Source organism: Ammospiza caudacuta, chromosome 6 (genome assembly GCF_027887145.1).
Source record: "Ammospiza caudacuta isolate bAmmCau1 chromosome 6, bAmmCau1.pri, whole genome shotgun sequence".
In the NCBI taxonomy this organism is placed as follows: domain Eukaryota; kingdom Metazoa; phylum Chordata; class Aves; order Passeriformes; family Passerellidae; genus Ammospiza; species Ammospiza caudacuta.
Window position 1 is genome coordinate 43,057,137 of NC_080598.1, and position 51,699 is coordinate 43,108,835.

Here is a 51,699-nt window from a genome sequence, read left to right on the forward strand (position 1 = left end):
GGGAAAAGGGAGGCCCCTGCATCTTTGTCCATCCCTTGCTAACCTATGTGCATGTCCCACTACAGCAGGAAATGATCCTAGGATGGGGGTTTTCATTCTGGGAAGCTGGCCCTGTGCTGTGCCATCACAGCCACACCAGCCTGGTCAGGCACTGTGTCCAGCCCCTGCTGGACCTGGTACTTGTTGTGGGGCTGGCAGAGGGGGCCCCCCTTTGTGCCAGGCCTGTGGTTACCCTGCACACACTTGTAGGGGATGTCCCTGGGCTCAGGTGCCCTGGGCAGCTCCTGTGCACAGCCCAGCCTGTTAACAACAGCACGGGGCAGTAAAGCCTGTGCCCACAGCTCAGCATCCAGCACCAAACACTGCCTCTCTTACAAAGACCATTTCTTTGGGAGTATGAAAGTACTAGTTGTGCCTCAGAGGGCAGGTCTAGGAGGATGCAAAGTCATCTGCTTTGTAAGACAACTTGCTGCCCAAACACAATTGATGTGCTTGGTTCCTTGGTTTCTTCTCAAAACACTTCCAGGTTCCTTTTCCAGCCTCTGCCTAACAGAGACCAATTTCTTCTGCCCAGCCTATTTACACCCCACAGTCTTGGTGGTCTTTTAATTCCCACCAGAGACTGGAGGCTCCTCCTTGAAGTGAAAAGTCTGAGTAGGCAAGAAGTGAAGGAGAGTCAAGGATGAGAGCAGGGGTGCTGCTGGCACAACTCACCTGCCTGGCTTCAGCAGATCTGTGTGGGCCTGGAGAGGACAGAGCACAGGAAAACCACAAAATCCAGCAAAATCTATCTGTAGAGTGGTTTGGATATTGAGGTGATGGTGGCAGGGAGATGTGGGAAGAGGAGTCACCAAGAGGGTACAAAACTCAGTTAAGTTCTTCATTAAACATTTCTGGAGTGGCCAGAAGAGAGTGAGTCAAAGGCATCAGCAGGAAGTGCCTCAAGGACGCTCGTGTGAGGAAAAGCCTTGCAGGGGAAGAAGATTAGTACCAGCCCTGAGACACAACTGCCTTTACCTGTGGGCTTTCAGGTTTGCATGTCAGTGCTGGACAGAGTCCCTTAAATTTAGGGGATTACTTTTAGATTAACCTGTTGAAGAGCTTGTGCTCCTTGTTGGGAAGTGGGAACTGCCAAAGCAGAACCAGCACAGACCAAGAGCAGGGAGAGGAGTGAGAGCTGCCTCTTTTCTCACAAGCTAAAACTGACACATGAGAGCTGGCAAAAGCTTAAAATATGCTGAGACTGCAAACATCATTGGCTTCAACAGGCAGGATTATGACAAATTTTGTGAGGGTGCAAAAGACTTATAAGTCACAATCGTGAAGTTAGGACCTCGGTGTTTCTTTATTTGCATGGAGACACGCTGGAGACCTGCCTGGGCATGGCTGGGAGACACTGCTGGGTGGCAGAGCTCTGATGGCAGCCTGTGCTCAGGGACACCAGAGGTGACAGGGAAGCTTCAACATCACGGCTTCACCAGCTACAATGCTACATCTCTGGGCCAATGCCCACATCACCTTTACAGTTACTTCCCAAAAAATGTAAGATATTTTTCCTGGTGCATGAGGCTGCCTTATGTTTTGTCTCCCTATAACTATCCTCCTAAACCATCTTGCTGCAGCTCCTAAAGCCTTATTAAACAAACCTTTGCCCTGTAAAGCTGGAAGGCACAGGGAGCCCAGGGACGCTGATAACCCAGTGGTGTGTTGTTCCTGGGCTCTGTGGGACAGCTGCAAGGGGTACTCAGGCAAAGAAAGGGTGAGGGATTTGGGAGCACTGGGGCTGGAACAGGTTTTCTGCCTGTCCATGGTGGATGCTGCTGTCTTTGGGGCTGAGGTATGTCAGGGTCCCTTCACAAGGGCACCTACAGCCCTGCACTGTAGTACCTGGAAACATGGGGTTCTGTAGATGTAGCTGATCTTGTCAGAGTGCTCACACATCTGCTGTGGCCAAGGAGAGCTCCCAGGAGCTTGTGGTATAAAAAGACCTACAACAGGGACCACACAGAGGGACAGGCAGACAGTGGTGGGTCCCCTTGAGAGGAAACATGGGCATTGGACACAAGCCCTGAAGCCAGGAAGCCTCTGCCCCTCAGAGCAGCAGTCCCTCACCCTGATCCTCATCCTTCCATTGGGTGGGAGGTCCTGCTGGCAGTCCCTGCCACCCTGGAGTGAGGAGGGTCTGAGGACTCTCCCCTCTGGCAGGGACAGGGAAAGGAGCTAGCACTGCCCTGGGCATGTGATGCCTGCAGCAAGCACAGGAACTTCATGGGCTAGGCTCATTCGGTTCCTGTTACCTCCATGGAGCTGGAGGGAGCCCTGACAGCTGGAGCCGCAGCTCCCAAACCTCTTGCGTAAGTGATGTTTCCCCTTGCTCCAGACCTGCCCCAGCTATTCTGCTCACCATGGCTGCAGTGGGACAGCCACATCCCTCCCAGCACTCACATTCTTGCTCTCCAACACCCCATGCCACGGGAGCAGCAGGGGACAAGGCCACACACTGCACCCAGGTGATGGAGGGAGAGAAGCAAGGCAGGGGTCTGTGCAAGGCAGGGGTCTGGCCCTGCCACGTCTGATGGGCAGGGCTGCCTGGAACACCTCAGTGCCAGGCAGTGGCCAAAGAGACACCAGGAACTGTGTACAGGAAAAGCCACTGTGTGTTAGTGTGCTTGAATTTGTTTTAATCCTAATCATGAGTCTTGATAAACTTATTTTTATTAATTAACATACTTGATTTATGTAGCTTCCTTTTTTAAACACATAATACTACCAGGGTATTAAAGACAATACAGAAACCATCACATACATCCTCAAGTGCTGCACTTGGTTCTCCTTGGCCTCAGAGCAGAGCCAGCCAGGCAGAAATGACACACAGTGACAGGGAAAGCCTGTGTGGACCAGGCCAGCACATGGTCCACACAGACTTTGAGTGATGTGGGAAGGGGAGCAGTGAGTTCCCCTCATCTGTGAGGTAGTGAAGGAGGAACTTCATGGGCTATTTTTGAGGCAAAGGCCATGTAGGCTGTGCTCCAGGACACTGTGGATGCCTGGAAATGGGATCCAAAAGGGATCCAGCAAGCTCCTGAACGAAATGCCCAGCTGCACAATTACAACTCACACAGTCAATTCCCTGCTATATGATGGCAGTATGCAGGTTTACATAACCTCAACACCCCCCTTCAGCTTCCCCTGGCAGGGATCTGCCCTGTCCCCATGTCCCCAGCCTCAGGCAACACCAGCATTACGGCTTGGAGAGTCATAACGTAACCCCTACCACAGGCAGCTCTGTCAGGTGTGGCAAGGAGCCACCTTGGACCCCAGTTCTTGCTGGGTTAGGCTCCACTCTTGTTCCTCAGAGCAGGATAAACCACAGGTCCCATCATTTAAGGGTAACCTTGAAACCTTTGCAGATCTTGCCCTCCGGTCTTTTGTTTGAAGCTTTCAAACAAAAAAAGAGAATGGGTGAGCACAGGATGGGCAGGGTGAACAGGGAGAAGTACCAGTCCCACACTGTGCTGTGGAGGGGAAGGGCAGCTCACCCAAGGGTCTCCTGGCACCCAGTTGAACTCCAGCACAAGGATAGCCCCCAGCCCAGGGAGCAACCTGCTGGTTGCCCATCTCCAGCATCACAGCAAGGGCAGTCCCTTGGTGCTGCAGGATTGGTGATGGGCACAAACCCTGGGTCACAGCCCTATTGCAGCCTGAGTGGGTGCCCATGGGGAAGTTCTCTGCCTTGGTGGAAAGCAGACAGGAGCTGCCAGCTCCCATATCTGACCAGCTTTTATTGAGCAGGGCAAAGCTGAGATGCAGTTGTGAAAACATGAGGAGCCCAGTTCCCTTCTGTTCCCAAGCAGAACAGCTTCCCAGGCAAGATCCCTGGCACCTGCCCCGTGCCAAAACTGGGACGGATGCAGCCCTACAGCCTTGCCTGCCCCAGGTTTCCTTCCTCCCCAGCTGCAGGACAGAGAAGTTTTGCAGGTGCAGCCCTGTGAGCCATCTCCACTCACTGCCACATCATGCTGTCCTCCCCAGCCAGTTCCAGCAGCACATGCACCAGCTTGGCTCCTCATTGTCCCCAGAATGTCCTCAAACAGCAGCACACTGCTTGAGCTCCTCCTCTTCAGCCCCAGGCTTGGTCTCAAGTCCTTTTCTCTTGCTGCCAGTGGGGCAGATGGGCAAGGGAGTCCTTGGTGCCAGGCGGTGCTCCCAGCAGGGCCAAGCAGGAGTAACAGTCAGCTCTTCCGTGCTGGAGTCTGGAGGGACACGGCTACACAGTGCCCCGTGCTGGGGACAAGGGCAGCTGGCTCGGCCCATGGTGGGAGCAGGGCTGGGGCAGGGCAGGGGCTACCTGCGGGGTGTGCCACACCTGCAAAGAGAGCAGGGCACGGGGTGAGCACTGCCAGCACGGGACCTGCTCTGCCCTGGGGCCCCCTTTGTGCCTGGGACACAGAAGCGCAGGGGCAGGGCCTGCAGGCAGCCTCCTCAGGGGGAGCAGTGAGGGTGGTGGGGCTGCCACTGCTGAGCCCCAACAGCAGCCTCCACACAAAAGGGGGGAATGCCAGAGCAAACTGCTGGCCACAGGTGTCACACCTCAAAAGTGTGTCCAGCCTGTGCTGTGACAGCAAGGAGTTTGAGAAAGTGAGATAAAGGATGGAAAGAGTAGAGTAACCCAAACAACAATCAGTCAAGGACAGCAGTAAGGACACAACTGGCAGCAAGATGAGGCTGAAGCTGGAAATTCATGGATCCATGAAATCCGCCATGGTCTGTGATGGCAATAGAGCAAAACACCATCAAGTCACCAAGCCTATCCATCCCCATTCTGCCCAGCTTTGAGCTGCTGAGCCTGGGGACTACCAGGTACCTCCTGAGTCTTCGGCAGGAGGCCTGTTTCCCCACAGCCACTGTCCCCTCCTGCTTACTTCTGTGTCTGCTCTGCACAAACCCTTCACTGCTCACAGTGTCAGTAAAGATCTAAATGCTTAATGAAGACACATCCCAAGAAAATTAACCCAGAAGACACCACCCATACCTGCCCCTGCTCACTTACAGTTCACAGTCTTTCCGTCCCTTCTTGTCTTGTCTTCTCTTACCTCGGCCCTTGGACCTCCTCCTTCAGAAGGAAAGTATCACAAGAAGGGCTGATGAGTGGGAGATGAGACCCACAATCCCAGCCAGTAACAAAGCCCCTGGTGTCACTCACCTTCCCAACCTCATCAGGTCCTGCCGGGGCCTGCAGATTGGAAAATGACAGAGAGAAGTGGTTATTGGGCAGTGCTGCATGTTGAGCTGCAGGAGCTGGCCCCGGGACATGCCCAATACACTGCACAATCTACCTGTCATCATTCATGTTTAAAACAGACAAAATAGCTCTTCTCTTGACCTCATCAAGCCCTCAATCAGGAGCTGATTGCAGCAGGCAGAGACAGCACAGGGGCTGGTTGGCTTGGGTGACTACCCTGGGGCTGTGACATTTTGCCAGTGAGGCTGGAGAGGGCAAGCTCAGCCTCAGCTGCTCCCAGTGGCAGCTTGCACATCCCATAGTGAAACAAGGTGCAGCATCCTGAGTGACAAACATGGGGGATTTGCTGCAAAGTCCTGGTGGTGGGTTCTCAGCCATGACCTATCTCCCCTGTGGGCGTCACAGCCAGGACATCTGCCATTCCTACACTAACTACAGAAGGCAGTGATATATAGGTGTGGAGAGCACATTAGGAAGAAGCCAAAAACTGCTACAGAGGGCAGCCTGCACAAGTGCTCATAGGAGATCCCCTGAAAGTTACCCTAGGGAGGAAAAGCACAAAAGGCTTAGGAAATTCCCTGCATGGGAAATAGCTGGAAGCAGAGAAGGAGGCAAGTAATATATCTGCTTCTTCCCACTCTGCCTTCTGCATCTACTGACAGACAGAGACCATGTGGAGCTGGGTCTGCTCCAGTACAGCTGCTCGTAAAACTGCAGGGGAATACCAGTCTGGGAATCCTCAGGATATTCTTCCAGGAAAGGATCATGTCTAATGGCTGCCCAGCAGGACACTCATCCCCCAGTTTTCACAATACTAAATCACCTTGGGATCATGATGAAGAGTGATGACCAGGGCCCCCCATGCAGGCAGTGCTGGAGTCTCTATGGCAAGGACCAGCTGCAGGCAGCACCAGAGCTGCTCCCACAGCACTGCAGAGGCCCCATCCTGCCCAGGCTTTCACCACTTTTGGGACACAGTGAGCACCCCAAGGGGTTGACAGGTGCCAGCAGTCTGCGGCAGGCAGGTGCTGTGCATCCATTCCAGGCCAGCGCTGCATATCCAGGCCAGGGTGGCACTGTGTGTTTTAGGCTTTCATTTGTTGGCTTGGATGTAAACCTCTGCTGTACCCCCAGGTCTGTATGGGGTAGCCTCCCTTAAATGGTGGCCCAAGACTCAGCTGTTGAGCTTTCTCTTTGGGCCACAGTCACATCTAGGCACGCCAAGCCACGGAGCTCCCTGCAGAGCCACCACCTTGTACGTGCTATCACACACCAAACTGCTGCCACAGAGCCACCAGCCTTGCTCCATTACCCACAGGCAGATCCCCTGGCTAAAGAGCATAGACCAGACATGCCAAGGCAGCTACAGGGGTGGGGAGCACAGCCTGCAGACAGTGCATGGTGCCTGACCTGTGTTCACAATGGCACACACCCCATTGTCTGCGGGGAGCAGGTGCAGAGCTGTGCTGCAGCCTGCAGCTGGACAAGGGCCACAAGCACCTGCAAGCCCCAGTGCAAAGACAGCAAGAGGGGTGCCAGCCCAGCCAGGGTGCCCAGAGGGTGCCCCCGCTCCGCACACAGGGAGAGCTGGCAGGCTTGCTCGTGCTGGACCCCAGGAGTCCCTACCTGCACTCGCACTGCTTGTGCTCGGTGAACGCCATCTCCACATAGGGTGCCTCCCCATTTGGCTTTATCTTCAGGAGCTGAAAGAAGAGCAAAGGTTACTTCTCAGGCAGTAGCAGGAGGGGGCTGGAAAGACTCCCGAGCCACTGCCTTGCCACCCCAGGCTCTTGGGAAGATGCATGTCTAACCTGTTCCTCGGGACCTCCAACAACAGAGTCCACCTCCACACGTAGGCAGCACTGGCCAGGCCCAGCTGCCCCGGCAGCTTGGGAGGCTCTGCCAGTGCCACCCCTTGTCTTCAGGGCTTTAATTTAAGTCCCATGGCCTTGGGAGTTCCCAGCCTTAGAAAAGATTTTTCAGTCTCTACCTTTCTGCACAATTTTCACGTTTCTGACCCCTTTGCACACCTCCCTTCTCTGACAGAAATATCCTTCCAGTGGTGTTTTTCAGGCCAATCCCACTGCTGCTGCCTCCTCCTGGACACTTCCTACAGCACTGAGTTGGAATTGACTGGAGTCAGTACCACAGTGTCTCCCTAGCCCAGGGGTACAGGATTTGCAGTGTCACATGTCACAGCCCAGCTTCAAGTTCAGGTTGGACATCCAAGGGCCTTACAGGATACATTCATCATTCTGTGATCCCCACTAGCCCCTGCGGATGCGTCTGGCATTTCCACCCTGCACACAGCAGCAGGATCCCTCCCATAGAGGGAGACCTGTGCTTGGGGAGCTGCCTTCTGCTCACACCAGGCTTTTGATCCATCCCAGCCAAGAGCTTTTTGCCATCCTGCCTTCCAACACACTTTCAACCTCAGAGACCAAAATCACTGGTGGTTTACTGCAGGCATTCCCTAGTCCATCATCCATGGCAAAGCAGAGCATTTCCCTGGTCCCTGCAGGATCAGCAGGTTGATCTCTGGCAGCTCAGTGCAGGGGCTGCAGTGTGAGGACAGCTGCTGCCTGGTACATGGGGTGACACCTGACCTCAGGGCCAAGCCCAAAGAGCAGGCAGAGGGACCCGACTGGCTTGGCTCGTCGCATTTCAGCAGTTGTAAGTCCTCTCCCTCGCTAGCAGCACTGCTACAATGCCTAGAGGATGCAAAGCTGCTAGCTCACTTCCCGGCGCTGGTGAGCCCCCCTCCAGCCGTGCGGCAGCCCCAGCCCCGGCCCCGCAGCAGCAGCTCGTACCTGCATGGTGACCGTGCTCGTCTCCACGGGCACGCAGCGGAGACCCTCGTCCCCACAACAGCCTCCGCAGCGCTGCAGAGAGACGCAGGAGGGTCTGAAAATGTACTCCACCTCGTTGGGGAATTCGGTAATGACGTCCACCAGCTGCTCCAGAGGCCGGCAGAAACTACGATTCCAGATCTCCCGAAAGGTAAGGACTGCAAGAGACAGGGACTGTCAGGGGCGCCCAGGGCGGCAGAGCCCAGCCGGGCAGGTGCAGCAGCCGCGGGGGGGTCCTGCAGCCACCGCGGAGCACAGGGAAGCAAAGGACCACTCTGTGCTCCCAGTAAGTTCGTCACTGTACTGTGCACATCACTGTGCGGGGGCTCACACAGCCGCCCCGACGGTTCTTTCTCCTCTATCCGCCAGTGGGTCTCCTGCCCCGGCTCTCTGCTCACCCCCGAGCTCCGCCGCCAAGGGGCTCCCCCGCACCTCGCCCGGCCGGACAGCCGTCCCCTGGGCAGGGAGAGCCGAGCGGAGCTCTCTCACCCGGCACCCCGCATGCCGGCACCGGAGGGGCGGCACTCTCGGGACCGGGCTGCGCTCCGCTCCGGCCCGCGGCGGTACCCGGTGCCCGAGGACGGCTGGGGGCGTCAGCTTGCTCCGAGCCTCGGGACAGCTCCCGGCCACCTCCCCGGCTGTCACCACGGGGCTCCAGAGGTAACACAGCCCCGGGTAGCACCCAACGCACCCCGGCCTTGCGCGAAGCCTTCCCTGGGTTGCTGCCCCCTCCCAGCCGTGGTACCGGCGGCCGCCCATTTCCAACTCACCGGGAGACTCCGTGCTGGCGGTCCCCCGTTCCTCCGGGGCCTACAGGAGAGAAAGGCGAGCTCTGGGGGGGCATAACGGGGTGACCCGCTGCCGCCCTCCGCCCAGCGCCGGGAGGAGCCGTCCCGGCCCCCGCGGCCGCCCCGAGCAGCCGCACCGCGCTCCGAGCCCCCTCCCGCCCCTCGGCTCTCACCGGGGCGGGCGGTGCCCCCAGCGTCCCGGCCACCAGCAGCCGCAGGAAGGCGCCGAGCAGCCGCATCGCCGCCCCGGTACAGACTCGGCGCCGCCACTACCGCCCCTCCGCCCCCGGCATGCCGCCCCGCCACCGGCCCCGCCGTGCCGCCTCCGCCGCCGCCGGGCCATAGGAGCGCGCCCCGCTCCGCGGCCGTATTTCACCGCCACCGCCCCACCGCTGCCCCGCCCCGGCCCCGCCGCGGGGCGGGAGCAGGTGCTGGCCCCGGGGGCCGCGGGCACGGCCGGTGCTCCCGGACGCGGCGGAGCCCTCTCCTCCAGCGCCCCCGCACCGCCTCCGGGCACCGCACCATCGGGCTGTCCCGGCGCTTCCATTCACCGCCCCGTGCCCGGTGAATCCCCGGCCGGCGGGAACCACCGGGGCTCTGCTGGGTTTCTCGGCTTGCTGTTTTCGCTGCCCCATGCCCATCCACCCGTTCTGCGCCCACCTGCCTCCTGCCCCCATACAACAGCCCCTTTCCCACCATCCTCTTAATTCCTCTACTGATGCCCTGTTCCCACCCAAACTTCCCGTGCCTGTCCACCCATCCCCTTCCCCCTCAAGCTGCCCCGTGCCTGTTCCATCAGCCCCTGCCGCTGGACCCCTGCCAAAGGGTTTCCAGCCCCCTCAGCCTCAGGTACAGCATCCTGGTTCTGGTCTACAGCTCGGAAGGGAAGGGGGCACAGCAGGTCTTGGGTCAAACCCTGCTGCCAACCCAAAGGAGCTCTGTTGGCCTTTTCTGTTCTATTTTTAAGCCCCAGAGGCCAGGGAAGCTGGAACTATGGGAGGTGTGATGAGATGCCGACAGGCAACACGATCCCCCGTGGGCTGCAGGTCCCAGGGAAATAACGAGCTCTGTGTCCGTGCCAGGATTCACGTCCTCCTGGGAGAGTGGGGAGGCTGCTTCAGGGCTTCCCTACCCAACACCATGTGAGGTCTGTCCCTGCAGCATGAGGATGCCAGTGATCCGCTCCCAGCCTGTGGGATCTGTCCCCAAGGGATGCAGGGCATGCCAGATGCCTGTCCTCAGCCCTGCTGGGCCATGCAAGTGGCAGTGACTCAGGCACAAGCAGGAGCTGGGCTCAGTCGGGAGTTTCTAGGCATTGGTACCACTGAGTGTGTCACAAAGCTGCTGGAGCAAGGCCTGGCAAATTAGCATGGAGATGCTGCAGAGATAAGCACAGAGAACTCCCAGCCCCACCGCGGGGAGGGTGTGCTGCAGTTCATCACTCAGCACCAACTCAGCAGCTGCTGGGGCTGCTGTGGCAGTGTCAGTGCCTGTTCATGCTCCTTCTCCTGGCTGGGCAGCAAAAAGCAGGTAACATCCTTAAAGTGGTGACTGGAGCATGCCTGTGGTCTCCCTCTGCCACCCTACAGACCCTCCTGGGCCAAGGGGACCCCTTTCCCACTTCCCCAGGGCTGGTTGTGAGATGGGGTGAAGAGAGCATTTCCTCCCACCCGAGAGCAGAGGCTGCCCTGAGCAGCAGCTGCTGCCAACTCACTGGACAGACAGAATCCTGTTATTGCAAAGACCGTGACCACACGGGGCCTCATGCCTGTCCTTGTAGGAAGGTCCCTTGGGGCCACCTCTCAGACACAAGGCCAGCCTCTGGCGCTGGAGCAAAGGGCTCTCCCCCAGGAGCTGTGTGGCTGGGGAGACCAGCCCTTAATTGCTGAGTGCAGTCCTGTTCCTGGTCTGAAGCTATTTCCTCAGAGGCCTTGGGCAGAGTTTACATTCCTGGGATGAGCATCCACTTTCTAGGCAGTGTGGAGCAGAGACAGGAGAAGAGGAATAATATTTGGACACCAGTCACCTGTGATCAGCAACATCCTCCTGCATATGGGAGAAACATCAAGCCGGCTGGGGTCACAGCTGCTGGAGCATTGTGCCATGCTCCTCCCTGGGGGGCCAAATGTGCCCTTCCCCAGCTGCAGGACAGGGCTGGAGGTCGATGCTATAAATGCACCAGCATGTCCCTCGCGCCGCCCCCACTCGGCTCTGGGGAGCGGAGTTACACATTAGGGAGAAGGGACAGAGGAAGCTCAAGGAACCAGCCAGGGACATGAGGCAAACAGAGACATTTCCTTAAAGAGCAAATGCCTCCCTGCAGTGAGCCCCACGCAGTGGCTGCTGACTGGGAGCATCCCCTCGAATATGGCACTGCTGCCTGTGCCACCTCCCTGCCCTGCTCACCGAGGTGAGTGGGGAATGACGGAGTGTCCTTGCTGTGGGTGAGCCCTGGCTGTCAGGTGAGGAAGGCCAGCCCTGGCACTCCGCTGCAAGCATGCCATGGCACAGCCCTGCCAGGGAACAGGGTCACCTCCATGTCTCCTTCAGGGTGAGGGGGAAGAGCAGGGGCCCTGGCTGCCCGGGCACTGAAGGAGCCCAGAGCAAGCAGCGGCTCTTCCCTGCAAACCCCACCCTGCTCACTGCAGGCAAGGTCCCTCCTAAGTAATCTTTTCCATAAAACAGCCCCATGTCAGCATCAGAGTTCTCTCACGGGCATCTTATACTCTGCAAAATCCCACCTTTGGCATCTCACATGGAAGAACCCAATAAAAACTTGTCCCTGCATCATTCTTAAACTGACTGCAGCCAGGGCCTCCTGTGTCACCCCTGAAGCCCTCGGAGAACACCTCTGAAATCCTCAGGGCATTATTTTTGTTCTGCTGCTATGTAGGACAGATAACTCAGTCTCATCAAAGCTATAGGCTTCTACCAGGGGAAGGGCCAGTCCATCCATGATCCAGTGCCCAGCACAGTCACCCTCTTGTGTTTGACCCCAGTAGGCAAGAACCCCACCAGCAGCTCCCTATATCCTGCATTGTGACGGGACTCCTGAGGTCAGAGCAGCATGAAGATGTAGGGCACTGGGCTCCTCACACCTGCCATCATCCCAGAGCCCCCAGGTCTCACCCTCACTGTTTCATTTGATTGCTTTCCCTGCTTCTGTGATCTCTTCTCTGAGAGTCTCCTAAGCTCCACTACCAGAGAGTCAGTCCATGCTAGCACTGGGATAAACCAGGTCAATCATCTGCAGTTTGTATCTCGGCAGTGAGAATGAGGACGGGAATGGGCTGGCTGGGGCATCCCCAGCTCCAGCCTCTTGGCACAGGTAACCCAGGCCTCTCTCTCAGGCCACTGCTGCTGACTTCTGAGAAATGCAGGGATCTCCAATGCCCTTGCAGGCAAGCAGAGCTGCACCAATGACCCCCGAACAGTCAGGGCTGCTCCTCAAGGAAACAGCTTGCAAACAAGCTGCCTGGGCACCTGGGCCCGGAAAGACTCCTCAGAACTGTGCTGCAGCAGCTCCAACTCCGAGATGCCCTCGGCAGCACATCCCCTGTCCCTGGCGGCTGCTGTGGTGGCGTCAGCGCCTGTCCCAGCCCAGGTGTGCAGGGGATGTGTTTGCCGAGGGGAGGCTGACAATAGGGGGAAATGGGCCGGGCTGTGCGCCCCGATGGCGGCGGCCTGCAGCCCCGGCCCACGGCAGGCGGAAGCGTCCGGCCTTAGTCAGCACCGGCCGCACGTGGCAGGAACTCTGCTGTTTGTTTGGGCTCCTGGGGAGGGGAGCTCAGCCTCCCTGGGGACCCACAGCCAAACCTGCAGGCACCTGACACTCCAGCTCCATGCCTGGGGACATCAGGGGCTGTTCCCCGCGGGTCACGGGCACTGCAGGCTGGCCTAGGTCAGACGTGAGTTTTGAAGGGACATGGAATGAGCACCAGGACTGCCTGAGAGCACTCCAGGTGAAGAACCCAGGCAAGGGGAATCCTTGGCAAGCCTGGGTGCTGCTTTCAGACACTAATCCCTCGTGGGGGCAGGGACGATGCTACCAAGAAGGGTGTCCCTGAGAGTGCCAGACCCAAGCCCTGGTTTGGGTGCGTGCGGCCCTCGTCCAGCCAGCGTTCCAGGAACACATCAGCGTTGGCAGACACAGTGCCACTTGCTCAGTGCTCAGTGGCAGTGCCTGTGCAGACCCATGCTGTGGGGACTGGCCAGGCCACGGGTGTTTGCAGAAAAGCACAGGCCTGGGGCAGGGTGACGCACTGGAGAGCCACACCACAGCCCCAAGCATACGTGGGCACCTACAGGTAAGCGTTCAGTCAGCAGCCCCGACAGCGAGCACAGCTACTGCGTCAAAACAGCAGCCCCATGCACACCAAGTGCCTGAGAGACCAGAGCAGGAGGCAGAGACAGAAATCACAGCACAGCTCACCCTGCTCTGCCCAAGCTCCTCTCCTGAAGCCCTGGGTGGGAGCTGCAGCTTTAAGTCCCAGAAAGCTTGCAGGAATTTCTCTCCAGTAGCTGTAGAGTGCTGTGCTTGGGAAAAACAAGGCTGAGAGCAGGACGGACTGGTGCAGCAGTGTGCATGGCCTTCTGCCACGGGTAGAGACAGAACAGCCTGGGCCCGCAGCAGATGGAGGCACAGGGAATGGCAACCGTGGGAGGGGTGAGATTCTCCCAGCAGGAGCTGAGCAGCCCTCTCCTCAGGAAAGACACAGAGGTTACTTTTCCACCAGAGAATCAAGCATATTCTGCACATTAATCACATTTCACCTACCCTGGGGAAAGGGCAGTGAGCACTGAACAAGAGGAGCGGCACACAGGCACAAACTGGCTGCTGCTCTGCTGCTGCTGCCCCTGCTCTCCAACTTTCCCAGCCCAGCCTGTCGGTGGGCAGGGGCTGCCAGGCGCTTCTCTCCCCTGCCAAACTGGAACCCAATCCACACCCAGCCCAGAGCCTCTGGCCGCTTATCATGTGGATGCAGTTCTCCTGCTTTTAGTTGTCATAATATTGACACAAAGCAAAATAATAGTGATGGCGAGACTCTGCCTGGCTCTGGAAGGCAAACAGGCAAGGAGACGGGGAGTAGCAGACTCCGCTATTGTGTGGGACAGGGCAGCAGCCAGGGCTGCTTCCCAGCTCTGCTCCTCAGCATCACTCCTGCTGATAAGAGGGGGATGTGGGATGCGGGCGGAGGGGGAATATAAGCTCCACAGCACACCCTCCCTGATGGGGAGAGTGGACGTGTGTATCGGCAGGGCTTCATCCCAGAGGCTTTCCTAGAATGTGGGTGGAGGAGTGGCTCATCTCTCCCTTTCCCTGAAACCTGGCAGCCGCTGAATAGCTGCCATCACCCTCAGCAGACAATGAGCAGAGCGAGCCCGGGGCCAGCTGCAGCGCAGGAGCAGAGGAACTGCGGGGAGCTGGCTGGTGACCAGGAAGCAGCCCAGACTGCTGGTGTCACGGACCCCTTGGTGACCACACGGCGTCCAGGCTGCACTTTGTCTCGCTCCAAGGGCCTGGCTTCCTGCAGCCACACCAGGTTTGCTCCGGGACTCCTCTGAAGCCAGCCCGGAGGGATGAGTCCCCAGCAGCACCTTCTCTGCAGCCCAGGCAGAGTGCCATGTGCCATGCACCCTCAAAGTGGTGGCAAGGCCACAGCCAACACCTGCATGGTGCCACTGGGTTTTCTGAGCACTTGTGCCTTTGGTGGCAGGGAAAAAAGCCAATGCCTTTTCAGGGTGTGAAGGTCCAGGACACTAATAGCAATGCTGAGGACAACAGATCCCACCCAGCTCTGTAGCGTGCTCTCTCATCCCTTGCTAGAGCTTGTTTTCCTACATGACATGCAGTGACTTCCCACACTTCCCTCACCTCTTCCTGACCAGCCTGGCCTTTGAACCAGCTGCCTCCAGCTGCCTTTATCACGAGGGGAGACCTGGGCTACTGCCATAGATGAATGAGCCGACGAGTGAGGCTCCACATCCAGGGGAGGCATTTGGACGCCAGCTTCCCATGCCTCTCCCAGGGGCTGGGAAGAGCAAGAGGCAGCCCAGCCTGCTCTGCTTCCACAACAAGCCCTGGAAAAACCTTCATGCTTCCCAGCCTTGGTCTCTATTTTTAAGGCTCCTAAAAGGAGGGGGGCGCAAATTACAAACTTGCTGGCAGGAGAGACGGTCCCTGGGCCGGATTCAGAACCGCCTACTCATTTTCCATAGGGATTGTGGACTCCATTGGTACCACAAGGGTCTGGCTATGGGCTTGGCCTGCCTGTGTGTGCTGTGCTGACGTGAGGATGAGACAGCAGCCATTTTCCAGGCAGCGACAAGCACACGTACACGCAGGCGGCCAAGCCAGGAGCTGCACCAAATCCTTTGCTAACCTGAGGTACTGAATCCATCCTGTCATTCCCCTCAGCAATCCCTGCCTGTCTCCCCTTGGCCACCCAGGCAGCCACAGCAGCCAGGCTTTCCTGAGCACGACCAGTTAGAGACAGCTGTTACAGAGTGATCAGCAGAACACGTGTCCTGGTACCTGCAGTGTCAAGCTGAATTTCAAGCATGCCAAAGCTGCGGATGACTCAGACAACGTGCGTGCGCCTGAACAGCCACAGAGCTCAGTCTTCCAGCTGCTCACGTACCTGCACTGGATCAGCAGCTGTTTGTTTGGGCTTTTTGTCTTCTTTCCCTGGAAGCTTGAGTTTTAAACATGCATTCCACACTCAGTTCAGCTCACCATTTCCGTCCCCTTCACTTACTAAGTGGCCTGGTTTCTCCCCTCTAGCACACAGAAAACACTGGTTTGGGCTCCCTTCAGCAGATTCATTCCTGCCTCTCCATCTGTGACTACAAAAGCTTTGGTCTTGCCTTGTTTTTGTCCCAGGCCTTTGAGCACAGGTTTTCTAAAGAGCAGTCAAATCACACCAAAGATACCTTAGTGCATCCTTCCCTTTAGACTGTGCTTTGTGTTCTCCCCACACCCACGCACTGTGATGTCCTTAATTCAGTCACTTGTGCTCAGCAAGTGGCTTAGGCACCCAGCAGTATACTGCTTCTTCCCATGTCACCCACCCAGCCTTCACAGTCCATGCTGAGCTGAGAGCCTGCCCTGCTGCTCCTGCTGGGCCATGGCTCAGCTGGCTCTGCTCTGCTGGCTCCTTCTCTTTGCCTGTGTTGAGCGTGAGCAGCTCACTTTGCTTACCCAACTCTTGCAGATGAGTCCAATTACTGGAGTTCAGCAAACCGATTCTCCTCCCTGGCATTTTATCCAGCCCACTTATCCACTGAGAGTTTCTAATCCAAACAGCCTCCCAGCACACGATGCTCCAGTGCTCCCAGGCTCTACCCAGCCTCTGTCCTGCCTTGTCCTCCCTCACATGAGCACTTGGGGGATGACATTCAGCCCCCAGGGATGCAGAATTCCCTGGCTGGAGGGAAGCAGTGTCTCCAGCAGTCAGCCCCGATGGTACAGAGCAGGATGCCATCCTGGCTAGGCTGGCTGCTCTCCAAGGAGGTGAGACAGTTTTCAGCTCCCCTGCAGGCCCATAAAACGTGCTGCCATGCTCAGCTGGCCAGCTCATTCCCTGCTCAGCTCTTTTGTGCACATGACCAGCACTGTCTGCACTGTGCCAGCCTCCTCGCTTGCTCGTGCACCAGCTGGGGAGCTGCAGGCACCAGCTCTGCCCAGGGTACACCCGGGAAGGGAAGGGAAAGGAAGGGAAGGCGGGTGGGCTGTGCAGGAGACAGCTCCCTGTGGCTGTGGCAGCAGAGGGGGGTCCTGCTCCATTACACCCAGCAGCTGTGGAGCAGCAGGTGAGTCTCCTTCCAGCTGTACAGGGCTGCACCTCCCCACCCCCATCCCTTCTGCACCCTGCCACAGCCTCAAGGCAGTGGGATTTTAGCAGACTACACCAGGGCATCAACATGCATCTTTCCTTCCCCACTTGCCCTACAGTCCCTGTGCTGACTTTGCTGCCCATCCTCCTCCTCAATGCCTCCTTTTCAGTCCTGCTGGGCAGTTCCTGTCTGACTCCTTGGGTCCTGCCAGCAGCAGCTGGCTGCTGACAGTTGGATGTCTCGCAGCCACGGTCCCTGTGAGCAGCCTGGGGTTTGCCTGCAGCTCTCCAGAGAGCCCCAGGCCTTGGCTCAGCTCAGCTCTGCAGAGCTAACGGCTCCGAAATCCCCATTCAGAGGCTTTCATTCATGAAACACAGGGCAGCAGACCAAGCACAGGACTCTGTCCCTCAAGGGACACCAGACTGCCAGCTGCCTAAACTGGCCGTGGCAGCAGTGCCCAGCAGAAAGTGCCACAGGGGAAAGAACAGAAACAGCACAAACGGGAAAAGCTCTGCAGCCTGGCAAAGCACTGGGAAAAAACTGTCCTGCAGTAGTTGTTGGGACCAAAGCAGGGAATGTAAACAGCCCAGCATCCACAAGGAGGTCATAACCTCAGAGCCCTGTTTCCCTTCCTCTTCTCCACCCTGCCTAATCTCCAAGAGCTGCTCTGTTTACTAGCAAGATAAGTAAACAAACAAAGGAAAGCTCCAACGCAGTGATTTTTATTTTTCTGGCCAATCTGCAGGTCCCAGTCTCTGGGTGCACATGTGGGAGCTGTTTCTGCACACCAAGGCAGCTGGCACACAGCCCTGCAGGACCAGCAGCAGGCAACTGATGGGCACAGTGCATGCCAGTAAGTGGCTGTGCACAGGGGCAAAGGGGAATGGGGTTTCCCTGCACAAATGCAGAGCTGGGCAGACCTTGCACCAGGGAGCCTCTGATTTACGCACTGTGGAAGAAAACACACGCCTAAATCTGGGAAGGAGGAGACAAGGCAGCGGGAACCAGGACAGGTCCAGCTGGGACAGTGGGGCCCAGCACAGTGGAGCCAACAGCTGGGCAAACCCTGTCACCCTCTACTGACTCTCTCCAGGGGTAAAGGATGGCACAAGCTCATCATGGAGTGAAGCTCTGACTCCTACCCAGGGCTGCACTCCCCGAGCACATCCAGCCAAACTCAGATGTGTGGCCCTTTGCCAGGCATGGGAGGCATACAGCGAGCTCCCTGCCCCAGGCTGCTGGGCTCTCTGGCTGCCAGGCAGGCAGGGGCATTGAGCAAGCAGAAGGAAAAGAGAGGTATGGAAGGACTCTCAGTCCCCTGCAGGCTTTGGGTGACAAATCACCTGCATTAAGTGCTCAGAGCCAGCACACCAGCTGTTGGTGTTTTGCTGGGGACCCAGGAGCCCCTGGACAGGAGCTGGCTGTAGGGTGAGTCCTAAGCTAACCAGATGAACAAAAGATGTCATGAACATAGGGCCTCACCATGAAGCAATCACTGAAAGCTTCCAACATAAACCTGTTTGCTTTTATTTCCTAATCTCAAACAACAGGACACAGACCAGAGCGATAGAGTAAAGCAGTAGAGCAATGAGAATTATTCCATGGCTCCAGGAACTAGACACAAAGGAGCTACATTCCTGCCTTATCCAGGGCCGGTTCTGGCTCTGCCAGCAAGAACAATTGGGCTGCCAGGAACTGCGCCTTTCCCAGCCCGTTTGATTTGGCCCTTCAGAGGCCGGCACTACGCGCTCCAAACCAAACCAAAGCAAACCCTCCCGTGCGCGCTCCAAAGCAAAGCAAACCAAACCCGCCCGTGCGCGCTCCCGGCGCTCCCACAGCCCCGGGCACGGCCCGGCCCCGGCCGCGGCACCGCCCACCGCCGGACGCGCCTCTCATTGGCCGAGCCGCCGCGGGGGGGCGGGCACAACTCCGCGACCTCCACCAATGGAACGGGGGGGGGGAGGAAGCGGAAGTGCCGCTGCCATGCCGGGCGCCGCGGAGCGCGGCTCGGAGCTCTCCGAGCAGATCGAGGCCTTCGCGGCGCGGCTGCGGCGCGGCGGGGAGCGGCCGCGCTCCGAGGACACGGCGCGGCAGACGCTCTCGCTGCTGCGGAAGATCGTGGGGCACGGGCGATGGAGCCGGGCCGGTGAGGGCCGGGCGGCGGCGGGCGGACGCAGGGCTTTCCCCGGGCGCTTGCGGCTCCCCCAGCGCCGGGAGGAGGCGGCGGCGGGGGCGAGCCGCGGGAGGGCAGCTGCGGCCCAGTCGCGGCTGTCTGGCGCGGAGGAATCAGCGCCCAGCGCGTTCGCAGTGGCTGCCCCGGCGCGGCGGAGCCCTTCCCGGCCTGCCGCGCTCACGGCCGCGGTACTGCGGAGCTGCCCTGCTCCAGCCGTGCTCTCCCCTCCGCGGCGGCAGTCCGAGCACGGGCCTTTCCAGCAGCACGCCGTTTTCTCTTTCAGAGGAAAGGCCAGATGCACTGCTGATGGCCTTCTCTTAGGTCTGTGTGGTGTCCAAGCGTTTCCGACTACAAAACCCACCAGTGGAACCGGCTGCTTCGTGAGGGCTCTCTGCTCGCCCCTTGCTGGTTTTTCTTGGTGCTGTGGTCCTTGTGCTGGAGCAGCTGCTGGCCCAGGGATATTGAGGGGGTGCGCTGGTTTGATGCTCACATGGGCTTGCTCTGGGCAGCGCTAACCAAGGCCCTCCCTCTTTTAGGGGAGCTCATGGATCTGATCCGGACAGAGGGCCAGAGGATGACAGCAGCTCAGCCGTCGGAGACAACAGTGGGCAACATGGTGCGACGGGTATTGAAGGTCATTCGTGAGGAATATGGCCGGTAAAGCGCCCTCCCTGTATCTCTCTGAAAACCCAGAACTGCCCTTTTAAGCTGCTTCTGTAAAACCCCTTAAGTTTCCATCAGCCCCTTTTCCCACCTCTCCTAGAGAGGGATTCAGGGAGTTTAACACCAAAGGAAACCTTGTTGTTTCCACTATGGATGGTGACATTTCCTCTTTAGAAACCCCTTGGTGTATGTGTTGTGAGTGCATGACAAGTCTGTGCCCTGGCCTTGGGTTGCTCTCTCTCTGTGCCTAGGGGGGTCCATCCCACTGGAGCAGTAGACTCGAGCCTGCTCCTTGTCTTTGGACAGCAGTGTTTGCACATGTCTTAAGAAGGCACTTTCTGGCAGAGATTTGGATGTTTTTCTGCCAAGACAGCTGTGGGAGGCTCTTTGGTGTGGCATGGTGTGCCTCCTGTGGGTGGTTTTCCTTCCTGTCTCTTCACATCCAGGTGTGCCAGCTCAGCCTGGCTGTGGCCCTGTGCTCTTTCCTGAGGCTGAAGAGGCCACTTCTCTCCACAGGCTTCACGGGCGCAGTGAGGAAAGTGACCAGCAAGAATCCCTGCACAAACTCCTGACTTCTGGAGGACTGAGCGAAGATTTCAGAACCCCTTATCCCTCCCTCAGAGCTAATGTTATTGAAGCTATTAATGAGATGCTAATTGAGCTAGGTACAGATGGGTCTGAATTGCTCCTGAGTGAAAATTCTTATCGGATGGGACTGATGGTTCCCCCTTCTTTAGGTGAAATAAAACAATAAGGATCTGGGAAGCTTAATCTGAAGGAACCAAGGGACTGAAGCCCTGCTGCTCCCATGAATTAGTTTTAAGTCCTCTTTGGCTTATGGGGAGATGGGTAGATTGTGGAAGGAGCAATATGGGGGGCTGTAGGCTGTGCTCTTGGTCTTCTGGGAAGTCTTGAGTCCTGTAAAGAAGAGTGTAAAGTGCACATATAACCTGACCCTTGTCACAAAGAACCATGATACAGTTTTCTTTTTCTGTGATTCTTGTGACAAATCAGGCACCCGACCCACCTTCTGAGGCCCAAGTTGCCCCCCTATTGAACTACAAAAGTGTTGAAGTTTTGTGGGTCTCATGGTTATCTGGAGCAGTGCTGACATAATCCCCTCTCCTCACAATGGAGTTTTCAGTACAGCTGTTGTTATATATAATGAGGGTATAGCTAGGGAGCATGGGGCATTCAAGGGCCAGCTTCTTGGTTCCACTCCATTGGCAAAAATAACGGAGAGAAACACTGCTTCTGCTCTCCCAGTGCTAATAACATTGCTTTAGTGAAAAATCTCTTGTTGTAGGACAGTCCTAGCAGCACAAGTGTTGCTTTTGCTGGCTGCCTTTACACCCACACGTTCCTTGTGTTCCAGAGGGCACGACTGATAACATTGCAATGCAGGCCCTGGAGCACATCCACTCCAATGAGGTGATCATGACCATTAGCTACTCGCGCACGGTCGAGGCCTTCCTGAAGGAAGCCGCTCGCAAGCGCAAGTTCCAGGTCATCGTGGCAGAGTGCGCGCCCTTCTGCCAGGTAAGGCCCACGCTGGCTGGACCCTGTTGTCCCGCATGTTCTTACTGAAGTCTTGTGTCTGGAATCAGGGTGAACATTATGGAAATTCCTCTGTAGTTGAGAGATTGGAGATAGCTCATTATCCTACCCCAGCATCCTTCAGTTGAAGGGCCGTGTTCAGGTTTCATCACTTGGTAGTTTTGCAATTCAGACAAGAATTGAGTGCTGATACCTTTACAGTTACACTGCAGGAGCTATGTCACAGGGAACCAATTGGATTCTCCCTCTTTTTAGGGTCATGAAATGGCTGTCCGACTGTCTAAAGAGGGTATTGAAACTACTGTCATGAGTGATGCAGCTATTTTTGCTGTCATGTCTCGAGTCAACAAGGTAAGGAGGGCTCCACTGGGGGAGGATTTCATGGCAGATTGGGTGCTTAGGCCTCTCAAATCAGCTGCAGGTCCTAGTAGTGATGATGTGTCTCTTTAATGAAGACTCAGAATTGTAATAGTCCCTGTTCATTGCTGGAGTGGAGATTCAGAGTCAGTATGATGACTGACTGAATGGTGACAGGTTTTTCTGGCTTAGTGGCTACACTTACAAGAGGGCCTCAAAGGATTAGCCTCAGTTTTTAAAGGAGATGGAACAAAAAGCAGCATTTCTAAAGGGAAGAAACGCCCCTTTGCCTGAAACAGAAGATGACTGATGAAGGGAATCATTAAGGTTTGTCTTGTTAAACAGACATGTTCTGTACTTTTAGAGATGAAAACCTGGCACCCCAAAATGGGGAGAATAAAAGTACTTGTAACATACTAAAATGCAGCCACATCAGTTCTTATCTATATATTTTGAGCTGTTTTATATTACTCCCTCAAGCATAACGCAAGGGAATTTTTGCAGTGAGTAGTCAAGTTACTTGTACAAAGCTTGTAGAAAAGGGACCACAGCCCAGTTTCTGCTTGGTGTTCCCTGCAGTAGAACATGTCTCCTGAAGTTCTCTGGGCTGGAGTCATGCTCTTGTTAGCGAGGAACTCAGTGAAGAGCCAGTGCCAGATGAAACAGATCAGGCATTCAGCTGCCCTAGAACTCCAGCTGCTGGCTGGCTCTACCGACACAGTCCTCCTCCAGCTCATCTGTCAGGGTCTGAGCCAGGAAGTGTTCCTTCCCCAGTTTGCTGTGGAACATGCTATCTAATTCTGATTTGCCCTTTTAAGGTCATCATTGGTACAAAGACAATCCTGGCCAATGGTGCCCTGATTGCTGTGAGTGGGACTCACACTCTGGCACTGGCAGCTAAACACCACTCCACTCCACTCATTGTGTGTGCCCCCATGTTCAAGCTTTCACCACAGGTAAGTACAGCAGCTCTTCAGGACTGTGCTTGCAGGGGCTTTTGCTTGTAGGAGCTTAGGGGGGGAGAGCACCATCTGTCAGTAAATGGGCCATCTCCCCCATCTAGCTTTGTTACTTCAGAGAGGAGATCCTTACCCAAATCTGGCACACCTCAGGATCTCCTTGAAGCACCTCTGCCACATGTGCAAAGCAGTACATTAGATATCAGGATGTAAACCACTGCCTAGACTGATGAGACTGGCATTGCCGCACTTATTTTTCCTCAACCATGACAGATTTCAGTTTATGCCATTAGTGTTGAAAGGCAGAGAATGCAGAATGAGACTCTTACACTCAGTACTTTTTCAATGTTGTCAATATGAAGTTGCAGACTGAGGAAGTCACTCCTCCAGTTCACTAGGCTTTGGTAAGGGCAGCCATGTCATAGAAGGCTCTAAAAGCTTTGGGGAAAAACCTTTCACCTGTAAATGTTAGAGAGGTTGTAGACACAGGCACTATGTCATTATTGTAAACAGACTTAATATCACCTGGCAAGTCATCTTCCTCTGCATTAATTCCTTCCAGTGCCAGGATCTGTTTTCACAAGGATAATCAGGTAGGACTTTTTTCCTCATCTTCCTGTCCTCCTTCTCATTTAGTTCCCTAATGAAGAAGATTCATTCCACAAGTTTGTGTCACCACAGGAGGTGCTGCCATTCACAGAAGGTACTGGTTATTCTTTATACATCTGGTCAAGCTGGTTCAGATTTTTTTTTTTTTGTAACTCATACAAAAAAATAAACATCAGAGCATGTTATAACCTTAGAGAGAAAATCCTTTTTTACTGTCTTTGACAGAAAAGAGTGCTGTGAACCATCCAGTTTGTAACTGTATATTACGTAGAGAAAAAGGATTTCTTTTAAACACTGTCTTGGCAGTTTTGCTTCTGCTCTGAAACTGTTTTATTATAGGATGGTGATAATGATGCCAGGTAGGTAGCAGTTTTCTGTGGGACAGGGCCGATGCCCAGCACCAAGGGCACCTTCCGTTCTTTCCTGTAACTTTTTGAAACTTTGTTACATGATACAGCCATTGAAACAAACAGTGTCTCTGCCATGGGCTTCCCACACAAGCACCATCTTCAGAAAGGCCTCAGTGCCCAAGCCCATTTTCAGTTAGCAAAGTCTCTTTCAAAGCCCCATTTCTATGTGACAAAGGGTTTTGAAATGAAGATAGCAGCTTGGCAGCAGATTTTACTTTTGGCCTTCTGAGCATTTCTTTAAATAATAACTTTGGCAGTATCAGGACTGTCTTACATATTGGTAGGGTTTTTTAGCAATTAGTCAGTCTACATCAGAAGGGATCTGGGGTTTCTACCAGCAAAAATGACCAGAAACAAAGTATTGCCATTCATTGAAGATTGCTGTATAGCTGTAATTTGATGACATCAGTGAAGAAGTCAGAAAGTATTCAGGATGTTCAGGTACTGACTTCGGGGTGGCGTGTGCATAGCCAGTTTGTTTAGGGACTCCAGAAGCTGTGCAAAAGACTAACTGTACTTTGAGTTGCTTTGACTGATATTGCTGCTACTCACTTCACAGGGGAGATCCTGGCAAAAATCAATGTTCACTGCCCAGTGTTTGACTACGTCCCTCCGGAGCTCATTACTCTCTTCATTTCTAACATTGGGGGTAACGCACCTTCCTACATCTACCGCCTGATGAGCGAGCTCTACCATCCCGATGACTATGAACTCTAATACTGTGAAGCACATCACTGTTCAGACTCTTTTACCTTTCTCTTTAGAAAGATACAACAGCTAATTAAAGTGTATGTTGCAAAGGCAAGTTGCTGTGGGGAGCCAGTGGGAATTTGCTCAGTAATGTCTTTTCTGCCCAAAAGCAAAAGAAGGCAGAGCTCTTGTACAGGTTTAAATCACATGCTGTGTGAGAAACCATGTGGAGCTCCTAACCCACTTTGATTTTGAAATAGCAAGGCATATGTGTAACTCTGGGGCAGCTAAGCTGTTACTTCAAAGTCTGCTGCAATAAAGGCTGTTGACAGTGATCTCACTGTTAAGCACATTTTCCATATGCAGTTGTTTTGTTTATTTAACTAGCAGGAGTTTTACCAGTGTAATCAGTTGCCTGCACTCACTGCATGATGCTGTGGTCGGCTTTACAGTGTGCTTTCACATGTAAATATGGTGGGACTAGGAACCCATCAACAGTTGTCTTCAAAATGGATTATTTAGCTATTGAGTTATTGCAGTGGGGATAGGTGGGGATTTAGAATCTCTCACTCAAGAACACAAACTGCAAGGAGTTGGAGAAGGCAGCTGTGTGTGTCATTTGTTGCCAAGTGAAGTGTTTCTTGAGTCTAAGTTGGCCTATATATACTATGAAGCTGGTTAATCCTCATTCCAACCACTGCCATGAGCCTAAGGAGTGAGTTGAATGTGAACTTTATTAAAAAATACCTTCCAATTTTCAAAGTACTACAAAATACACTAATTAAAATTCCCCTCTCTATTATGCAGAATTATGCTGTGCTTGCAGAAAAGAAGCGCTTTGCTTCAGTAGCTGCATGTGGCTGCAACTCCTTACACCCAGCAGTGCAGCAGTGACATAGCGCCCAGACTTCCAGTGCTATTCCTTAAGGTTGAAGATGCTTCTCCAGGCTCCAAGGGTGGGCTCCTCCTGCCATGTTCTCCTGGCTGGTCTCTGCTCCTTCGGTCAGTAGTCAAAGGAGAGCTCTGGTGACTGCACTGGCTCAGAACTTGGCTTCACACAGGGTAGTCTATCCACAGGATCATGGATTATACCAGTGCTTCTACTGGTTGCAGTTTACAGTTTTAACTTTTTTTAAATAGGTTCTTTTTTTTTTCCAAATAGCTGCCATGCTCTTGCCATCTTCCTGAGTCTAGTTAAATTAGGTTTAGGCTGGAGGGAGAAAAATTAAGCACAAGTCATAACTAAGTAAATAAGTTTCAGTGTTTCCATACTCTTTGCCCTAATACAGTCCTTCCTAAGTTAATATCTAATTCACAGTCCCACCTGACTTTCAACAGAATCCAATTTAATAACAATAAAGCACAGTAACAGCAAAAGGGAGGAGTAATGATTTTGTTTTAAATTTAAATGTAACCTGATTTAAATATAACCTTGTCTAGTGGAAGGTGTTCGTAGTCATGGCAACAAGATGATCTTTGAGGTCCCTTTCAACCCAAACCATTCTATGATTTTATAATAAATGTTGCTATTCCTGTGCTTTATCTCCATTTTATAGCATCTTAAACTTTGGGAAAGTAAGCATTAGTTTAATTAGCATCTTTGCCACTAGCAGAATTTCAGAATTTCCATGCTTTCCAAATTTTACACTTCAAAACTGCAAGCACTTTAAATGTATGCTTAACCTTAAGGACACTCTTCAAGTCAGTGTGACTATTCAAATAATGTATGATAACATCCTTGCTTAAGTGTTTACAGGACAGATGGCTTTTGTCCTAAAGTTTCATTTTATTGGTAACAATATGTAACAAGTCAAGTAATATAAGGCCAGTGGTGGTGGTTTCAAACAGTATGATCTTAGCTCTAGCACACATACGTGATGCGCCTCTGATACCCCAGAGCACGGATTACCAGAGGTGTGTCCCACACAGTACCTGTTTTTCCTGCTGTAGATGGTCTATGTCTGCAAGAGGCAGCATTGAAGGTCTTCCATGAGCACACTGGAAGGGTAGCTTACAAGATGACAAAGCTTCAATAAGCCTGCAGCTCTCCTCCAAAGTCAAATGCTCATTAAACTTAATAGCTCCTGAAAAAGAGACACATTCTTGCCCCTGCTGCCAAAGAGGACTCCACTTCCTTCTACAGCTGTGGTTTTCAGTGAAAACTTTGGGGGCATCTCCCAGAGATTAGCTGAGAGGCTGCAAAGGCAACCCAAAGGCTGCAGTGTGGCAGACTTGAGGCTTGGCTCAGTTAAAGAGTCTGCTGTACAAGGAGATCAGCTTTTCATGGCTTAAACTTTAACGTAGTCCAAGTCTGATGGACGGTAAGATTATTACATTTGGCATTTCAGGTAATGTTGCAAGAGGCAAATGGGCTTTTTGTTTGTGTGTGTGTGTGTGTGTGTTACAGCTGAAATTGGAAACAGTTCACAAATCAAGAAGTATTAAACCAAGACAACAGTTAATAACAGTTTCACAGGCTTGAGTGGCTCTCTGTGGCTGCCACGGACAGGTGTCACTTCTGAAACCAAGTGCTAGCCCTGCCACTGGGTCCATTCTCACAAGTGAGCACTTAAAGGCATCCAGAGGAAATTCAAGCACAACATTAGGGAGTTATTCCAGAGGTGTTTGCAAACTTCAGCCTGCACAGATGCAAAAGACCATCTGCAATATGCTTTCAGCCTTGAGACTTTTTTAGACACAAAACCCCAAAACCTATTGACTGCCAACTGAAAACTGAGACACTGTTGAGAAAACAGATACTTCTGGTTCACATTTGCCCTTTCAGCGTGATCTCATTGATACTGTATATGGCACAGGAATTGCAACAAGATGCTGGAGCTACTGCAGTCAAGACCAAGAAGGCCTGCTCATTGCCAGGTGCTGGAAAGCAACAGTTCCCTGAGAAGATGTAAATTTTTACCACACTCCTTCCAAAAGTACTTGAAATGTTGCGGGCACACTTAAACTACCACTTGGGATACTTAAAGGAAATTAAAAGTTTGGAAAGAGTGGTTAAGTGTTCTTTCCTGCATGCTTACAAGCAGATTGTAGCACCTTCCCCGTTGGCCCATCATAGAGCTGTTATTTGAATGGTTTAGAGCACACACAGATAAATGCATCTCAGAACTGTATGTTTCACATGAAGGGAAGTATGTTAGGCCCATACATTAATAAATTGGGGGAGTATTGTTTATCCCTTAGTGCTGTCCATGAGCATTACCTCCTCATCCCTAAGATATAGTCTTTAACCCTACAATAGCTGCAAACACATCCAAACACTGTCCCAGGGAGGATGATGTGTGGAGACAAAGGTTTGGGGGGAAAAAAAAGCCAAAAAGAAAGAATGAAAGAAAAGTAGAGTTTCCCTACCATGACAGGCCTGGGAAGCTAACACCTTCAGAAACGTCAGAGGCAGTGTCCCTCGCGCTCCTCCTCTTGTGGTCTGCAATAGCTAAAAGCAGTAAGGGAACATCAGGTTACTTTCCTTCTAATATGAGAAAAAAGAACTGTAACACAAAGGAAATTAAAAATGAAGAAAAGCTAGGGGATTATTTAGCCCACTCTCTCATTTGAAGCTCAACAGGCTCCCTTTGATTCATGCAGTAAGCATTGGATGTTATAGTCAACTCTAGAAGTAGAGAGCAACTCACCTCAACTTGTTCTTGAATAAGCTCCTAGAAAGAAAAAAGGTAATGTCATCAGTTGCTATTTTTCCCTTCCATCCCCCTATCCTATTTTGTTCATATCTGTGTATAACTTACTGTGTGACTGCCAGAATAAGAAAAAGTGATACTGTTTGTATGTACTGACCATGGTGTAGAAGACCTAGGTGAAAATCCTGACCTCCCACTGCAAGTAATCATTTCAGGAATTTCTCACCCTAAAACTGCAGAACATCTGAAACAGTGGTTTTTAGAAAGCCCCACTGACCCCACTGATATAGAGATTTCATGGAAGCAACTTTAATATTGCTGATACATAAATATTGTTATTACTTATTCATTTTACTGTTCCTTCATTTAATAATTTTTCTGTTCCTGCAAGAAGCATTTACTGTCCATTCAAGCATCCATGTGCAGTAATCAGTTAAAATATCTTTGCTATACACAGTTTTTCTTAGCTTCTCCACTAGTCCAAGTCTGAAACAGTCTTCTATCATTTCAGTTATAGTTCAGTGGTTTCAGTTTGGGGACTATTTAGCTACAAAAAAGGGATGGCATTCACATTTGCCAGGGGACTCCATTGTCTCCTTCATAACAGAGATCCTGTAATTTCCTGGTCCATGAATACAGAACAAGACCCACTATCATAACTTCACCATATACACAGCTGACCTCCACAATACTTTTAGTGATAGGTTGTCTTTTCCGCCGTAATTCATTGGCTTCTCTTTCTATAAAACACATTGGCACTTTCCTCACAAGAAGCAAGGAGTTGTTTGTCTCAGGAAATGATAATTCAAGACCCAAGTCCTCCAAATTTTTGTAGCAGCATCTGAGGAAGAAAAATCAAGAGAAATAAGACATCAACCACTGTGTCTATGACTCCATAGCACATGTAAGTATTTCTGTATTTCTGTCCACATACATGGTTTCTCATATCACTTCCTGTAACAGTTTCCCATTTCGAAATCCATGCCTCATGAGATTCCAAGTAATTTTGCCTTTTCAGCTTACGTTCAGACATGTTTTTTCACTCCAATAACCGTGCATTTTTCATGTTCCACAGCTACAAGATCTAAGAGTTCCTGTGTTATGCGAAGAGAGGCTTTGTTTCTAAATCTATAAATCTGCCTTTTCTGAAGGTGCACGAGATGTCTGGTTCAACATAAAAATATTCCAAATATTGAAATTACACAGCATAAAGACTACTTTAAGTCTAATCTAAAAGAACTGTGATTTCAATTAACACATATGAGCAAATTCTTAAAATGGAAAAAGTATTTTAAGAAATTTATGATGGTTTAATGAACTTTATATCCTGTTAAGCAAAGAGAATACAGGAAAGAACAACCTCTAGTTAATTATGACATATATCAGCCTGTGGATGGAAAAATACACACAAAAATGAGACTTCAAAGACAGATGAGAGCTTATCTCCAAAATGAAAACAATTGTAACAATATATACTTTATTAATTCAGGGAGTTATACTTTATTAATTCAGGGAGTATTCACTTAAAACAAAGGTGGTAAAGGTTAGTTCTAGAAAAGAAATTCCTTGAGCAAAAAATAGAAAGAAGCAAATCTAAACTTACCTAAATCAATAATGAGAATAGTACAATTATTAGCCTCCATATGAACGTGGCTTATGAAATTCTATTTAAAAAAAAAGAAGACATGTATAGCCTTCAGCAGGCTATACAGAAAGAAAGACAAAAAGCCTATTGTGAATGAAATTACAAAATCCAAGCAGCTATTGAAGTCAACTGGGCTTTTCTATTTTTTTTTATTATTATTAAAAGAAAAAATAAAGAAGGAAGTGCAAGAGAGTCAACAGAACAATGCATTACTACAATGCCTAGTAGATAAATAACAGAACCAAAGCTGCAGGTGAACGAGAGGTCCAGCTGAACGATTAAATTGCAAGCACAGCTGAAGTGAAAGGTCTTTTAGACAGGTTATTTTATTTTATTACACCAAACTTTACCTCAGAATACAGTCACAGTCTGAGAGTAACAATAACAATAGAATTTAGACTTTCACATAATACTTTTAATTCCTAACTTTTTAGTAATGATAGTCTCAGAGAGCAAGGGATGAACTGCTAATACATACTGAAAAATTATTAAGTCACACAATAAAAGTACTAGTAAGCTAGCACCAGTAAGCTTCTTGCTGAAAATCACAACTGGCATCCCTCTGTGCTGAATATTCAACCAATGTCCTTAGAAGAAACACATGCCTTTTTGAGTTACTTCCTTACTCAGTTTTCTAGAATGTTTGTGATTTACCTGATGAAAATAGTAGCTCTCATAATTTATTAGCTCTTTCCAAAAGTCTTTCATGTCACCACTTAAAAGTAGATAAAAAAGGAAATGCAAAAGGTTGTCATGGATAGAGAAGGAACATCTATTATGATTTAGAGACTACGGAAGCAAGGTGTGCTGGCAACAGATGGTCAGTGTTCAACACGAGTCCTCATCTGTTATCTTCATGATTGTTTATTAATGATGTGGAAAAGAAGCAGCACGGTCAAGCAAGCAAATTTATAGAAAGTACAAAATTATTTCGGTCAGCTGAGACTAGATAGAGACAAAGTTGAACTCAATCAGAATTTAAAACAAGTAGAAAAATAGAAGAAAAATAGAATAGAAATCAGTAGGATGAATGAAAAATGGGCAGAAAACCAGAATTTACTCCACCTAAAGACAAATAAATACAAATTATCAGAAGTAATTTAATCTATTTCTACTTTTGGCTGGCTTCTACATAAACAACAGAAATTCAAAAAATAACCCCCCCTACTCTGTTTCTTTGCCTTGACCATCCACACAGAAGCAGCTCATGCAAGCAGCAGTAGACAAAAAAGGAGACAAAATATCAGGTGTGGATATAACAAACAGAAGACATGAGCACAGCTGCAAAGCTACTGTACAAATCAATGGGATTCTCCCACTTGGAATATTGTATTCAGTTTTAGCCATCCATTCTCTAAAGTAGATCTATTAGAAATGAGAGACATTCATAGATCAGAGCGAAAATAAATCAAAGTTGAAGAAGAGGCATTACAAATATTGTGATGTTAGCAACAACATCATTGAGAGGTGGGAACAAAAAAAAATCCAAATATTACTGAAATATGATCAACACTAAGCAAGTGTATCCCTGTAGTAGGCAACAATCTTAATAAGGACTGAATCAGCAGCTGTTGAGCTTGCCACAGGAATCACAAAAAAGAAAAAAGAAGAGTAATGAGGTAATACTGACAGAACTTCATCTAAAAATTCAGAACAATGCACTGAAAAAACCTCACAAATGGATGTGGCAGGCGACAGACAAAGATGTGGGGGAAAAGAAATTATGATGAGTGTCCAATAGGTCTGCAATAGTCCAACAAGAAATCTGTATCTAAACTCTTGAAGAACAAAAGTTAAATATCCTAATTGTAGCTAGGTCACCATTCTGAAACATTTGGGAAACAGTGTTCATTAGTTACTCTTGGCAGTCACCTAGGAAAAAGGAATGTGTTTTTGAAGGATTCACAATACAGATTTTCCATATCCCATCCTCCTCTTCTCAGAAAGTGCCTGTAAAGTCAGTACCTAGGTCGACAGTCTGGGCACTGCAGTCCTTTGAGCACTCCCAGGTCCTGAGGCCCAGACAGGAGGAACTGTTGGAAGCTGCTTTGGCAGTCTTCTGGCCCACACATGAAGGTTTACTTTCCCGGGGAAATCAGAGCACATTGCAAGGCACAAAAATGGCACACCCCAGGGTTTTGTCTTGAGATGTTGTAACAACGTGCCTAAGAAGCGTATCCATTTCCCTCAGTACAGAGAGAGCCAACTGGGCTCTGCTCAGGAAAGAATCAACAATTTTTCTCCTGAGTTTCATGGTCACAATATATAGATATCTTCCTGATCAACAGAGCCATCCCCCAAAATTGAGAGCTATTTGTCACTACTAACCGTAGAAATCTTCTTTGTTCTTCAGTAACTTCAATCTCCAAAGGGGGAGAGATGGAGGATGACAGTATTTTCTTCTTGCCACATGCTGCAGCTTCCTTCTCATAGGAATCTGTGAATGAAACATTTAGAAGTATCCCTCTTAAAATATTTACGGAGGCATTACCCTTAATGACCCTCTGGTTTGGCATGTAATCCTCTGCTTGGATTAAAAAATGACCACAGAATGCCTTCTCTTGAAACTTGTGGAGGACTGGGAATGTCACAAACCAGACATCCAGTCTCTGGGGAAGGGTTGGTTAATGCCACTTTGTTTTTTCCCACCAGTTCCAAAAAAGAGTCACTCTAAATAGCAAAACAACCTACTGATATATTTGGTTCAACTCAGAGAGAACAATTTTTCCACAGAAAGTCAGATATAAATGGAGTTAAAATACTATTCATTAAGCATTTCTCCCTTCAGTCTTTACCTTTTTTCAGTACCTGACCAAAAGGAACAGAGTTCCTGGAACACTCGGCAGGAACTGCACAGTGTTTGTTGATGTAAGAGAAGGTCAATGATTTTTAAGTGCTTGATGGACGGCTATTGTGCTTTTTAACACTGAAACCAATGGCTAATGAGCTTACACAGAAGACTATTATCCCTTTGCAAACAGTCAGACTGTGGAAATTTTAGGCTTTAAACACAGTATTCAGCTAAAAAGGAACCAAATGAACTAGACTCTTTATTCAGCATCCCATGTCTTATTCTTCACAGTGTAACCACACAAACTTATTGATGTTGTTTTATTTCCTCTTCATTGTTTTTCCTATCAGTCTTCCTGCTCTTTCATTATGTCAGGACTATTTTAGTTCAATAGTTCTGTGGGTAGGGAGCATATCTTTTATTTTTGGAAAGGCTGTAAGAATTTTCAGCTGCCAATATTATGATTGCTACAGATACTGAATGCCTGCACTCTTCTAGGGATCAGGATAAAGATGTTAAATGGATAGATATCCTATTGGTTCTGTACATGCCAGAGAGCTCATTTATACTTTTCTGTGCACTGATTATCTGTTTCTTAGACCAGCTGAATCCTCACCTGCAATCAGCTGCTCCAAGCGGATCCGTTCATGAGCTGCATGTTGGTCCACCAAAATCAGGAGGTTTCCATCTAAAAATGTACCACAACAGATGAGAAATAGGCAACTTTGTACCAGGCAACTGCAGGGGTCAGAAAGAATAACCACTTCCCAGAAGCCACATTTAGAACATAAGTATCAGCTTGTTTCACAGAAACAAAGTGAGGAGGAGACTGTGTTGGCAGAACATAAAGTTACCATAGAACAGAAATTCAGTGATCCAAAATGGTGGTTAAATTAGGTAACTAAATTGAGTCAGAAACTCTTGTCTATTGACATGTTCATCTAACTTCAGAATGAGAGCTGAGATCACCTATAAACTGTTCTGTTTGACACTACCTTTTAAAACGTTACAAAACCTACTGATTTTGAATGCCTTTTTTGTACAGCTTCAGAAAGCTTCAACAATGAATATGTCCAGACACTGTGAACAGAGACTGAAAGATATTAGCAATTTGAGTACATCTATTTTTATAACATTAATCTGAAGGCAGTAGGAACACTCAACAATATCCAAAATAAAGATTAAGAAGATCCAAGAAATTTCAAGCAAAGACTAAGGTTTTCCTCTACTAACATCAGCCCAAGGCAAGAAGAGATTACAAATAGGACAGTGCTCCCTCTGCAGTCCACTTGACAGCCACCTCAACTTCATGCTATTAACCAGTCTCACCTGCCTTTTTTTCCATTCCATTCCTAGTGTTAATTAAACAAGCGATAAATTTATTGTCCACTTGCTGAAGAACCTGTAAGATACTCAAAAAACTCATTATAGGGCAGTACAATTATTTTTAAAATGAAGGCAAACAAAAGAAACAACAATCAAAATGGATCAAGACCAACAAATAGCTAGTATGATGACTAGAGGACTGGAAGCCACATCTTTCCTAACCCAAAAGGCCTAGCAAAACTGGACTGAGAAGCTACATAGTTATTCTTTATCAATACATTGGGGAACTAAATATGGAAAAAGCAGACATTATTTAAGTTAAAAGATAATATTGGCAGAAGGTCAAATGACCATTAAATGGTCACGAAACAGTTTTCTAAATGGATCTAAGAGAAAGTTTCAAAATATATTTTAAAAATCTGGATAAACTTTTTCAAATATAATAATAAGGGCATGAGTACTAACTGTTCTAAGGTGAATGAAATGGCCATGTAGAAACCTCCTTGAGTTGGGAATGAAAGCTGTGCACAGTGACTCTGAGTAATTGATCTGTTGCTATCACCAAAAGAGAATGTAAACAACTTTTTTTAAACTTGATAATCATCTGCAGAAGAAAGGAAGAGTTTTTCCCTTCATTTTTGATGCAGAATTTGCCTCTGTGACTTGATTCGACTTTCCCCTCAAGCATCAGAAATCCACCAGAGCAACATGCAATACTGAGATGAGGTGCACAATGCTTTCAGTATCTTATTGTTAGATTTCAAATATACAGATATGGTGTTATGGAGGAATTTCTCCCAATGTTACATAGACAGCTCACCCTGAATTCTCTGTTTCACAACATGTTCACCTGGTAGGTAAAAATTAATGGATGACTATTTCTTTGCAGGGACACAAGACTAATGATTCTTTTTATTCTTTTCCTGTTGCATGATGCAACATTTTCTGCTTTTCATCTTTGTAGAGAGATTCTCAAAATTGCTGTAGGGTACTGGAAGTAGTATTTTGTTTTTTCAGAGACAGAAAGTAGTTAACTTCCTCTAGTTTTGCCTTCTTGAAAACGTAGAAAGGAAAACACAATACAGGTAAACACAGAAACATTCAGTAAGTTTTAAAGAACAGTTCTTATTATGAGAAAAAAGACAAATGGTACCTTCTATTCTCCATCTTTCCTCTCTTGTCTTTGTGAAACATAACCTGTTCACTACAGTAACTTTATTTATTCCTATTATTCATGCACTCACAACATAAGTAAGGGAATCATTTGAATCATCTCCACCCTGGAGATGAACATTACCATGCCTCACAGAGTCAGAACCTGCAATCTCAAAGTCAGCAGCCTGACTGCATAAGAGAAGTGTTAGCTGGACCTTTGGGTCTTTTGTCACTGGGATGCAAGAGAGGGAGAGAATCCACTCTGGCATTCCTACCCAAGCAAACCATCGCATATGTAAGCTGAAGACTTATATTTACATTAGCTTTTAACACTCAAAACATTTGATTAAAAAACCACCGAAATAATAAAACTTGATGTTATTATGCCACTATTAAAGATCACTTTTAAGTGCAGACATAAATTTTAGGGTGAAATTTCAAGTTTTTCCATTAAAATTTGGATTTGATTTTGAAATCACTCTACTAAGGAATTATATTTCTAAGGTAAATAAAAAAGGAAGATACAGGGCACAGATTTAATAGAAATAAGAACTAAGAAAATGCTAAACAACAAATATAAAAACTGTACTTTGAACTGTTATTTAGTTAATAACGTTTCTAAGCAGCAGTAACAGGGCTATCTCTTGATTTTGATCTAATCATACTAGTCAAGTAACTTTAGAGTCACTTACAGATAGCTGGTTAACCATGAGATGATACCAGGATATGGCATGACACACATGTCTGCTGGTATCACATATGACCAAGAATTCTGTTAGTGCTTGTGAAAATTAGGAATGTGAACTGTTTTCCTGGATATTTCTTTCCTAGCAGGTAGAAACATCAGCAAATCCCATCTGCTGAGCAGGATTTTGGGGATGAAAGCAAGTAATAGATTATATTGTACCTGCATTGAATGAACCATGTCTTTGGTGAAACGATAAGGATACAAGATATTGTGAATTTTCACAGCCAGACTGTCAGCCTGACCACTGGTCACATCAACTGCAATCTGTAAAAACAGGATTCCACATCAAGGAAAAGCTCAACAGTGTGGCAAAAAACCCCAAACACACAGAGCAGATACTCCCAATGAACCATTTTAACAAAAACTAGAAATAACTCTGCATTTCACAAACCAAGCTTTCTATACAAGAATAACAGCAACTAAAAAACCATCTGACAATACCTTTGCTTCTACCACCACGTATCTTTCCCATCTGGCTATTACCTGCTAATTTCAATGCATCCAGCGGATTCCAAGTAGCTATCAAAAGCTGAAGTTAATGATCAGCCTACGTGAGCTCTCAGGGGATGGCATTACAAAGGCTGCATTACCCCGGAATGAGTCAGAGCACACGTCACTGCAAGGCTGAACAGAAGTGTTCCCTTCCAGAAACTCACCAGCAGGTGGTTTGCACTCCGTGCCTATTGTTTGCAGGTGGAAATGGTTACATACACATGTTTACACACACACAACATCAGGATTAGAGATAATGCTGCCTCATGACAGCAAAGGAAGTTTTTATAAAAGCTCCAACATTGTTTCCCTCTCACATGCTGTAACCCTGCCAGGCTTTAAAAACAGCTATGTTAAAATACACTTTTAAGACCTGTTCAAACCTGGGTTATTTTATCTCTGTCCACAAAGCAGACAAACACTATATTACAATTTTGCCACTCGATAACTTCTAATGTTGAGATGACTATCTCTGTAGAGGGAAAGACAGTTTACAATGTTCTGGTTTTGGAATTATGTAAAATGAAAGATTAGCCTGATACCTGCCTCTCTTTGAATAAACCCACAACAATGACTTGCATCTAAACAGTCTGTAAAAACCAAAACTTCCAGGTCCATAGTGTAATATATCTGTGGATAACTTATAGGCAACAATCATTACATTTGCAATTTTGGACCCAATGTCAGAAAATAACAAAAATCTAAAATTATTCTTATTTCAGCATGAGATGCAAGGCAATACTTACCTCTGGGCAGGGAACAAAAACAGGATTATCCCATTCCAAAAGCAATGACTGGAGGGATTCCCCTTCAGCCTCTAGGAAAGAACACACAGATAATAGAGGAACTACCACCATCTGTCAGTAGAATGTTCACTGGGGACCTCAACCTCACTCAAATATTATTTCTTTTTTTTCCTTCACAAAAAGGGGAGAGTGTACAAATAAATAATGGAACATGGCACTAGGCTTCTGTACTGTCTGCTTTAACTAGGAAGGAGAGTGTGCATCCTTCTGACTCCTAAAAATGCTACAGCACAATTCAACAGGCCTGGAAAAGGGGTGGAGGGATTGTAGGGAAAGAAAGACCTGTTTAGCTACCCACTCCCTCTGGACAAAGTTACATACCAAAAAGATTATTTCATCCTTTCCACTGCAAAAAAAAAAAAAGTGTGAGGATTGAAGCTATTTTTCACATTCCAAGGCTGGAATGAGTACAAAGAAGTGAGTAGGTAATTATTCTTTAAACTCATGACATAATTCAACAAAGAACTGGGTATTTCATCCTGTATATAAGTATTCTTTAACCTGCCTTCAACCCAAAAATTTTTTTTCCAGTTCTAGATCTGAGATGACTCACACAGTCCCATTGTTAACAGACCTTGAGTAATTCTGGTTCCTGTTGGGACATCTGGGAGAATTTTTTTATTTGTTTTTACCACAGAACACTGTGTCCTGGAAAGCTGGCCCTACCTCTCAGATTCTGGCTTGTCTGAGTCTTCTCTTTCTGAGGTCTAGGAAGGAAGGGAAGCACAATCTCACTTCTGAAGGGATGGCATCTGAACTGAAACCCTAAACAAATAATAATAATTATTTGTTGCTGCTTAATAAGCAGCAAGCAAAATTACTAAAAGCTATACATCTACCATATTCTTATAAATGAGATGTGCTTAGCCCTGTAAAATTTCAAGTATCACACAGATTCTGCAACCTAACATTGAGAAATAACAACACATACGTAAAAAGCTGAGAATTATCAGACATACACACCTTAGGAAATGTAAAAATATTACCATGGTTTCTGCAGGACTGTATGTAAAAATTGGCTGATGCCTTAAACTTGTAATAATTATTTCCAGAATTAGTGCAACCAGAAGTGTTTTCCCCAAAGAGAAAGGATGCACATAGTAGTCTATCAGAGATCAAAACATTGTTGAATTCCCTCGGTTAAGGAGCAGCAAAACTGTCAGTCTATCACCATTCCTATCAATATTTAATACAGTTATCAGGAATTTGTAAAACTGAAAACTACAAATCAGTGAGCCCACATGAGGTAACAGAGTTAGTCCAACAATATGTTCTCACCCACCCAGAAATGATTTAATATTACAAACTTGTATTGTTATCAAGAATATTAAGAAAAGTGGCTCAGATTTCCAGCACGTTGGTAAACATTTCACCCTTCCTTTGGTACAATTCAGTCTTCTATTCTTTGTGAAATAATAATGAATTAATAAAGTTCCTTTCTACCAAGAAATTAAGGGTGTGCATTCAGGAAAAGAGGCAGAGTGATAATGCCAAAGAAAACGAGCTGTGTGCTGATAAGCTCAGTGTGAAAAGGCTCTATAAAATCTTGGGCCAGTCCATAGACTCCTGACTGTTGGCTCCATTCCAGTGAGGACTAGTGACCCTGGGGACTGAGAATCCTTTCAAGAATCCAAATGGGCAGCCCAGCACTGGAGAGTAACTCAGCGTCCCATTGTCACAAAACCCAGAGGAAAGGACAAAATGGCCTGATGTAGTTCCTGCTAAACTGTGGCAAATTGAAGAGTGCTGCCTAATTCAGACTCTGGCATAACTTTTATAACTATTGTCATGAAAAGACAGTATCTCTCAAGTTCAGGGAAGAATCTACCATCTGTAACAAAACAAGTCCAGTATTTTATACATGTGATAGACAAAGAGTCATCTCCCTGGGGGTTTTTTTGAAGGAAAAATCCTTGTTCAAGATATATATTGCTCAGAAAGTTAGGATTTACTTGCTCCAAGGCTGGTGAGACTTCAGACTTGGCAGAGATATTATTAATATGATTCTTCTGACAAGTAGCATCAGAAAAGGTGGAGAGGATAGTAAGGTATATACTTCATGCAGGCAAGCCCCATACAACTACCATGCTTGAGCATTCATTTTCACTTGCCTCAGTTAGATCATGAAGATATTCCAGTGTAATGACACAACATAATGTAAGGAACAAAAATTGCAAATATAGCTGGCGTAACAATAAAGACCAGGTTGAGCTAGGATAGTTTCCTACTACAAATGCATTGTTAAAGAAGGCATCCAATGGTGAAATGAAGTTTGATGAATTTTCTTGTAGCAATCAGTTTAATCAGTATGAAGCTGCCTGGATCTGGCCTACAAAATCCAACATCTCTGTTGAGCATGTGGCTTGTGGCTGGAAAAGATGTCAGACAGCCACTGCTGTCATGAAAAAGAGGGTATGGATTGTTCTTACCTACTTCCATCTATTGCTAAGCAGTGTAACTTCCCTAGAATTGTGTAAAGATGCTATTCTTAGGGGCTATGAAATTCTAAGTCAAATTCTAACACAACATGGGGTTACTGACACTACTCTAAAAACCAAAATGAAAGCATACAAGTGAGGAAATGATTCTGCTCCTGGGCCTTAACAGCAGTCTAAAACAGTGCTCAACATTAAGAGACATGAATGCTGTGTTAGGACACAGTTATATTTATTCCTATGGCTGAAAGGAGCAACCATCCTTTGCTTCAAAAACATATGAAAGAATGTGTTTGTTGAACTTTGAAAACCTAAGACCTACAGGATCTAGCCACAGTTCAAACACCTTGTGAAGAATTGCGAGGTCCAGCTCTTATCTAAGTAAAGAATAAAATCAGACATATTGCCAAGAACTGGCAGAGTTAGAAAGACTGGCACCACTGATATAACAAAGAGTAACAACAATGCTAAGGCTAAGGACAGTGCCATGGGAGGTAAAAAGATGCAATACAACACGTGTCTTCAAAGCCTACACACTGTACATCATCTGAAAGCATAAGAGTACATATCTCTATAAACATGAATGCACTATCCAACATTTTGGATAGAAGGTCAAGTTCTGCATCTCAGGGCTTTGGCTGGTTACTAAAGAGTACTGTGAGCAACAAAACTGGTATACCACAGAAACAAAAATATTAGTCAAAAAGTGTATATTTGCACTTGCAAGTAGTTTTGCTTAATAAAAACTTGCATCACATTTTCTTCAGATAATTAGATAGATATTAAAAGCTTTTGGCATCAATTATTATACATAAAGGGGAATAGCTCAACAACTGAAACACCTACTGCACCAGTGTTTCTGTGACTGGTGACAAACAAGGAAGTAACAGACAAAAATGGAACAAACCAAAGGCCATGACAACTGATTAGACAAATTTTTAACATGATAACTAGAAAGAAGTCCAAACTACTTTTTCAAAATAATTTATGTAGTAGAAAATAAAGTCTACACCAAGAATAGCTGCATCTTCACTCATACAATCTGCCTACAGACAGAATGCAAAACAAGAACACAGATATTTTTTCCCTTAAAGGGAAAATTATCAAAGACAGTACTAGACAGACAAACTAGATCAGGAATATAGAGATATTCCTAGACAGATCTGCAAGACTCATGAACACTGTGCCCATGAAAAAATAATACTATGCAGGATTCTTTCACTAGTGGAAAAGGCCCACCATCAAAAAAGCAACAATGCTGTACATCTGCTACAAAGTGAGAAAGAACAGCCCTTCTAAAATCCATGGACAGGAGACTACACATTCTCAATTAAGTTAGATTTTTTCTTTATCTTTCACGGATTGCTTTAAATTTTGTATGCAGTTTGAAAAAAGATCATTTTAATATAAGGTTCTCTTTAACTACACATTCTTAGAAACATAACTATTTAGGACAAATGGTAAAAAACACAGTACTTTTCTGGTACACCTCTTTTGAAGTATATTCCTCATTTTAGATGTGACAACAGCTATATGTAACTGTTATCACAGAGAATGTCATGATGCCCAGCGAAAAATAGGCAGCTATCAGTTAATTGTCATGCTGCTGACATTTCTTTTTATCATTTTATCTAAAAAGATCTTTTAATATCTTTACTGTTAATGTTTTACTGTCTCCATAGTTCCCAACACTTTCTTGTTTTCCATGCAGCTATTAACTATAAGGTAGTAACTAATGCAGTAAAAGCTCTCAGGTACTGCCAGCAAGATTATTTCATGCACCTAGAAGAAGAGTTTTCCTCATTCCATTTTTACAACCACCACCCCTCTTACCATTTTCTGAAACAACATTCACAGCCATTGTTGTTATATCTTGAATGCAGGCAGTTTGAAATCCTTCACAAGGAGGAGTGCCATAGGTGCTGAGTCCAGTTGCTTTATTGATGTACACTGTCTTACCCGATAAAGCATCGAAATCTTGGAGCCAGACAGAATCATTCCTCAGATTGCCTGTGCTCGTGTTGTCATCAGAGAACAAGTGCCTTTGCAAGGTCACATGGGGAACCTCAGTATCTTTCATATTTTGTTCTGAGGATTCACCTAATGTACTTTTGACTTTACAGATGATGTCAGTACAATCATTTTTAGCAGGTGATGCTAAAACTGAAGAGACTGTGTACTCTCCTTCTATACTGCTGAGTGGTGATGAGCTGACAGGACTCTTCACAGACTCTGCTATCACACCATCTGATTGCGAGCACACGGCCTCCTTAGAAATGCTGGACTTACACTCCCTCATTTTTTCCACTGAGGATTTGTATGTTTGACAAACATTACACAAAAAATCATTATTTGAGGATTCACAATCAAAAGAATGGACATCTTTTCTATTTGAGTCTGTTTGGAACTGTTCACCAAGTTGTTCTACTTCTTTGTGATCCGTTTTCATTCTGGATAGTTTGGATGATAATGATCCTGGAGATCTTCTACAACTTGTGGTTTTGTTACTAACCAGAGAGTAATCAGACAATGTCAAAGGACTCTGACAAAGGGCTCGTTTGTCCTGTGACATTTCTCCACTGCAAAATAAAGTCTTTTCCAAGGAACCAAAACCTTGGCTAATATTATTAGAATCTTTATCTTCTGCTGCAGGTGGAGTTTCACAACTGCCAAAGTTATCATGATTGCCATTCCCATCCTTTGAAAAGTCAGAGTTAGTTTCTGAATTAAGAACTGGGAGACCACATTCATTTTGCTCTGATGTGGGTGTTGGTAGTGTAGACTTAACTTTCCCATAATATCTCCTGAACTTCTCTAATGATCCCAGCTGTGTGGACAAGCTCAGTTTCTTAGAGGGCTGTGATCTTGGCACAGCTATCTGCCTTCTAGTGTTTTTGATAACAATTCTCTTGCGAGGAATACCTGAAGAAGTTGCCAGTGGCAATTCCGCACTGTTCCATGTTTCATAAGGTCGTTTATTGGTAGCAGCAGGCAGAGCTGTCTCCTCCCTCACCCGATGTGACAAAGCTTTGTTCTCATGACCATCAGTCTTGCATACTTCTCTGGTAAGAGAAGCTGTATATTCTTTATTAGCATTACTGGAAATACCCTTAGCATTTGAAGACTGAATCACAACATTTACTTTATGGTCAAAAATATCCTTGGCACTGAGAGGGGCAGGCCTACACTGTGAGTTTGATGCAAGACTTGTTTCTGTCTGTTCACAGTCATGTGGGGACTCATTTTGCACAAAACTTTTTATAAGGTCTGTAAGGCGCGACTTTAATGGTATTGAACTAACAGCCCCTCTTCTGGCATCATCTATCACTTCAGCTGCTCCCCTGTTTCTTCTTGCATTACACAGTGTTATTAATGAACTTCTAAAGACAGTTTCAGGTCCCACTGCTGTTTCAGTGGGGTCTTCTCTCTCAAGCAGTGATTGAATAAAATCCTTATTTAAGACAAGAACCTTATTGCTTTCCTGCATTACTTGACCTTGCTGGCTGCCCACATCTTTTATATTATTCTCTGCACAATCCTCTAGGTCACAACAACCATCTATTTCCCTTATTTCTGATCTGGTTCCTCCACTGAAAGAGGAACAAAGATGTTCTGAAGGTTTCAGACGAGTATCAGATACTTTTTGGGAACTGCTAGTGTATTTTGGCTTCTGTTCTGAGGTAATTGATTTAATTAAATCAGAAACTGTGTCATCTTTGCTTGGCAACGGAATCTCTGCTTTATTGTTTCTACATGGATCAGATGATTCAGCAGTGTTCTGAACTGGGGCATTTTTAGTTTCCTGTACATTTTTACTTGACTCTATAAGACTTGAACTTTTTTTCCCAGTAATGGATTTCCTCTTGACATCTTTTGATTGCAAGCTACATATTTCATAAGAATCCACAATTTCATTACATGTTTTCTTAAAATTTTCCTGGATGCTCTTCTCATCAAGAATTGAAGGCTTCAGAACTGGAGCATTATGTAAACAAAAGTCATTGTGTTCATTAAATTCTCTGATGTCCTCACTACAAGGTTCAATAAATAAATGCTCTCGTTTCAAAAATATTTTCACTCCTTCCTCTATGCAAGTTAGAAGAACATCCCAGTTCTGGAACTCAATCAGAGTCTTTGCAGGCTCCAGGCAAACATCATAGTCACTGTATGCACAGGTTACATTGAGAATAAAGATCCCATACAACTCTGGCCCACAGCGATGGCGACCAGGACTTGAATTAGCCTGTCGGCTTGCAGGGACACTCTTTGCCTTGCAAATTAGGCTTTCTTTTCTTAATAAAAAATCAATTAGTTTATGTAGTCTTGTCTTTAAAACAAGCCTCCTATTCACATACAAGAACTGCATATTCTTATTGTAATGTCCCTCAGTACTGATAAAACCATTTATCTCAAATCCCCCAGACTTGTGATTTATTTCTCGTAACTTCTGGGATCTGCCCAGTCCATAAATTTGACAAAAACGAGAGTACACATCTCTTGTCTTAGGGAGCTGAAGCACCATGGAACAAGAAACATCGTTTCTTAAGGAAAGAGAAACAGAAGGATGCATTAGCGAAACAGCCTCTACCTTCTGTCTCACTCTCTCAATTTCCAGCACAGGATCCATACACTTTCTCCTCACTGGTACCTGATGGAACAGATTGCACACGGTGACTGTAGTTCCGCCACTTGGTCTGTTCAACTCAGCTTCACACACTTCCAGTGCTTGCCCATTGTGAAACAGTTTCAAAAATGTTTTTGCTGTCCTGCTGGTCTTAGATGAGATTTCCACTACACTGGCCATGTTGGCTATACTTGCCAAAGCCTCTCCTCTGAAGCCATAGAAAGTCAGGTTCTCCAAGTCTCTCACTGAGCTGCACTTGCTGGTGAAGTAGCGCTTTCCAACAGCCTTTAGGTCCTCCTTCCCAATCCCAGAGCCATTGTCCACCACCTGGATCTTAAAAGCTTCCAAATCCACCCTGATAGCTACACATGTTGCTTTGGCATCAATGCTATTGAGGACAAGCTCCTCAACACACTGCCCGAGTGAGTTGACAGTGACTCCAGAACGCAGCCTGGCTCGCACATCTTCCACCAAACGTTTGATCATGTCAAAATCTGATAGATGAGAGCCACAAGAAACCACAGGGAGCTCACTGCTCCATATTCCTTAAAACACGGAGAGATAAAGGGGGAAAAATTAAATAAATACAAATTAAAGACCTGAAAAGACTTTGATTTATTTCATTCATCCTCATAGATACACTTTTCTTAGTTTTCTTAGCATTCAGAGGCTTTTTCTGTGATTATTTTCATGCTCATGCTCTGACTACACATTGTCAGCACCTTCAGGGTAGACAGCCAGAGCCTGAGCCTAAGCTCCTTACTAACAACATGCTGTGCTCTCAAACTTACCATATCCAAATCACACTCCTACCGTGTGAGGCAAAACTCAAAGAACCTGTAAGCAAAAGGTTTCTACTGCAATTTTCATCAGAATTATAGAGTAAATATCACCAAGAAGTGGGCAGAAAGATGCTTTTCTCCTGTTTTTACATCCCCACAAAAACTGACAGTCCTGGTCAAATAGCATCTGCTGCTACTTACGCAGGAAACGAGCAAAGCACGCTTAGCAATGGGTGTCAGGCACAAAGAGCAAGCTGTTTATGCAAAAGGGAACCCACTGTTTTCAAGTCCTTGGCGCCTAGTGGTTTCCTAGTGGCATTCAAGGGGCCTGCTAGCCGTGCCCGGGGACCCGGTGCCGCCGCTGGGACAGGTCTGCCGAGGCTCCCTGGCCCCGGGGGCTGAGGAGGGCAGCGCGGACCCGCGGCTCAGCTCGCCAGCACACGCTGTTCGTGCCCCCCCCTCACGGGCGGAGCGCCCTCTGCTTCCTCTCCCCGGCCGCCCCGGGCCCCGCCCCGGCCCCTCAGCACCCACCGGACAGGGGCGGGCCCGCAACGGCCGCAGCGCGAGACCGCCGGGGCCGGGCCTCCGGGTCCTTCGCGCGGGACGACAGCCCGTGCGCAGCCGCGAGCGGGCGGGGCCCGGCGAAGAGCACGCCGGGAGTTGTAGTTCCCCCCCCCTCCACTAGGCCCAAGGAGGCCGGGAAAGAGAGAGCTCGGCCCGGCTCCCCCCTGGCCATTCCCGCACAGCGGCACCGAGCGGGGAGACTGAGGGGCAGATTTGGCAACCAGACCGCGCTCCGAGGGCCGTCATCCACTCAGCCCCTCCATCCGACATCCATTCCACAGAGAAGGTGAAATCCAAGCAATTTTATTCTACAGAAAATATGAAGTTCTGGGATAAAATAAATTGTTTCTGAGACATTCAGTACATAGAAATAATATTTTTAGTGATGTTTTCTAGCGGCACTGACCCTGTGATTTTCTTCACATGAGCACCACACTACAAATTTCAGTTTTATCTCATGTACAACTCCCGAAACCACATACACTTGGAAACAGAGGTTCTGGCCCTGAACAGCCCATTTAACAGAGACAACACAGCCCTTCCACTATCCACAGGAATTCTGTGAAAAGCTGAGCATCAAACTAACAAAACAATAAATTAGAAATTTAATAAAATAAAGTTCTCTAAAGCAGAACATTGGCTGACTGAACGAGTGAGGAAGAGGGGCAATGTTCCATGAGCGCAGCTCACGCTTCAGAATTTGCTTCTTCCTGGACAAAGTCACTTCAAAATCTGGAATTCCTTGTGCTCCAGCGCCTTGATCTTCTTCTCATTGCTGAACTCTGCTCGGCTGATACGGGACTGGGGACTTCCTATCTTCTTGAGCCATTCCTGCAGCTCCCGCACCCTGACAGCCGGACCCTGGATTTGCCCTTGCACAGTGCCGTGGCTGGTATTCTGGACCCAGCCAACAAGCCCCAGCTTCTTAGCCTCTGCCTGAGAAGACAATGCAGAGCAAAATGAGGTTAATCCAAACTGTAAGAGAGCAACAGAACAGCATTCGCATACAGGAGACAATTTTGTGGGCAAGACACAGACCTCCAAGGAAGTCAGGCAACAGGAAAGCAGCAGAGGATTCACTCCACTACTCAATATATTCTTTCACGCGAAACACTGGAGCTGAAACTCTCTCTTCAGTCATGCTTACATAACCCGGCCGGGCTGCCAGCAGCACCGCGATGCCGGCCCCCTTTAGCAGCAGCCGGAGCCCAGCCCTCAGCCGCGGGCTCGGCCCCTCCAAGGCGCCCGCAGCGGGCTGACAGCAGGCACGCCCCCGGGACCGTGGCACGCACCTGGGTGTACTTGCGGAAGAACACGCCTTGCACCTTGCCGTGCACCTCGTAGTCCACGGACACCAAGCCCTCGCCGTCCGCCATGGCGGCAGCGCTGCCGCCTCCCGCTTCGCCGGCTGCCGCAGCCGCCGCGCGACCTGCTGCGCCTGCGCCGCGCACCGGCCGCCGGGGGCGTGGCCTCCCTACCGCGGCCAATGAAGAGCCGTAGCGGGGTCGGGCCGGTCCCTCATTCGCCGCCTCATGAATAATGCCCATCCGACTGCCTCGCGAATAATGCATATAGGACCGCCTCATGAATAATGCATATCGGGTCGCCTCACGAGTAGTGCATCTCGGACCACCTCATGAATAATGCATCAGGGCCGCCCACGGGCGCCGCGCTCGTGCCGCGGTGGAACGGCCGCGCGGCTGGGAGCGATCCAGCGGCGCGCGCCGGCCGGAGCGGCGCCGGTCTCCCGGCAACAGCCGCCGGCAGCGCGAGGGCGGCGCGGCGGGCACAGCTCCGCGCCGGGGCCCCGGGAGCCGCGGGCAGCGGCAGGAGGGGTCGGGTCTCTCGGGCCGGGAGCGCAGCGTGCGGCGCGCAGCTTGCCGAGGAGGGAGGCCGGCGGAGCGCCGGGCGCAGCCCCGCAGGTAACCCCGCTCGCCCCGCAGGTAACCCCGCTCGCCCCGCCGCGCCTCAGGGGATGTGGTGGAACGAGCCACAGGAAGATCGTGCCGAGCTTGGTCGGACTCCTGCATGTCAGATGCGTGTGACAAAGTGAAGGGACACGTTATGGGGAACTGGCTGGGTACTATAACAATTCCTCTGTCATTGCAGTATATTTCTGCTGCTACCATGGTAAGGAAATGCTCAGACAGAAAGAGAAATAAAAGTGTGTCTTATTTCTGTCTGCATAAACGGTTGGGACTGGAAGAGGCAGCATGGAAACTCCTTAGATGGAAGGAATGTAAAGATTTATAGAAAGCAGGAAAGTTACAAAACCTTTACTAATACTTATAACCTCTGTCTGCAGCGTCCATGCATAAACTGTTAGGAGAAGATTTGTCCAGTTTTGGATAAAATTGTTTGTAATGGCTTAGCTTCTAACCTCAGGCTCTTTCTCAGGCACTGAATGGATTTTTTTCCACCGGGGGCTCCTGTGGTGGAAGCTACTAAGTTTTCTCCTGGTTCCCAACTGAAATACCAGAAGGACAACTTTCAGCGTAGACTCATACTTGACAAAGAGGAAAGTTTAAAATATCTCTATGCACAAAAGAACCAAAGATATTCCTACTCTATGTCTGCAGAAAGCACTCAGGACAAGCCCAGGCATGGAGGCTTTCAGTCAGGTGGACTAGAGAGCAAGTATCTCATCAACCAGACCTGCACTCTGTCAGCTAAATCCTTAGGCAGACATAAAGAAGGAGTGGACCGTGCATATCCCCTGCAACCAATTTCTCACCACAAGAGTGCAAGCGATCCACTGCTCAGCACTGGAAGTTCCCCCCACGTGCAGGAAGCTCCAAATAGTAAATCAAGCTCAATAAGCAAAGAGATGGTTCCAGCTGGGAGATCTCAGTTAGCTGCAGTGCTCTGCCCTTGGACACGACAGCCTGAACCATCAGCTCTCCATCTCTGCAGGAGAGAGCTGGCCTACATCCTAAAGCTGGAGGAAGATAGAAGGAACCTAGAAGAGGCAATTCAAAAGAAAAAGGCCCTCCTTGGAGAGAAGCTAAAGAGGACAGAGGAGACACTTAGGAGGATTCAAAGAGAGAAGGAGCTTATCAAGGTAGAGAAGAGAAGAGAAAGTGAAGTGGAGAGGACCCATGAGCAAAAGGCCACGAGGCACCCTGAAGAGAAAACTTTCAGAGCTGCAGACACGCCAGGTGTTGGGACCTTCAGCGGGGCACAGTCTGCAGAGGACTCCATCCCCAAGCCTGGCACCACTCCCCACCCCCAAGAACTGGCTGTGGGGAATCTCAAGGAGTGGCTGGTAGTCGCAAAACACAACAAAATAAACAACAGCAAAATACAAGACAACATCCCCATGGAGCATTTAGCTTCTAGTTCAAAACTGGTCCCCAAACAGAGCCCTTCACTCTCTGCCCTCTCAGACCGAGATTCTGACGCCCACCCATCTGCAGAGATGCCTCACATGCAGGCTGCCAGTGCTGTGGAGCAGGAGGGCTTTGGACAGTGCAGCTTCTGCAAACGTAAGTTTCTCTGCGAAAGGCTTGAGAAACACATGAGTATCTGTGGCAAGAATCAAGACTCCAAGAGGAAAGTGTTTGACTCTAGCAAAGCCAGAGCTAGGGGAACAGAACTGGAACAGTATCAGCAGCAGCAGAGCTCAAGGAGTCCTCAGGTAAAGTGCAGTCCCTTTGCCTCCCTGGATCCGCATCTACTGTTCCTACTCCTTCCACTTCAACCTCTGACTGAGGTGCAAGCACCTTCCCATGTACATGGGGCCAAGGGATACAATGCAGATATTGTCTCTGAAAGGTTCTTGCCAAATGGATAAACAGATCCATTTAAAATCTCATAGATGGAGTCAGGAGTCCTGACTTGGCTTTGTAACGTGTCAAGGGTGTACCACTGGAGAAAGCTCACTTCCTTGCTGTAGTTAGGATGCAGAGTGGTTCTGCTGCAGTAAAGCTCTGTGACATCAGGGACTGCAGGGAGCTGACTGAAAATCCAGATAATAGCACAATCTGTTAATGAAGGCAGTGGAAACAGGCCTTCCTGAAAAGGAGATGTAGCAACCCTCTTTAGTTCCTTGGCCCTACTGCTTGCTTTTCTGGTTATCCTGAAGCTCTTTCTAAATACTGATGTTTCCATCAGTATTTCCTTTACATCCTCCTTTGTACTGGTCTTTCTGACTCCCTCTCAGGCTGGGTTTTATGTCAACAGGGAATGCACAGGACAGGTGACATGGGTTGGGCTCTGAGTGTAAGTTTGAGGATGGAGGCTGATGGTGGTCCCAGTTGCCCTGACTGCCTTTCCCTTCCACAGAGTAAAACACCACCCAGAAAGAACAACTGGAAACAGAAGCACGAGGCTCTCATGCACATCATGTCACAGGCCCGCCAGGTGGAGCAAACCCTTGCTAAGGGGAGCAAGGTCTCTGGCCTGCCCCCACTGCCTCCCATCGACAACCCAGACTACATTGCCTGCACGTACTGCGGACGAAAGTTTGCTCCCCGAGCAGCTGAGAGGCACATTCCCAAATGCAAAAACATAAGGAATAGGCCCCCACCTCCACCACAGAGGAGGCTCTGATGAGGCAGTGCCAGCTGTATCTGCTGCTGTGATTCCCTGCCTGGTTTTTGCCAGATCCACAGTTATGCACATTTGTGTTTTCTATAGTCTCAATACTGGCTGCAAGCTTCTATGAAAAGCCAGTGAAAAGCTCAGGATGAATCAGCTGAAAAACAGAAATTGTATACTTTGACCTGCACCCTAGGTTGCCCCACAAAAGATGTCCCTTTCCTCAGCATAAGAAGCTCAGGATCAGAAATTCCAGGGGTTAGAAAAGCTAGCAGTAGCAGGCACTTGCTGTTTAAATCCTTAAGTCAATTCATGTGCATAGAACAAGGATACTCTGAATCAGCCAGGCCCTTGAGGCAACAGAACAACCATAACAAACAGATTTTTAAAAATGGAGTTTTCTTCCTGCAGGCCAAGTCGCTAGGAACCTCTAAAAGCAAAGCTTTCACCCTTCCTGAAGTCATCTGCTTATTTCGTCTTGGTTGCTGCAATGGGAGGGAATTATGACAAAAATATATCCCTTGTTTTCTTCTTGAGATGCTATTTTTCTAGATTCTGATTATTAAATATATTAAACTAGTTCTCTTGTGTAAAACTTCTTTTAAATGGTCACAGAGTGGTCTGTGTTCTCATAGTAAGAATGATTACTTTGTATGAGAAAGTTGCAACAAGAAACAAACAAGGAATAAAGAAGCTCCAGAAGCTCCTTTTGCAAGTCCCTGGTAGCAATAGCAGCAGCTCATGGGAACCTAGAGAAAGATCTAAAGCACTTAGATTAAGCTGGAATAGTCAGAAGCTGAATATGAAGAAATACTCCAGCTTTCAATGAGTGAACCAGCCACAATGACTGAACCTGACTCCTGAAAAAGGTTGGAGAGCTTCTGTCCTATGGATACGTGAGCAGAAATCTCAGTCCCTTGGCACGCCCTGTAAAAGCATGAAGGTCCCAGAAAGGATCATTGCTGCACTATGCCAGCCAACGACCCATGTACAAACCTGAGACAAAAAGCAGACTCAAAAGAAGGGAAAATAATTTACTGTATCCAAACTGATTGGAGAAGCAAGACCAATGCTTTAACTTGCGAGTTTTGAAAAACAGGATAGCAAAAGGTAGGAGGAAAGGGGTAAATTGAAACCTTTATGTCAGCCTCCTTGAATTCATGAAAGGAACAAGTGATTTGAACACACTAGTTTAAAAATTCAGCACCACTGCCTGTCTTCTAATATTAACTCTGTTTTCCTTGCACTATGTTTTATTGACTATATTTAGTGGACCCTAAAGGTCAGCAGTGTAAATAGTGACACATGGATACACACTAAAAAGCATTGATGCTGTAAAATAAACCCATGGGACTTCTCACAACTGACAGGCAAATGGCTGAGATTGAAAAGATTGACACTGTAGATTAAATAAAAGTTATTAAAATTAAATCACCAGGCTTCATTGTTACATGTTTTGGAGCTAAGATAGGCAGTTCACCCCTCCTTGCTATTGTTTCAGTATCCAGAAAGTCTCTGATAACTGGTTTAAAACTTAGTAACATGTCAGACCAAGTATCAGGGTCAGCACAGAGATATTTAGGGTGCTGCTTTGCTATCATGGTTAGTTACCCTGACACTACTCAAGCTGTGTTACTCATGACAGCTCAGCTTCCTCTTTTGCTCCTGCAGTACAATCCCCCTCTCAGAGACATGCTGCATTTTCAGCATCCAAATCTCTAGTGGATTTTAAATCTTTAACTCTGCTCTGGTTGTCAAGATATTTCACAATTTAATACCGTTTCTGATGAAAGTGACAGTGCAGGAACAGTTGGATGAGCAGGTGTCAGGCAGGTTTTCCCTTCTGTAGGCCTTAATGATCAGTAAAGATATTCTGAGAAAAACAGGTACTTCTTCCCTTTAAGCCTCTCTTCCCATTACTCATTTCCCCACTTGGCATTCAAACTGTGGAAATAAATACACACACACAAGCTCCTGACGTCACTAGGAGGAGATGTAGCAGTATG

General features: G+C 48.2%; 5 protein-coding genes across 6 annotated transcripts; 2 read left to right on the forward strand and 3 right to left on the reverse strand.

Annotated features, from left to right (window-relative positions):
* Positions 1–2,749: 2,749 nt before the first annotated feature.
* Positions 2,750–9,203, reverse strand: PGF (placental growth factor). Its single transcript, XM_058807500.1, has 7 exons — positions 9,053–9,203; positions 8,862–8,901; positions 8,053–8,249; positions 6,869–6,945; positions 5,204–5,233; positions 5,051–5,113; positions 2,750–4,366 (listed from the first exon to the last, which is right to left on the reverse strand). Exons 1-7 carry the CDS (start codon positions 9,116–9,118, stop codon positions 4,345–4,347), a joined length of 495 nt encoding a protein of 164 aa, XP_058663483.1. The 5' UTR covers positions 9,119–9,203; the 3' UTR covers positions 2,750–4,344.
* Positions 9,204–18,698: 9,495 nt separating this feature from the next.
* EIF2B2 (eukaryotic translation initiation factor 2B subunit beta) lies at positions 18,699–24,476 on the forward strand. Its single transcript, XM_058807255.1, has 8 exons — positions 18,699–18,861; positions 19,425–19,545; positions 20,068–20,216; positions 20,927–21,090; positions 21,364–21,459; positions 22,284–22,421; positions 23,061–23,127; positions 24,003–24,476. Exons 1-8 carry the CDS (start codon positions 18,699–18,701, stop codon positions 24,158–24,160), a joined length of 1,056 nt encoding a protein of 351 aa, XP_058663238.1. The 3' UTR covers positions 24,161–24,476.
* A 400-nt stretch (positions 24,477–24,876) lies between these two features.
* Positions 24,877–45,177, reverse strand: MLH3 (mutL homolog 3). 2 transcript variants are annotated; one of them, XM_058806824.1, is made up of 12 exons: positions 45,122–45,177; positions 41,018–44,353; positions 36,690–36,760; positions 35,611–35,715; positions 33,552–33,624; positions 32,839–32,910; positions 31,760–31,868; positions 28,468–28,627; positions 27,784–27,807; positions 27,503–27,584; positions 26,066–26,217; positions 24,877–25,343 (listed from the first exon to the last, which is right to left on the reverse strand). In XM_058806824.1, exons 2-12 carry the CDS (start codon positions 44,292–44,294, stop codon positions 25,266–25,268), a joined length of 4,203 nt encoding a protein of 1,400 aa, XP_058662807.1. In that variant the 5' UTR covers positions 44,295–44,353; positions 45,122–45,177; the 3' UTR covers positions 24,877–25,265. The 2 variants fall into 2 exon arrangements, with proteins under 2 accessions (XP_058662807.1, XP_058662808.1); XM_058806825.1 differs by lacking the exons at positions 33,552–33,624; positions 35,611–35,715; positions 36,690–36,760.
* A 264-nt stretch (positions 45,178–45,441) lies between these two features.
* ACYP1 (acylphosphatase 1) lies at positions 45,442–46,688 on the reverse strand. Its single transcript, XM_058807324.1, is given in 3 exon segments — positions 45,442–46,090; positions 46,447–46,565; positions 46,568–46,688. Coding segments are annotated over 3 exon segments (456 nt in total). The 3' UTR covers positions 45,442–45,874.
* Positions 46,689–47,558: 870 nt separating this feature from the next.
* ZC2HC1C (zinc finger C2HC-type containing 1C) lies at positions 47,559–49,705 on the forward strand. The gene is made up of 2 exons (XM_058807322.1): positions 47,559–48,791; positions 49,439–49,705. The coding sequence occupies exons 1-2, from the start codon at positions 47,559–47,561 to the stop codon at positions 49,703–49,705; spliced, it is 1,500 nt and encodes a 499-aa protein (XP_058663305.1).
* Positions 49,706–51,699: the final 1,994 nt, after the last annotated feature.

What these genes read in the sequence shown, in the direction of transcription:
- PGF (XM_058807500.1), bottom strand. Translation starts at nt 9,118, where the DNA reads ATGCGGCTGCTCGGCGCCTTCCTGCGGCTGCTGGTGGCCGGGACGCTG. An exon ending in CGCCAGCACGGAGTCTCCCG is followed by an intron (nt 8,250 to 8,861) that starts GTGAGTTGGAAA and finishes TGTCTCTTGCAG; the next exon opens with TCCTTACCTTTCGGGAGATC. An exon ending in CACAAGCAGTGCGAGTGCAG is followed by an intron (nt 5,234 to 6,868) that starts GTAGGGACTCCT and finishes TCCAATCTGCAG; the next exon opens with GCCCCGGCAGGACCTGATGA.
- EIF2B2 (XM_058807255.1), top strand. Translation starts at nt 18,699, where the DNA reads ATGCCGGGCGCCGCGGAGCGCGGCTCGGAGCTCTCCGAGCAGATCGAG. An exon ending in ATTCGTGAGGAATATGGCCG is followed by an intron (nt 19,546 to 20,067) that starts GTAAAGCGCCCT and finishes TTCTCTCCACAG; the next exon opens with GCTTCACGGGCGCAGTGAGG. An exon ending in AGTGCGCGCCCTTCTGCCAG is followed by an intron (nt 21,091 to 21,363) that starts GTAAGGCCCACG and finishes CCCTCTTTTTAG; the next exon opens with GGTCATGAAATGGCTGTCCG.
- MLH3 (XM_058806824.1), bottom strand. Translation starts at nt 44,294, where the DNA reads ATGATCAAACGTTTGGTGGAAGATGTGCGAGCCAGGCTGCGTTCTGGA. An exon ending in TTTTTGTTCCCTGCCCAGAG is followed by an intron (nt 35,716 to 36,689) that starts GTAAGTATTGCC and finishes CTGTTTTTACAG; the next exon opens with ATTGCAGTTGATGTGACCAG. An exon ending in TTATTCAAGAACAAGTTGAG is followed by an intron (nt 27,585 to 27,783) that starts GTGAGTTGCTCT and finishes TACTGCTTTTAG; the next exon opens with CTATTGCAGACCACAAGAGG.
- ZC2HC1C (XM_058807322.1), top strand. Translation starts at nt 47,559, where the DNA reads ATGGATTTTTTTCCACCGGGGGCTCCTGTGGTGGAAGCTACTAAGTTT. An exon ending in AGAGCTCAAGGAGTCCTCAG is followed by an intron (nt 48,792 to 49,438) that starts GTAAAGTGCAGT and finishes TCCCTTCCACAG; the next exon opens with AGTAAAACACCACCCAGAAA.